Source organism: Protopterus annectens, chromosome 3.part0 (assembly GCF_019279795.1).
Source record: "Protopterus annectens isolate FY-2018-M chromosome 3.part0, PAN1.0, whole genome shotgun sequence".
NCBI classification, from domain to species: Eukaryota; Metazoa; Chordata; order Ceratodontiformes; family Protopteridae; genus Protopterus; species Protopterus annectens.
Window position 1 is genome coordinate 982636888 of NC_056731.1, and position 72089 is coordinate 982708976.

Genomic DNA, 72089 nt, shown 5'->3' on the forward strand with positions numbered 1-72089 from the left:
GAATGAGAGCATATGTATTTAGTTCTGAATTGGTCTGTTATGTAGTTCTTGAACAATTGTGGGCAGATATTATTATAATGTGCTGTGTCTGTATATGAAAGTGCATAATATAGTGTTATGCTACTAAGTTTAGGGAAATTGCTAGAGTGATAACTTATGGAGTTATAAAGAATTATGAGAAGACAGACTAGACATAGTTGTATAATAGTCATGGTTATAAAGTTTAAGTTGGTTCTATGTAAAGGTGTGAATAGGAATTATAGGGTTGCACTATATGTGGATGGGTAAGTAGTGTGGGGTGATGTAATAATGCCTAGTGGGAATGAGAGTGGTTGGGAGTATTTTTTGGTGGAGCAAGTGGGTGTGGTGTAATGTGATCTGACTTGAGCTGTGATTGGTGGAGGTGATGTGAGGTTGAGCTGTGGATGTGGTTGTGATTACTTTAAATGTAGCCATTTGTATACCATTTAAAACAAACTCCATATATCTATATGATAGAAGACTGTAAGACTATAGAGCATACGTGTGTATTTGTTGGATTGCATTACATACTGCCTTGCTCCATTTGTGGCATGTGCATCATACCACGACAGAATTAGCAATCACACATGTAGTGGACTGGAGATGGCTGACACAGGTTCATGGAAAGACTCTGCTTCATAATATGTGTATGGATATTTAAAATGCGGACATCCTGCTCTCCACTGCAAAAAGGATGTCATGTGGCCAGAGGAAAAAAATAGATGCTGACTGCATAGGGCTACGTTAAAGCCTCTAAGTAGTTGTGAAATGAAGAGCGATTCCAAAGATCAAACAATGACCATAATGTACCAGCAGACACACATACAGCAGTAGGCTGGGCCTCATTTGACCATTAAACCTGTGTAGTTTTAAAAGATTAATCCCATGCAATGTAACATTAGCACAACAGTAGACTGGGTCTGATTTGAACAATACATCTATGTAGGTATAAAATATGATTTCCGTAAGATGTAACACTAGCACCACCACATACATCTGACTTTAACACTGTCACATTGTACTTTATGGGGTATTATAGCATCACTGTATGCTGAGATGAACATATTGGGAGAAGTGTCTGACATGGATGTGGAGTCTCAGCTCTCTCAGTAAAATTGTCTCAAAAGCAATATTTAAATGTATTCACACATAAGTTGCCTGCTGTTAGATTAGAACCTCCATATATCTAGGTAGAGCAGCTTGAGAAGACAGTCCTTAATGTTACTGCCACAACACAGGTTTGTCTTGAATACTGTCAGACTGCATGTTATACAGGATGACATCAGAGTATATTACAAGAAGATGTTAGGAGGAGTGTCTGACATAGCTGTGTATTCACATATTTTATTTTATTTATTTATTTTACATTTGTTTACCGGGTTAATCCAACTGGATACATATCCATTTTCAGCGGAGACCCGGGGAGAAAAGCTCCACAGTAAAAGCAGGACTTGGACTTACATACAGATAAATTCTTGATAAAACAATTAATTAGAGACATAGATTAAACATAACAATAGCCGGTCAGAGACCTGGGGAGAAAAGCTCCACGTTAAAAATCAAGACTTTGATTTGCATAAAGAAATAAATTCTTGCTAAATTAAATTAGTTCTTGATAACATGATAGGACGAGAATGACAATTTAAACAGCATAAGTTAAAAAGTCCAGTGATATATAGGAAAGTGAAAATTGGGCTACACTAGACAATATTGAGGATTACGATTGTAAGCTCAGAGGAGAAGGGTGAAGTTTTTATCCCATAAGTCGTTCATAGTAATTATGAGGGGAAGGCAGTCAGAGGAACTAGAGATGTTATAAACATGTTATTATGGGGATCTAGTGGAAAAAAGAGAAGGGAGAGAGGGCAATAGGAAACTACAAGAGAGTGTTTGTGGACTTTTAGGATTAGTCAGGTTTAGTACAAGGACATAGCCAATGAGCTTTTAAGAATAATTTAAGATGACTTTTGAACTGGTTGAGAGAGGTAGTTAGTTTTAGGTTATTAGGAAGGGAATTCCATAGTTTTCCAATGGAATTAGCATAGAGAGCATCTCCACCTAAGTTGTTAGATTTGGTAGTTTGTACCAGGACACTATGTGAAGATCGGAGGCAGCTAAGATTGGTGTAGGGGGTTAAAAGTTTGTTCAGTGAGGGGGGTTTCTCTGGTTCCTTAATTATTTTGAATGCTTCAGTAAGTTGGCTAAGTTTGAGAAGATTAGGGAGTTCTAACCAGTCAATTTTCTTTAGGTTAATGCAGTGATGGGTACGGTACGGTTCTCCTGTAACGAATCTGGCAATATGGTTATAAGCAATGGAGAGTTTATTAAGCTCAGTTTTGTTGAGGAAGGAAAGTACCGGAGAGGCATACAGTAGGGTGGAGAGGAGGTGTGTACGTGCTATGGTTAGTTTGGTATTGGGAGTTAGAAAGTTCTTAATTCTGTACATGGAACCAAGTTTCTTGTTTACTGTCTTTATAGTTTGACTGATGTGCAAGTCAAATTTGAGTTTGTGATCTATAATGACACCTAGTAGTTTGGTGTTGGTAACAGGCTCTATGAGGGTGCCATTAGTGGACTGAACATGGAAGGTCATATTATTAATGAGTGAAGGGTGTTGCCCTAAGGAAGTAGTTGAGGTGGGGAAAATTAATAGTAACTTGGTTTTTGTTGGATTCAGGATAAGTTTCCGTTCTGTGAACCATTTTTCAACCGCAGCAAAGCAGTTTTGGGCGGCTATCTGGAGATTATAGAGAGAATCGTCAGAGCAGATTAGTGTGGAGTCATCTGCATATTGAATGCAGGTGGCTTTGGGGATGACTAAATAGAGATCATTTATGAAAACGGAGAAAAAAAGGGGACCAAGTATAGAGCCTTGGGGAACACCTGTGGTGTTAGGTAGTAAGTGAGATAGCTTGCTTTGCCACCGGACTGTTTGTTGTCTATCTGAGAGGTGAGCATTAAACCAGCTTAGGGCTGAGTTGTCAAGATGAAGGGTTTCGAGGGTGTGGAGCAATAGTTGATGGTTGACCATGTCAAAGGCTTTTGACAAGTCCAGAAAGAGAGCAGAAGTAATTAATTTGTTATTACGGTTACAGTTGACTGAGTCAACAAAGGAGAGGAGGGTGGTAGTTGTACTGTGATGGGGGCGAAAGCCATGTTGAGTTTTGGACAAAAGATTGTTATGGGTAAGATAGTATAGGAGTTGCTTATGAACACACCTTTCCATTATTTTTGCTATTGGGGACAATATAGCTATAGGTCTAAAGTTTGAAATTTCCGTGGAGAAGCCACCCTTGTGAAGTGGGATGACATATGATATTTTCCAAAGAGAGGGAATTGTAGACTCTGTTATAGTTCTGTTTATCAAGATTGAGATAGGGTAGGCTATAACATCTGATGCTATTTGTAAGTATTCAGCCGGGAGATGATCGGCCGCTAGGCTGGATGGTTTAAGTTTCTTCAGAAGGCTTCTGATATAGGAGGTGGATATTGGTTGAAGGTTAAAGGCGGTTGGAGATTTACCAGTAGCATTAGCTATGGAGGAGGAAGAAGAAGGTAACTGGCTGGCTAGGGACTGGATGGTTTCAGTGAAAAAAGAGTTGAACGTATTAGCTATTTCTTCAGGATCTTTACCAGTAAGTTTCGCGGGGGTAGGGGTGGAAAGTTTCCCAGAATGAAGGAGGTTGTTAAAACCTGCCCAAAACTTCTTTGGGTTATTCTGATTTTTGTCCTGGAGGTGACAGTAATAGTTCTTTTTATCCTGGGTGATATCTGATTTTGTAGAATTTCTAAGTTGTTGAAATTTAATGCGGTCTAGGGGTGCTTTTGTGGTTCGCCACTTGTCCCATGCCTTGTCTCTAATCTTAATTTTTGATTTGGTTTCTTTGGTTAGCCAAGGTGCTGTGCGGATCTTTGATCTGATAAGACGGTTTGGTGCATGAGAGTCCAGTATCTTTAGGAATGTCTCATTGAAGTAACCCACACTCTCGTCTAGGGGAAGTGTTTTTAACATGGACCAGTTACACAATTTGAGTTCATCTAGGAATTGCACTGGGCGAAATTTCTTTTTATTTCTAACAAGTCTATAAATGGGAGGGCTGGTGAACATTAATTTTTGTTTCATAATGAAGGTGACAAGGTGGTCACTAAGATCATTGGGGAGGGTCCCTGTGGTATAATTATGTGTATCTTTATTGGTAAGAATCCAGTCGATGGTGCTTTCTTTTTGCCTAGTATTTCCAATTCTTGTGGGAGATGTAATATTTTGGGAGTAGCCATGTAGGTTGATGGGTAGGGGATTTATCTGGTCAGAGAACTGGGACCAGTCAATGTTGAAATCTCCCAGTATGATGGTTTCTTGGGGGTAGTTCATGGCTAACCAACTTAGGGTTAGTTCTAAGGTTTCTACATTTTTCCCGGGAGGGATGTAAACTACAATGAGATTGATAGTTTTATGGTTATTTAGGCATATTTTTAGGGCAATTAGTTCCATATTGGAGACCTTTGGAGGTTGTAATGGATTCAAAATGATATTCATTGTGTTTCTAAACATTACAGCTATTCCACCCCCCTTTTTTTTAATCCGATCAACCCTCAGTATATTATACCCAGGTGGGAGAATTTCTTCATCCTTTGTGGATGGTTTAAGCCATGTTTCCGATAGACACATAATGTCTGGGAGATGCATGGCTAATAGAGCATGTAGATTATGAACCTTGTTATTTATGCTTCTTAGATTAAGATGGAAAAAAAGGAGAGAGTTGGAAGATCTAGAATCTGATTTTGGGTTGGCAGTGTCTAGGTTAATGGTTGGGCCTGGGTTGGGGTGTATATCCCCATCTTTGGCGATACATTTTTTCAGATGGACTATAAGTCTAAGTAATTTGCATAGTATTTTTAGACCAGATTTAGTAGTGGTTATTTTGGGGTATCGTTGAGTTAGGTACACATTTTTAAAGTATGTTGTTGAGGTTGGGTAGTTGGTGGAAGAAATCATGTAAGTGGGAAGATTTGTGTAGTTGCAGGTGTGACCATTGGGGAAGTGAATACCCAATAGAGTTTGGTTTTCATACCTTGATGAGAAGTAAGGAATAAGTAAGAGTATAGCTAAAAGTGGGACAATAAGGTTCATTACTTTACACATGGTTATGTAAAAAGGGAGGCTAATAAAGTGGGGGGAGTTACGAAAGACTGTTAAGGTAATTGGTTGATGGCCGGGATTGAGGGAGGAGATGTATTGCGTTACAGGAGGGCTGTGATTGGTTCAGAGTTTTAGTGGGATGGGTTTGTTGATCTGATAAATGTAGAGATAGTAGGGGGGTGGGATATGGGGCAGGGTGGGCGGAGCGAGCCCGAGCGAAGGGCTTAAGCTGAGCGGGATGCACCCGTCAGGAGTTTGCCAGGTCTTAAGGCCTGTTGCATGTAAGTACGGAGACTGCTATTAAGCAACAGTATTTTTTTTGTGCTTGAGACCTGCTACAGTGATAGTTGGCAAGTTAGGTAAAGTTTATGGCCAGCTTCTTGAATACACTGGCTAGTTTACAAATAAAGTACAGGGACTTGGGACTATAAAAGTTTAGTATGCTGTTTTGGGAAAGGCTACAAGGTTAGATGAGAGGTACTGTTATGTCACCTGCCAGCGAGACGCTTTTCAGAAAAATAAACTGTAACAGGGTATATTTTTACCCTAATTTCCTTGGGGATAATGTATAGAGATATTGATAGCAGGAACCAGGCTGTGCATTCGCACCGAGATAATGGTCCTTCAGCGTCACCGCTTATAGTCAGGGAGCCACGCGGTAAAGTTTTTAGAGGGGGACTACCCTAATTTCCTTGGGGATAATGTATAGAGATATTGATAGCAGGAACCAGGCTGTGCATTCGCACCGAGATAATGGTCCTTCAGTGTCACCGCTTATAGTCAGGGAGCCACGCGGTAAAGTTTTTAGAGGGGGACTACCCTAATTTCCTTGGGGATAATGTATAGAGATATTGATAGCAGGAACCAGGCTGTGCATTCGCACCGAGATAATGGTCCTTCAGCGTCACCGCTTATAGTCAGGGAGCCACGCGGTAAAGTTTTTAGAGGGGGACTACCTCAGAGGCAGGATCAGGCGAGCGGCAGGGGAACACAACAGTACTCTTGTTGTGTTGTTCTATTGTTCTAAATGTGTCATTATACTGATTGGTGAATGTCTACATAAACCATTTGACATGGTGAGAGTAGAATCCCTAACTGATGATCTACAGAACACAGTACTTAATGCAAGCACAACATCACAAGTCTGTATTTTGCAGTCTCAGACAACAATTTATAGCTGACATCAGCAGTATCTGGTGAAAAGAAGATGGTAGTAGGAGTGTCTCACATGCTGGTCTGAAATGGTCCCTTGAAAAGTCAACCAGGTGAACACACACACACACACACACACACACACACACACACACACACACACACACACACACACACACACACACACACACACAGTAAAATGTAATTTCTGTGGAGGTCACAATATAAATGAAAATTAAATAAGCAAATGCATGCATAAACATCACTAAATAAATCTACATTCAATGAATATCACTCACACTTAGATTCACCCCCTTACACACACACACACACACACACACATACACACACACACACACGCACACACACACACACACACACACATACATGCACACACACACACACACACACACACACACATGCAAACACGCACACACACACACACACACACACACACACACACACACACACACACACACACACACACACACACACACACACACTCACACTAGCAAACCACAGTGAGAGTAAAACCCCTTCCTAACTTTTTTACAGAGCACAGTACTTAACGCAAGCTCCAAATCAAAAGTCTGACTTTTATAGCCTCTGACAACACTATAGCTAATGACAGCAACAGTATCTGATAAGAAAAGGATGGCAGTAGGACTGTATCATATGCTGGGTCTACCAAGTTATTTTGAAAGTCCACCAAATGAATGCAAACAGACACACACAAACAAACACACACACACACACACACACACACACACACACACACACACACACACACACACACACACACATACACAGTTGACTGCAGTGTGAGTAGAATGACCATATAACTATTTACACAGAACAAGTCTAGCTTTTGTAATCTCAGACAACACTTTAAAGCTGATGTTATCAGCAGTGTCTGCTGAGATGATGATGATAGTAGGAGTGCCTTGCATGCTGGTTTAAAATAGTCTCTTGAAAGTCAACCAAATGAACAGAAACACAAACAAAAACACATACAGCTGAACACAGGGAGAGTAGAACCCTTACTATTTAAAGAGCAAAGAATTTAACAAAAGCACCACATCAAAAGTCTGGCTTTTATAGTTTCAGACAGAACTTTATCCCTGGTAACATCAGCAGTGTCTGGTGAGAAGAAGATGATATTAGTACTGTCTCACATCCTGATCTAAAATGGTCTCTTTAATATCAACCATTTGACCACAAACAACAACACACACCAGTTGCCCATGGGGAAAGTAGAACCCATATCTATTTACAGAGCACAGCATTTAATGCAAGCACCACAGCACTGGTCTGACTTTTATAGTACTGCTGGGCAGTTTATAGTGGATGCCATCTTCACCGGATATTTAAGAGTAGATGATGGGATGCCTGTATGAAATTAATGGCTAGTTATGTATGATATAGTGGATGCCATCTTCACTGGATGTTTGAGAAAAGATGATGAGATGCCTGTATGAAATTGCTGGTTAGCCATGTATGACTGTTAAAATTATTTGCTCACTGTGAGAGTGGTATGCTGACTGTAGAATACACACTTATGCCCTTTTGTCCACACACACACACACACACACACACACACACACACACACACACACACACACACACACACACACACACTAGTTGACTGCAGTGAGATTAGAACCCTTACCTAACTAGGTACACCAGATAGAGAACTCAGTCCTTAATGCAAGTGTCACAATACAAGTCTGCATTTTGCACTGCTGCTGGACAATTTATAGTAGACAACATCATCACTGGATGTTTGAAGGCCTGTATGACATGGATGTGTAGACATGTACAACTGTCAAAACTGTGCTGCATGGGACTGTATTGCTGACAGTAGCATACACAGTTACACGTTTCTAACCACACACGCACACACACACACACACACACACACACACACACACACACACACACACACACACACACACACACACACACACACACACACACACACACGAGTTAACTGTAGTGAGAGTATAAACCTTACCTAAATAGGCCCACCAGCTAGAGAATTGGACACTTAATGCAAGTTCCACAGCACAACTCTGACTTTCACAGTGCTGCTGGACATTTTATACTGGATGACATCCTCAATGAAAGTTTGAGAGAAGGTTTTGTAATGCCTCTGTGAAATTGCTTGAATATAGGCATATATGACTGTCAAAGGTATTTGTATTCATGGCACTGGATTGCTGACAGTAAGATATACACTTATGCTTCTCTGACTAGACACACACCCACACAAACAAACCCCCCCCACACACACACACACACACACACACACACACACACACACACACACACACACACACACACACACACACACACACACACACACACACACACACACCAGTTGACTACATTGACATTAGAACCCCTACCTAACTAGGTACACCAGCTAGAGAACTCAGGACTTAACACAGGCACTTTGGCACACAACTGACTTTTCACTGCTGCTGTATAAAGTGTAGTGGATAACAACCTCATTGGATGACTGCGAGAAGATGTTCTGAGGCTTGCATGAAATGGCTGGGTAGTCATGTACAACCATCAACATATTAATTCTGCATGAGACTGGATTGTTAATAGTAGGATACAGACTGATGTTTCCCTGACTATACACATAGACCTATGCATAGATAGAGATGTACACATAATGTGGCTGCTGTACTAATTTAACACACATGTAAGAATTATGTTCCTATCTGCAAAACACAGCAGATAATGATTGCAGCACCCTTGAAGTATGTTTCTGCCTTGTCCTAGCAGTCTTTATAGATGATACCATTATCATTATTTAATGTGGTTGACATATCTTGTTATGAAATTGGTGTGCAAATTGTGGATGTACTATTTCCTGTTGTGTTTCTGATGTGCAGGCATACTTTAAGAGACAGCTTAACAAACTAGATGCAAAAAAGCTATTAGGAATGCATGTAGCAGAAATGAGACATATGCAGCTGTTTCCCAGTATGTTGTGTACATTGCACACTTAAATTGTCACATACAGATGTACAGTTTTTTTGTGATTATATTTGTGGGTTTTTATTTGTATTTTTAAAATTAATACCTGTATACGCCAATCTGAAAGCCTGGTGTCATTATAAAGGTGCAGTTTTGCTCATATTTCTGTAGTGTAGTTGACATTTGGGCACAAGTACTGACATACCAAGTTTCAAGTGCATGGGTGCAGGTAACACATCACTGAGTGTAAATTTGTGTTCAGTCATTAAAATGTGCCTTCCCTTTGGTTGGGTTTTTACATGTATTTTAATGGGATGAAGACTAACTGGGCAATAAACATGGATACTTACATGCTAGTAAGTAATTTCTGTAGTGCACCACTGAACAGCTGGTTTACTCAATTGATGGCAAGGTGTTTGCACATGTGAGATACACATTTAAGGACTTCTACTTGAAGTTGTGAAATACTTATCCATACTGGCTATGGCAGACAGAGCCAACAGATACTATGGTGTTCATAAGGAGTTCATATTGGAAATGTTGCATCATAAAGTGTATAACATTAAAAAACGTGTTTGTACTGCTTTTTCCATTTGTATGTAGTTAAGTGACAAGCAAACATGTGTCTCTGCTTCATTGAGAAATTTATAAGAGTTCTCTTGGTTTACTTTCCTCCTTGCAAATTCACTAAGTGGAGAGACATGGTAGTCAGCAGTTTGGACAGTACTGAATGGAATAAAAAACACCTTCTGCCTAGCTGACTCTGTGGCAGCAGGTGTAATAGCAGTGAGTTCTTTTGAGCACAGATGATACAAGAGTTGAATCCAGCTCTATCTAATACTATACCACATGTACTGATGAAGTAATGAAATAATTACATGTGATAATTATGGGAAATGTGAAAGGGAATGACTACAGTGAAGTACTTTAAAAAAAACAAACAGTACTCAAGTGATTCATGTCAACACTACACATATGGAGTTACGTTTATACAGTCATCAGTCTAAATAAATATTTTATATGAATTTTTAGTATGAATGCTTTTATTCTACTTTAACTGTGTGTTTCCTTGGTGTAGTTGGTTTAAGCAGCATTGTGCAGAGGTAACTACATCATGCCATTGAACATGAAGAGCCATTCACCATTGCTCATCATTGGTGCACAATGCCAAATTCCATGCAGAGGACAAAATGCGAAGGGATTCATTGGGGACTTCTTATATATGTGTCTGGTGTGTGATTCTATTTCTTAACCAGATTAAAGTTGTGAAAATGGGGTAGATAGCAAAGTGATGAAATATGGGGTAAGCAGAAGGAAGAACAATGGAGAAGCAATATAAGAATGTGCAGGATGGAATTAGGAAAGAACCATAGCTATTCACTTCTTCAGCAGTGTAAAATTAACATGGCTAGAATATTGCATGGAACTGGACTGTCACCTCAACAAAGATGGGTAACGACAATGCAGTAATGTTGTATAGTCAGAACAAATCAAGTGTGTCTAGAAGACACATGCAAAGTGAAGAGCTATGTAGAGGACGATTTTATTTTTTGGGACAGGCACCCATTTTTGTGTATTTCAGTAACAGAAGAATGTTAGGTAAGGGACGTAGGTTTGTCAGGGTCAAGTAAGTAGAGTATGTGAGGAAGCGGATCCAGACAAACAGGATTAACAAAGCAAGAGACAGGGATGATGATGGATAGAACAGGTTTGGGGTCACCATGACTAGGGATAGGGATGGGACATCGGATGCCCATGCCCATCAAACATGGGAACAGTGAGAATCTAGTTCTCACCCTAAGAACTGTCATCACTGACCCCATCCTCAGTTTGATGTTGGAGTGCTTGATGTTTTCTTTTGCCCAGAATTCTGGCAAGCATTTTTTTCTACCCACTGAGGTGTGCACCAATGGTACATTTCATAACCTCATGCACCATGCCTGGTATTTCTTGGCAGGTGATAAAATCACCACCTCCACCAATACTCTCAGAAGGTACCCCTGTATCAGCTGCCAGGGGAATTCTACCTGATGTGGAGGGCCCATGTAGTTCAGGAGCTGCAGAGAGACTACTGCCATGTTGAGTCCCAAATGTGCTGAGGGTTGGTGCAGCAGCCATTGGAGTGGAGGCAGGGTGAGCCATACTGGTTGGCCTACCTCCCTGTGTTGTAAATCATTTTGTGAGTTTTCCAAAATTGATGACATCAAAACATTATGACCACACACATAAAGATAAAAAAACAGGAATAAGGGGTGGGGTAAATGACAAAAAAAGAAGATTATAATTAGTACCATCATATGTGGCATACAATAAATTACTATGATATAAACCATTTTACTTTTACATTAAGTATACTTTTTTTAACAGCTACAAACTATGGCTGATGATTGCTGTAATCAATACTTACAATATGCATATATTGCACATATGCTTGATAAAATAATGCAGATTAGGTTAACACCAAGGCATATATACCAATTTTGTGGAAATTATTTTAATTATTTTTTAATATTATTATGTAATATTTGTAAACTATTTTACTGTATATGTGTTACCTGTGGGATTTAAAACCATAAAATCTGAATACACTATTACAATTGACTCCTGCAGTTGGCATGATCTACACCCTGAAGTATAGATGTTTGATTTTACAGTTAAGATATGATTTGCTAATGATGTTTACAAGAACATTACTTTAGATAAAATAATATTCTTTTGTGTGCATACTTGATTCATACAACTTACATTAACTTTAATTTATTTATTGTGTTTGTGCTAAACCATGCACAGCACAAATACTAAGAATAAAAAAAATACAAAATGCATTTTTATCACACATTTTTAGACAACTTTGGATTTGAAATGTCAGACTAATGAACCTACAAAACACAGTAAGGGTGTCTTAAGGGTGTCTTAGCTTGCCTTCCCTCAGAAACAGCTTTGCAGCATGAATGCAAATCATTGTGCATGCAAGTCTTATTTCCAACGCAGCATTAACAAGACATATACCAGTTGTACACTCTCAGTTGTTTGTATATGTCTTACTTACATATTTAGTGCAATGACTGATCATATGACCATTTATGAGAACTGTTTGCACCAATGCAGCTCTGTCTTATATTTGTATTGTGTTCATTCTTCTCTTATCTGTGCTGTATTCTCAGACATGCAGTCTGCAGGGCATTTTGTATCATTGTCCTTAAAATTTATAACAGTACTACATCACAGTAATATTTAGTTTTCAACAAAGTCAGTGGAGTTTGGCTATTAGTGAACACTTCATTGTAAAAGTTTGCTACAATTACTTCTACACCTTGTAAGTGTATCCTGGGTAACACACCCACTACTGGTAAGTAAGGGAGTCTAAATTGCTGTTATGTTTTCCTTCTCCGTACCAGTAGTCATTCACAGGTGCAATCCATTAGCAACTTACACTGAGGTACTGTCGACACTGTTTATACCTACTAGACAAAGTCAAAAGTTTGGCATTCAGCAATTCTAATGAGTTCATACCTTATTTGCATCTTCACTTTGGTCTGAGGTCTCAATCTATGCTACAAAAAGGTAACCATGTAGCTAGGGAACATGAAGGTGAGGAGAGGTGTGTATGTGGAGAACAAAGAAGAAGATTGCTATTAATCTGGATTTATCTGCACGGAAGTCATCTGATGTTGCTAAGGTATGATTGTATTTTTCAAGTATATGATGTATTTGCTTACATGTTACAAGGAAAATATTTTATATATATGCATTTGAAAACAGAAATTTCATCTGTATGCACTGCTTGTAAGTTCAGTGTTGGCACAGGCCTTTTGTCAGGGCATTTTACTTTTTCATATAGGCAGTCTTATTAACTTTCATGACAAGTGTTATTGTTACTTACAACTGGTTATCTTACACTCTTCTATGTTATTTCAGTTAAATGTAATGCCCTATATTGTCAATGATACAGACACCACCTCTAGAAGAGTGCTGGCCACAGGGAGAGGTGACTGGCTAGCATAGTAAACTGACTTTCTCTTGTAAATGTGTACACATTTTGTGAGAATATTTTTGAAAGCATTTATAATTATTGACTAATCTGTTCTTCCTTGTTTGGTACAAACTATCATTTGCCTATTTATTTTGGGAGAAGGAGCCAAATACTAGCTGTCTGTTGCCACAACAAAGAGTTCTGTTTCAAAAGGTTTTCTCTTGAAATTGTGTAGTCATCCATTTATTTCTCTGGTAAACAATACATTACTCCATTGTTATTCCTTGGTTTGGAGCAAACATTGGTTTGTGTATGAGTGTGATATGGTACAACCACATAACCTTAAATGTTAACACCTGAATTGTGTGTCTCCAATGGTTAATAATGAAAACATATATGTTCGCATAAGCAGGGATTTAATTATGTGGTATTTATGTGCTACACCCTGCTCTGTTTTATGTCATCTAGGGGTATGGCACCCAAGTGTACCAATCCACATAAATTCCATTTCAGAGACTTGAAAAATTAGGTAATTGTGCAAGCATTTAGGCACCAGGATGCCTTTCTGCTTGAGAGTGGACATGGAGATATGTCTGACAGAATATAAATTTAGAACCAAATAGTCAATGACATAAATGCTGTAGGGGGTACAGCAGGAATTCTGATCAGGTGCATCATAGGGCCACTGATATGATTTCATTAGCACAGAGGAGAGACGCTGCAGTTGCCCATGAACAGCTGGCTACAGGCGCCTGCTACAGAGATGTAACTGACACCAAGTAAAGAGTTCCTGTCCACTGTAAGAGTTCCAAAGAGATCAGTAGAAAGTGCACAACAACATGCGATTGATGTTGGTGCTGATGTTTCTGGGAGGACAAGTATGAGCCAGAAGGAACTTCCAGTTAAGCTTACATATGTCAATTTATAACATTTTCTTGTATAGTGAAATATCAAAAGTAATAGTTGATATTGTATTAATTAATTAATTAATTTTTTTGTTGAACCTATTAAATTTATACAATCAACAACACGTTTTTTTGTTTTCATTTCATCTGGGCTTTGAGAGGATGTGTCAGCCAAGTTTCAATTAAAAAATTGTTAATGGACATACAGACAAAAATTCTGTTCCCCTATTTTATTGGGATTGTGGTGAGTGTGTCCTTACCTGTTGCTCAACTGCTTCCAAGACTATCTTCCTTAGCAAGTGTGGAGTCATCTGCACATGGTAAGCCAAACATTTTTATTTGATGACCATTTGTCAGAAACATGCATTTATCCATATGTGTGAGATGGGTGACATGACTGTTTGCATATTGTTGCACCATCTGTGATAGTGGTACCGGTTTTAGTTTGTTATATATTAAATTGTAGTGTAGGCATTCAATTCTTTCCTGTGATTGTTGCTTATTATCACAGGTGATCTTGACAGTGTAAGACTCCTACCACCTGATGTCAGAGTACTGGCCGGCTCTGATGATGATGTGGCCAAACAGAGGCACAGTCTTAGGATGCAGGAGTTGAATCTGACACAGAGGTTGACATTTAACCATCCCCTGTATTTCCTCAGACACAGCCTACCTATTCCAGTGAGCCCCCAGATATTGGACAGGTGGAAAGTGACACACTTTATCAGGGTTTTGTGGTTACTGTGGCTTCAGTGTCAGTTGACTCTGGTTATAGCCAATGTGTGGGCGAGGTGCCACACAGGAGAGTTCTTAAGGGTGCTCAGAAGAGGCCTGCTGTCTGCACTCCACCTGATCCTAGTGTGTCTTTACATGCCATTTTATATTTTAATGTCATCATGGAGGTGCAGGCACATTGCAATAGGGCCTCAAAGGACATGCTTAGGGTTATGGATGTGCCACAGGCTGAGATGCATGACTGTCTCTGCTGTGTTGCCGATTCAATGGCTCAGATGAATGACAAAATAGAATGGGCAGTGTCTATGATGTAATGTCTGCTGGGGGGGTGGCATCCATGTGGATGTAGGTCAGCATCATCATCTAATGATAGCCAACGTAGCCATACCTGATCACACTCCCATAGTGGCATTACTTCCACTGCTCCATCAGTGATTGAGATGCCCACACCCAGATGTGGTAGACCATGGGTTCATGGTCCTGGATGTATTTGTGAGGAGAGCTTATCCAGTAGACATCATTCACATTCAGGTAGCAGCAGCACCTCTGACCATGGGCATGGACGTGCTGTTTCAACTCCTGGCAGAGTCAGTTCTCACAGATGCTGGTGATGATGAAGAACTGTCACCTCTACCATGCATAGCTCACACCTGTCCAAAAAAGCAGGATGTAGAGCTATCACAGAGCTTGGCTGTGTTCTTTCAGGCACTCACACACATGTTTTACCTTGAGTGTCCATACAGAGACACACATTCATATAGCTCATCAGATGAGGAACTGAAAGCACAGCTGCAGGTTGTCAAAACTTTTTTCAGATGATATTGGAATGTCATTTGGTCTTGATAAATGTGCAAAAGCAACCTTTAAAAAAAGAAAACTGCAGCACCAGGAAAACATAATTTTGGGACAAGAATATGATATAAAATAACTTGATCAAGAGGGAATGTATAAATATTTGGGAATTAATGAAGGATCAGTAATAAAACATGAAAAAATGTGAATAAAACTCAGTAAGGAGTACTTTAGAAGACTTAAATTAATCCTGAAAACAGCATTGACATCTAGGAACAATTTGTTCTTCCTGTCCTAACTTATAGTTTTAGAGTGATTGACTGGCCCCAAAATGTGTTGGATAGACTGGATGCTAAAACAAGAAGGATGCTTCATGCTTACGAAATAATTTAACTGCAGTGGTGGTGCTGCGGTAGCATTTTTGCCTCACAGTAAGACGTTGTCCTGTTCGATTCTCAGCCAAAGCATCTTCTGTGTGGAGACATGCGTGAATGTTGTCCTGTTCGATTCCCAGCTAAAGCGTCTTCTGAGTGGAGACATGCGTGAATGGGCATACCTTTGTTGAAGGTTGTGCGTTAGAGCTGGCAACTCGGTATGTGAAAATCTACTACCAATCATTAGCGGACCGGAGTTCCACTGTGGCGACCCCTAACCGAGAAAAGCCGAAAGACACAACAAGTGCATACCAAGATTATATATTCCCCATTCCGAAGGTGGGATGGGCCTCCTTGAATTTGAATACATGTATAGATCTGCAATTGTGGGACTCCACACATATTTACTGACCTCTCAAGATCCAAATGTAGTGAAAGTTTTGAGACATGAGGTGAATAAATCTAAGATGACGTTTCAGCTTAATATAGCAGAAGCATATCGATGTTAAGCAGGAATGGAAATCAAACCAGAAGTGAATAAAAACCAGGCAGCAACTGAATGTGCCAAAAAACAAAAGAAAGAATATAAGGTGAAGGACCAGATGAGTAGGCAAGAAATGTGGAAGAAACATAAATATTGTTGTAAGTATAGAAAACTTCTGGAAGAGCCTGATGTTGATCAAGAACAAATGCAGGAATGGTTAAGGAGAGGCGAATTCAAACCAAGAGAAAGGTTAATGTTGGCAGCCCAAGATAGTGGACTATGTACACGCTGGTTTAAAAAGTTCATTGAACATGTGGGAGAAACAGACCAAACTGGAAACAGTCACACACCTTGTTGCTGGTTGCGATGCACTAGTGGCAGAGGGACTGTATACTGAAAGGCATAATAATCTGGCAAGACTGTTACACTAGAGATTGTGCAAATATTATGGTATCAAAGTGGCTGAAAAACACTGGAAACATGAACCACACGGAATCATAGAAATTGATGAAGTTTATATCACATGGGATCACCCAATACCAACAGTTCAAAAGATAGATGCTAGAAAACTGGATATAGTGGTCCAAGAAAAGAAGACAAAAGTAGCATTGATCATTGAAATTACCACACCAAGTGACTACAGTGTCTTGTGTACAGAGAGCCACAAAGTCATAAAATACCTGGATTTGCAGGCAGAAATGAGAGCCATGTGGAATAAAGATACCCAGACAGTTCCAATAGTAGTAGGAGCAATGGGCCTTATAAACAAGAATTTACAATCATATTTAGATATGTTACCAATTCATGTAACACAGCACGAATTGCAGAAGGAGTCATTACTGAGCACATTGCAGGTGCTGCAAAGAGTACTTTTGGCTGACATCAAAGAGTGAAATAATACTAATTTCATTAACTTTAATCGTACTTTGACTTAGGAATGGGGTCGATTCCCGTCATGGTATTAAAAACCAAAAATACTTGGAGAAATTAAAAATAACAGTTACATGGGTCAGTCGTGAGGCTTACAGCTTATTCTGTCTCAGTGGCTATTTGATACTTTATCAAAATTTCTGCCTATTTGCCTTTCTCACTCACATGCACTCACTACCTTTTGTGTTAGCCTAGGTCTCCTGCCCCCTCCCTCCCACACACACACACACACACAACATCCTCTGCAAATAATGATAACTGTGTCGTGTCTTTGATTTTCTATATTTTGGATTCAGGAATACATACATCTTTTGTTTGATGCCCAGGGTGCATAGCTAACAATGCATAGTATATATGTGTTTGTGATGCTCTTTAGAAAATTGTACTCCTTTCTTACAGGTTTTTGTAATTTTTCAATCTTTGATGCATGAGGCCTATTACTTGATAGAGTGCGCATCTATTGACATAAGTCAGTGCTGTCACATATTGATGTCATTGCTGTAAAACTCACCCACCATCTACTTAATTAGATTAGCAAGTAACATTATATAAGGATATGCCATTCTAGGATCTGGAACCATGATTTTAGCAGCCCAAACACACACTCTATCATATTTCTTGCTTGAGCATGTGCCTCATTATACAGTTCTTTAATTGGTGTGTGTGCATTTCTAATGGATGTCAACAGCTATGTTTTAAGTGTATAGCTTGCATTCCCTCATTAAATGACCTTGTGAGATATCCCCCCTAGAAAACATATGATAGAGTTTAGAATTGTGCCAGATATGTGAATTGTGGTAATTGCCTGGGTTGCCAGTACACACATTCAGGATGATTCCCTTAGCATTACACATGACTTGGCAGTTAACGGAGTGGAAGCACTTTCTGTTTAAGTATACCCTTTCCTGTTCTTTGGGTGGTGCTTTGATTTTAATGTGCATGCAGTCTATAACACCTAGGACTTTAGGGAAGTGTGTTACATGGTAGGAATTCTGCATAGTAGTAAATCTGTCCTGGGTTGTAAGGGAAAACTGTATGTAATGACTGGCATGTTGTAGGATAGTATTCAAGAATTCATGTATGATCCTGGATGCTAATGCCTGTGACACCCCCAGCATATCCCATGCTGGTCTATGGAAGGTTCCTGTAGCTAATATTCTAAGTGCTCCACATAACCTTAGTCTCCACATGTATTGGCGTGGAATAATAATAAAGTTTGCCCTTTTCTCAGTTGAGGACAACAGAGGTTGTGGAGTTCCTGTAGTATGTCTCTATCTAGCCTGTAGTTCTCTACAATTTCCAACTCATGCAGACCATGAAAAGTTAAACAGGGTCTAAACACCCTTCTCGTTCTTGGCAGAGGTCTATTAGCAGCAGCAGCAGCAGCATAGACTTAGGCCTGTTGCACATACACATATATAAGAGCAATAGCAGCCCTTAACATTGTTTCTGGGTAGAGTAGTTTCGGCGGCTGTATTCCAATAGCTTTTGGTAGCTTTTGGAATTCACAGGCAAAACCTGCACTGAGCCTACACTATTGCTTTACAGTTTGTTGAATAGCTCCTCCATCTTGGATTGGTTGAATAACATACAGTTCTGCTGCTTACGCAGTAATCAGCATACCACAATGTTAACCATATTTGTGTGGCTCTGCATGGCATGTAAAGCCACTTACTGAATACAAAACAGCGTGCTACCATGTGTGTGTCATGGAGCAAAGTGCTTATGGTTTTAGTGCATCATATAGGCTTTATTGAATACAGCACAGTCATTTCTTCCACAGTACGAACTGCATGTAGAAGATGGCTGAACTCTTAAACTTACCAAGTAAAGGACCAGCTCATAGTGATAAAGGAACCAGTTTTTTTACTTTATACATTTTAAGCCATTCCCATATATGCTTAGAGTTATTAGACAGAAAAGTATAACATCAGATATTAAAACTATCAGAACAATATATTTTCTTTTTTAAGGTTGAATTGAAATGAGCAGAAACTTCCTCGAATTTGTACATTTTTGTGTGTACATCTTCTGCCTGAACACAAAATTCACAAATTCTTAACTGCAACTGTAATATTTTAAAGCATAACCTAGACTAAAAGAAAAATTACAGACACCCTTACCCCAAAAAAACAAGCTGTGCACACACATAAAAGCATAACAATTTATTTATAGATTGCATTAAAGGAAAGACTGGCATAGTATGAGAATTCAGGTATTACATATTTACTGTAATAGCAAGTACTGAGTGAATGAAATGCCATGCATAGTAGTAGCCGTTATATGATAATGTTAAGAATAAATGGTGAAATATAGATAAACATTTGTCTTAAGTCTGCTCTGTCTAACTAATGACAAGATGCAATATGACAGGAACTTGTAGAGCCATGAAAATTCAGAGACTGGTTATAGCCACTGGAAGTCATGAATAAAGTAGTCAATGTAATGTTCTGATTTTAATTGATTTCATTAATGTATATAAACAAGTTTTTGTAAAGGATCACAACTAAAGGGCAGCAGTGCTTTCAGTACATTACTGCAACCAAATGTAAAAGATATGTCAATGTCTAAATGTCATATGCTGTCTTTAATTATATTTCATGTAAGTATTTATAAAATTTATTTCAGTTGTTAGTACAGTACATTGCAAAATGCAAATCCAGCCAAAACTTAATAGCAATTCACGCGTTCCTCCTAAGTATGCATAAGTATTTCCATATCACTGATAAAGAAAAAAATGCATAAGCACTTCTTATATCTTTCTTCCTGAGTATGGGTAAGCACTTTCCATATCAGTGTTATAATGTATGCTTTAGCACTTCTTGTACATTCTGTTTTACTTTAATAAAGAGTTATAAAAAATGAAGTTGTTTTAAAGTAAGGAATCAGGCTCCCTATTGAAATGTCAGCACTTGTAATGTTGGAAGCTGCCACCATTTACATTTACTTCGATTCATTCGATAGTCATTTAGTAACTCTTAAAATCTTAGAAATCCAGGCAATAAGAAAATAACAGTATTCTCTAGTAATAAATGTTCATGTGCTGGGATTGCCTCTTAAATACCACATACTGATTAATTTGTTGTGACAAGCTGGCTGCTAGCACACATAATTAAGGCTCTGCACTATAAAGAAGCTATTTCCTATAGTCAGGAGTTGATTTTCTCATCTTCCATTTATCTGCTGAGTCAGTTAACCAGACAGTGATCCAGAACGACTGTAAAATTGGGCTAGGCTCTTCAATGGCTTCCTGGACTACATGCCTAGTAACTGCCTATGAACAACCATTTTACAGACTTTAATCACAACTAATGCAAATTATATCCCAATGCCTGTAGGATAAATAATTCCAAACTGACTATATCTGGAGAGTTAAATGGCACATACTCTGTTGCTTCGGAAATTAAAGTACATCTGTGATTTGAGGGGTATTGATAGAGATAACTCAGCACTGTGCCATAACAGGTGAGTGTGGAGGATTTAAGTATTGACAGCCACCCCCACAGTGGACTTCTTGACTCCTACTAGATGGGTTTGGTTTATGTACAAGGAGCTTTTGCTGCATACAAAATTTGTACAGCCCTAGACTAATGTAGCATATAATTATAAACAACTTTTTCATCAGTCTTTTCATTAATGTGGTGCATTACCTATCTTTAAAAGGAATGGCTTCAATTACTTTGCAGAGCTTTGTCTTGTATAGTTAAAACATATAATTCAGACATATACTTCAGCTAGCCATAAAAAGGTCAGACATTTAAACTAATCATTAATTCACAATTAAGGATTATAGCATAGTGAAGCTTAATTAATAAAACAATGTTGTCTATTATTTCACATGAAAGAATAAACTGGTAACATTTCAAATGTTAGCATAAAACATCACAACTGCATAGGCCTCCTTAGAGATCAATGTTGGATAACTAGTATGCATCCAGTTATATTGATCTTATGATATGTAATTATTGCATTCATATCAACCAATTAAAACAGCAGGAACATACACATAATCAAATAAGAAAAAAGTTCTGCCTCATCATAATCAATTTATACTGTCCCATCTGAATTAACTTATTATGACCAAAATGTTTATTGTAGCCTGACTACAACATTCAAATGGTTTAAGAGTATGCATTTGATATTCATATTCCCACTGCTTGGACTGAATTTCGCATGCTTATTTCTAATTAAATTAAACAGAACCAATAATTACAACACAGTTTGCAAAATTAAACTATGATGGATATCAGGTGTCTTAATTGCACTAATAATTTCAGTAATTCAGTTACTTAATCTCTTCATACTTTTACATGCATAAAATATCACAAAACAGCAGTCAACTAGATTATGCATTTTTAAAGAATGTTTAATTTCATTTCAAGCCTGAAAATGAATTTAAATGCTGACAGTCATACATTGCCATACAAACACCATTTGCTTTTCCATTCAGCAAGTAGAATTCTTGAATCAACTCTGGAGGATTGGAATAAAATGCAATATTCCTCTTCGGTATTGCTAGCATTCAAGGAATACTGCTTTAGAAGATGTAAGAGGAAACATCTGAGACATTCAAATTAATTGGCAGTATATAAATAAAGTAAATAAATGAAAATATTAAATGTTTACAAAATAAATATTGGTTATAGTTAGTTTTACATTTAGGCAGTTAACTGTCTGTGATTTTTTTAAGTAAATCACAGAAAATATAACTTGATTAGTCATAAAACCCAACATCAGCATCATGATGGAGCATATACATGACATCAAAAATTTGCAAGAATGATAAATATATATGACAGCAGACATATTAACACCATATAAACCATATTACAATGATTATAATACTACATATAACAATAAATGCAAGTCAATTGCAATATCAAACTATATACAGTATGTATAAGAAAAAGAAGGAAAATAATGCCTGGTCTGCCATCCATGGTATTTGGGAGCCATTACACCTCATTTCCCCGCTTCAAGTATGACTAGTACAGGGGAAGATTAACATGCTCAGAAGGTGCTGCAAGATCACTGCCACCTATGCCTTTGGAATGTCCGTAGCAACATATGCTAGTCAGCAGCCAAGGTAGAAATATTGGGTTAACCTATACTAGCCATATCATGGGAAACAGGAATGTTATGAGCAGCCCATTATGCAGGCATTGTCCCCAAGGAAGAGGAATGTCATGCAGATGTTGCTATCTGTTCCATAATATTACATTTTTTCATGTTTTGGTTCCCTTGTACATATCACAGACCACACAACAATTGTCACTGCACCTCTCAATAGGCTATCTTTTCCGATGGACCTCTCTTTTTATCTTTTCTTGGCTGCTCATAGACGTTCAAGAGCATTCTATTTGATTCTGTAAACGTGGACAAGACATCAGTAACCATCTATGAACCTATAAAGGGTCATATACTATTGACATATTATTTCCACAGCACAAGGACTTCCTCCTCCCTCTCCTCTTGATGTATGAATTCAGTCCTGACATCTTGCTCATGATACTTAACAGCAAAACTACAGATGAACCAAAAATACCTTGGCACAGCTAGTTACCGGCGATGTAAACCTTGGCTCTAGCTGATTGTCACTGTTGAAGTGATACCCAGACACCATGTGCAATAATAGGAAAAAGGACTTATGAATGGATGGATCCAAGCACATCTACACATGTACTTTGGAGTTATCAGCTTATGTATTGTTTATCTGTGATGATGACATAATTAGGAAGTGTGACAGGGATTTTGATGCTTCTCATAACAACAATCTGAGGCTGTAAACCAACAAATCCACTTCTATAATCCTTCTTGGAGCACAAACTTAGTGACATAACCATCACACATTCATGCCATTTATCAAGCAGAATGACACGGTCATTAATAAAGTATATATATTTTCTGTGACCACTTGTCATATAGAGCAACAAAACTGGTGGAGATGTTTATTTAACCATGATGCTCAGTTGTTATTATGGACTATATTTTACACAAAACAAAAGTATTCTCAGTAAAAAAAAAAAATTACCGATTTGTATGTATAGATCATAATTTTTTCACACAAATGTATGCTTTCAATAGATAATAACATGTCAGTTTTGTCAAAAAAAAGTAGTACAGCATCAGTATAGCCTGAACATGCTCTGATCATGCATTGTGTTGCCAAGTGGGTTGCCCAATGATATTTAGTCATGCATTTTCATTTTGCTCCTCTGATTTTGTTAAATTTACATTGTGTAATGAATTTTGCGGGTCTATATTAGAACATTGAAGTATTAAAACATCGAATGTTCTAATATCGACTCCTATTCAGTGAACGCTTGAAATAGCGAAGCTGTAGAACACTGAATATTTACCTAGGGAAAGTATTCGGTGGGCCATTTCTGCGGTTTCGCTATTTCCTCAACTGTGGTGCGAAGGTGATGGACCGGGTTAAGGTAAGTGTGTGAACAGACTGAGGTAAGTTGAGTGTGTGATAGTTAGGGACCTTAGGGATAGGGAGCGGGTAAGGTGAGTGTGAGATGGTTAGGGACCTTAGGGCTAAGGAGCAGGTAAGGTGATTGTGCGATAGTTAGGGACCTTAGGGTTAGGGAGCAGGTAAAGGGAGTGTGGTTAGTTAGGGACCTTAGGGTTAGGGAGTGGGTAAGGTGAGTGCATTAGTTAGGGACCTTAGGGTTAGGGAGCGGGTAAGGTGAGTGCACGTTAGTTAGGGACCTTAGGGTTAGGGAGTGGGTGAGGTGAGTGTGCGTTAGTTAGGGGACCTTAGGGTTAGGGTTGGGTTAAGGTAAGTGGATAGCTAGTAGTGTATGTATGGTTTAGTGTAGGGTTTTGTGAAGTGTGTATGTGTGGATTATGTATTTTGGTGTGCTTGTGCTATGTGTGTGTTATCTCAGAACAGCAAATTGTTTTCCCTTGGAAAAAATGTGTTGTTCTGAGCATTCGAGTATATCATATTTTGAGATTCCAAGGTCAAGCTTATGGTGTTCGATATTTTGGAATTTTGATAATGTAATATAGATCCGAATTTTGCTCTGTATGTTGTTTACATATTCTTCAATATTTCGACAAGGCTACCACTGAACAAGGACTATTTTGCGCAGTTAGATTTCCTAGTAAACAAATTCAAACAAATAAATAAATAAATACATAAGTAAATAAATATTTATATAAGCAGTCCGCAAGCTAATGTAATGTCTACCATATATATTGCATAACATAAAGGCAATGCGATTGTACAGTGAAGTGGAGGCAGTGGGCAATGTATTGTACACATGCCTACCATGCTTTTTACAGGCTGTGAGGGTGTATAGAGCAGATTAGGTAGTCCATTTTCTACTGCCTCAAAATGTATAGGCAGAAAGATGCACAGTAAAGTGTCAGCAGAGCACAGTGAATTGTAAATTTGTCTGCCCTGCCTGTTATCTTGCAGTATTTAAGCAGCTGGAGTGTACATTATTCAATAAGCAGTCTAAGTATGCTTAAAATATGCAGCATATATGAAGGACAGCCTAGTGGCTTGTTTGAATGGCTAAATGCATTCATTTGCAGACATAGACATTCATGATCTTTCCATACATACTATATTACATTATAACATACACAAATCCAAAAATAAATTCTTTGAACATATCATCATGGAACTCATAAACAAAGACACTGGTTATCTCCAAACTCTGGACTCTACCCAGTTCGGATTTGTAAAAGGCAGATCATGTCTCCTAAACCTGATTGACTTCTGTGAAGCAGTCACCAAAGCCATAGATGAGGGTAAGGTGGTTCACATAGCTTATCTAGATCTCGGCAAGGCTTTCAACACCATCCCCCACTCTGGAATTATAGATAAGCTCACTAAACTAGGTATAAATCCCTATGTCACAAGATGGGCTGCCAACTGGCTCATGGACAGAACCCACACTGTGAAAGTAGCAGACTCCAAATCCGACTTCAGACCAGTGACAAGTGGAGTACCACAGGGTTCAGTCCTGGGTCCTCTCCTGTTTGGTATCTACTTCTCTGATGTACAGGCTAACACAGAAGGTCTTTGGCTAACAAAGTTTGCAGATGACTGCAAACTAGGAGCCATAATCAAAACTCCTAATGATGTGGACATCCTACAAAAGGGCCTCACTGGCTTGAAGCTCAATGCCAAAAAGTGTATTGTCATCCCCTTTGGTAAAAACTCTGTACCCATGAACTACCACATAGCTGATAGTCTACTTAATGCCAAAAATGTGATGAGACCTTGGTACACAGGTGGACAGTAGTCTCTCCTTTGATAATCACATCACCACAGTGGTCAGGAAATCCTTCTACGTGGCTCACCTCATCACAAAAGGTTTCTCATCCAGAAAAAAAGAGGTCATTGTTCCCCTCTACTCATCACTCATTAGACCCATTATAGAGTACAACGCCCCTTTTGGTATGTACCTCACAAGACATCTACAACAACTGGAAAGGCCACAGAAATACCTCACAAAGAGGATTACTGGCCTCAAAAAGATGCCCTACGCAGACCGTCTCAAAAAACTCCAGCTCTACTTCATCGCATATTGCCTACTCAGAGGCGATCTCTGCAAAACATGCAAAGCTATGTCAAACCCAGAGCTGTTGAACATGCTCCACTTAAAGAAACCCCAATCCCTCCAAGCTACACACTCTAGGGACCTAAACCTTATCACCACAATAAACAGAACATGCTGGAGGGGTAGATTCCTGTCCGAGAGACTTCCCATACTCAGGAACAGACTACCTATCTATGTCAAACAGAGCTCCTCATTAGCACTCTTCAAGAAAAATCTTGATGATTGGATGGGAGATAGGAAATTCACCCCGGGAATCACTTCTGTGGCTCTGCTCAACAGGGGCACAGGAAAATAATTTTCTTGGCTGGCGAAAGCCAGGGTACATTTTTGGCTAGGCTTATATAGGCCCTAGGGCCAGTAGCCTAGTACCCTCCTATGAACCTATGAACCTATGATATACTTTCACAAACAAATTGTCATATCAGTGTATAACCTAAACATATTGCTAGAACTGTTTTGTTAAGCTGTCATAAGTTTTCATATGATAACAAAGAGTTCCTCTATCAGTGTATTTTTATTGAGATATTTATAGAAATTTGAAACGTATGCTTACTTGTACAATTATAAATACAAATAACATGAGCTATTACTCAAGATGCTTATCTTGCAGTGCAGATTTCAAAGATAGTGTTCTTCAACAAAGTGTAGGTTTCATCTGACATCATGCAACACTTTGTAAGTCACTTGGTTTTTGAAGTATTAAGTAGATATGGAAATATTGTTCATTTTTATAACCACCAATAAACAGCTAACAATATTGCATTTTTAGTGTGATATAAAAGGAGACTGACAATAAATTTTCCTGTCTCCCATCATGATATATCAAACCATATCCTTCATTATCATGTAGAACTTTCAGATATCTAAATATGAGTATAAATATGAAAATTTGAACAATACACGACAAACATTAATTTCTATGCTGTAGGACATCATAGATTAACAAGCTTAATGTAATTTTTATTAAGGACTCCTCCACTTTTAAATGCTATTTACTAGTCAGCAAGTCACTTAGTTAAAGAAACTAGACCCAAAAATGCTTGCCCAAAAGGAGCTATGGGTATGAAATGGTGGTATAGAAACAAGGTGCTACAGACTTGAATGAATTAAAGAAGTGCTAGTCTGTAATTAATGTACATTTGAATTTTTTTAATTGTTGTTTAAATTAAGGACAGTAACTATGACTTTTGTAAAGTGAATTTGTAATTGGAGAATTTTTCAAATAAGTTTAGGGTGTCTAGAATTTTTAAAATGTCAGAATTTGGATTTGTGAAAGATATATTTAGATCATCCACAAATGTTGTGAAAAAGGAAATATTGATACTGTTGTTATGAAAAAGGAAATATTGACACTGGAGAATTTGGGAAGGTTACAGTAGGTTTTACGTGTCCGAATGATAAAAAGAGGATTACTGTGTATATTGGAAAGGAGAAGAGATAATGAACAACCCTGCCTGACTCCACACTTTATATAAATAGGAGAAGGATAAAGCTTAATTATATATAAGCTCATGGACAAAAAATTGTGTTAGACATGAACATAGTATACAAATGTGACATAAAATCTAGACATAACTAAATAGATAGTCGTGTGGCATTTTGTCAAATATTTTAAAAGCACATATGGCTAAGGTGTAAAGATTTTGTCCAAAATGGCATTTTAGGACTTGTAAAGATTCAAGGGTTAAAGTGTTATCATTAATTTGTCTCTTGGAAATAAAATCAGATTGGAAAGGTAATAAACTTGAAGGAAAAATAGAGCTGAGTCTATTTGCAAATAAAGATACATATATCTTTATATCAAAGTTCATTATAGTAATGGGTCTATAATTTATAGGGTCATTGGGATATATGTCAAGTTTAGAGATCATTATAATTTTGGACTGATTTAAAAAAGGCCTAAAATTCCATGTGTGCTAACATGTTTAGAATACATTTAAAAGTATTTTTTGAGATGAAGGGTTGAAAACATTAGAAAAATCTGAAGAATAGTCATTTGGGCCAGGAGCTTTGCAATTCTTAATTGAGTTGATACTTGCAGACATTTCTGAGTTTTACTTCATTGATCTTACTGCTCTACATTAATATTTGGAAACTTAATTTGATTTAAATAGTTAAATAAATCTGCATTTCAGTATGTTTAGATGAAGTTGCTATAGCGCTAAGAGTAAATACTGACACAAGTAGCTGGAATTTTCTCTTTTAAGTACTTCTGAATTTTTTTTATTTTTAGATCTCATGTGTAAGATGGAGAGGTGTTAATTCCTGTAAGGTTGGTTAAAAGTTTCAAAGGAGATTATGCCCATTCAGTGTATATTGATAGCATTTTTGATTCATATTGTGAAAGCTGTTTCTGTTATAAAAGATATTGTTTTTAAACATCCTTAATCTGTAATTCCAGGTCTTTTTGGTGATTAATCAATTGTTTTGACACTAGAATGAATATTTTTCTTTATTATTGTTTTCTCTCTGTTTAAAAGATTTATTGTAAAAAAAAAGTCTTGGCAATTAGGATTCATCTAATCTGGGTCTTTAAGGTAACCCATTGAATGTTAAGTTTAATCTGTACATTATTTATATTGTTTTAAAATCTTGAAAAAGAGGTATATTTCTTTTTTTAATATCTTTCTTTTGTAATATCTAAGGGTTTAGTGACCACAAAAGACAGTGTTATATGTTATTTTTGATTTGTCCCAGTCTAGTGATGAAATATTTTTTTAAGTGGTAGGGAAAATCTGTGGGTTCAGTAAAAAAATCAGATAAAGCATAGGTCAATTTATTTGATGTTAAAAATAAACTGATTAGTGATCAGGACTAGTGACATCATGACATGTAAGTGCAGTTAGATTTAGAATAATGAGCATTGCAAGTCTTAAAGTAATAAGACAATTGCAGATCTGCAGCAAGATCTAGGATTGCTGATGAAGCAGGTTGTCATAGGGAGGTTACATTGCCTGTATGATCTTTAGTTGGAACTAGGACTGTATTCCAGTCTCCTGCATTTATAAAATAACATTTGTTTTTAAACTTATTCAGTAAATTAAGAATCTTTAAATACTCATTAGTAAATCCACCCAAACATTATTCTAAAACTGAAGTCCATCACTGCACCTAGAATCATTCATATTGGTATCATGGACCAGCAAGTCTGCATAACTTCTCTAGCCAATCTGATTGAGATGGGTATCTTCAGACAGTGTAAGAACTGTCTCATGATTTCTAATGATAATCTATTACTCAAACAGCATAACACAATGTGTGAGAAATGTACATCTATAATACTCTTGGAGTCAAAATTATCACACACAATAAACTCAGACACCAAAACTGTCAGCAGTACAATACACATCACATCTCTCAAGGCCATCACAATACACATAATCCATCATATGTTCAGGTTGCAAAGATTAACTTGGCTAATCCAAAAATACTATCAAAACATAATGTAGGCATAAAGCACCCTCAGCAAATTAAGCTTACTTCCTCTAATATACAAAGGAGCTCCAAAGTCACAGATGCTGAGCCCATAAGACAGGCATCAGCCCAACCATACATTCTTGTTATAGGTAACTCCATAGTAAGACATACAGATGTGTATCTTACCATGCTAAATAGCAGAAGAGTGACAGTTAATTGCTTGTCTGGTGCCAGGATCCATCAGATCACAAGTGCACTCAAGTCCTTGAACAAGTGCCAGTATGACTCTGTCATAGTTCATGCTGGTGTCAATGACTTGAGGTATATCTTCCTGGATTATATAAAGAGAAGCATGATGGAGCTCTCAGACTATGTGTTCAAGGTATGAGCCTAGCGCTAAGCAGCATTCTACCTTCTCCAAGGATGATGCAGCAATATGTGCCAAAAATAATTGACTTCAATAATTGGCTTAGTTTGGTGTTATTTAAAGGGAGTCTGATATTTGTCAGCCTGTTAGGATATGACTGACATACCATGTTGTTTCACCAGTGATTATTGGCAATGATATTGTCCACCCCATAGTGCCCTTTTAAGGTAATGCCAACCTGATAAACCTACCAACATAACAAAACAAGTAAAGGAAAATATGAAACTGTTACAGATTGATTTTAGGAGCCTTAACAAGATACTCTAGCCCCTAAAAGTCCTTTTTGCTCAGGAAAAATTTGACATCTGTTTCATGATTACTCGAGCTGGTGGATTTTTTGAAGAGATCATCAAAGTAATTGATGAAGACAAAACATTATACACCACATACCTCAACCTGGTCAAAGCTCTTGACACAATGCCCCACTCATAGTAGAAAAGCTAAATAAACTGTAAATAACCCCTTATGTCATCTACTGGATTGCTAATTGGCCCAGAGATAGGATGCATATAGTGAAAATAAGGGATGTTAAGAGACCAGTCACCAGTGGAGTCCCCCAGGATTCAGTGCTGGGACCTCTCCTATTTGACGTATATATTTGTTTGCAGATGACTGCAAGCTAGGAACAGTCATTGAATTGCCAAATGAGGTTTATCTCAAATAAATAACTCTTGCCAAAATCATGGACTAAAACTAAATGCCAAAAAAATGCATTATATTATCTTTTGGGAAGTCAATTACCCCATGGATGCTACCACTTTGACAATACTCCCCTAAGAGCTGGCTCAGTTATTCAGGGTTTGGAAACTTATGTGCACAGTGATCTAACTTTTAACCACCATGTCTCCATTGTTGTAAGAAAGTCCTTCTATATTTCACAGCTTATAAAGAAAGGGATTGTGCTTAGATCTAGGGATGTCATTGCTCCCCCTTTACTCAGCACTTAAAAAGACAGTCATTGAATATAATGTCCCCTTTGGCATGAATCTGTCCAGACACATGCAAAAACTGGAACACCCACAGAGATACCTTAGTAAAAGGATACACAGCCTAAACAATATGGCCTAAATGGAATAACTCAAAACTCTGTCACTGTACTTGGTATGCTATAGACTGCTAAACGATGAACTGCGTCTGGCATACAAGGTATCCTCTGACCCATCACTGATGGATTTATTGCAGATTGGCAAGTTAAATGGCATCAGCAATACTCAGCCTAGGGATCTAAACCTCTTCTGCAACATCAACAGCATGGTTTGGAGAAACAGTTGTGTCTTGCAGACGATACCTCTGCTCTGAAACAGATTTATGGGTGAGAAACAGAAAACGTATTCCAGAACTGTCCCCATACTACTAATGGACAGCAGCAGCTCCTAAATGCTTTATCCCATGTATGGGCTCCTCAAAGTATAAAGCCAATCTATAACCAGTGTGCTAGACTATAGTACAAAAACAGAAAATGACTAGGCTTGAAAAAGCCAGGAAGGGCAGCTAGCCTAGTACTTACATATGAACTTATAAAACAAAGTCAGCTTGTCTACAACAGTGAATGCAGAGATTTAGAAAGAGAAGAAGGTCATCTTATTTGGACAGTTTAGTTACAAAGTAGCACCATTTGCCTTGACCTGCTGCAGAGTTTGTAATATTTTGATGGAATAATGATTTAATTAATGTAGCAACTCCAGCTTTTCTGTTTGGATTGCCTGAAGTGATAATACCTTCAATCCATCTCTTGGTTTTCAGTATTTCCCACTGAGCTTGTTTCATATGGGTTTCCTGTATCCATGCTAAAAAAAAACTTTGGATATGCAAAAGAGATGTAGAAAGAGTTTTCTTTTTTGGGAGGACTGCAGTCCTCTTACATTCCATGACACACTGTGGTGCATAGTCATACCTGATAAACTATAGGGGTAGGAAAGGTAAAATGCCATTTATGTCATATAGCTTAACTGGAATAGTTTGAAATAATTAAATATATAGGAAAGAAAAGCAAGAATTTTGTGGTATAAATCATGAACACTATTAATATAAAGGGATGTGAATCTAAAAATAGAAACATATGTGTAGTGAGAAAAGAGTAAACTTTGAATTATAATGAAGATTTAATCAGTACTGCTTCATTGTCCGCTAGTCGTGAGTTGTCATTGGGGCGGGTACAAGTGCAATCCCTATTTGATGGAGTGCTTCTCTTCCTGCCTGCTAGATCCATGAGCAGGCATGCTGAGAAGAAGATGAAGCCAGCTGGCAGTGACTGCACAGGTGGGAGGTCGTAGGTTACGGTGAGGGCTTTTTGGCTGTATGGCAGCTGTTTAGTCATCTATTACAGTGACAATATTGCTTCTCACCATTTATCTATTGTCATGTGTATATCAAACTGCTCTGTACAGATGTCTGTGTTGAAAAGGTATTTTTAAAAGTGATGTGTTTAAAATGTTTCCACTGTGTGCCCTACTGGAAGAGGACAAAAATGTATATGCACTATTGTAACTGTTTAAATGTATATATTTTAACAGTGGAAACTGGGATACAGGAGGTTAACCTTAGTCTAGTAAACTTTAGAAAAATATCTGAAATTAAATTACTTTATAGGATGCAGTAAAGAGGATACCTCTCAGGTTTTCTGATAAGTGTTTGTTTATTGCATTGCTCTCTTGCTAAGGTTTCTTAGCTATCAATCGTAATCCATTCTGAAGTGTGCTACTGTAACCCCCCCCAAAAAACTTTCTAAATGTACTATTATAAAATAACTGCCTGTTGCTGCCTTAATGCTTACCCTAGAATCTCTTCTTTTCTCTTTACCTAGTTGAACTTTACATTTACCTACACTAACAAACTGCAGCTCCTGAATAACGGTGTCTACATGATTGCAATTGGAAAACACAACAATTGTTTCTGCCAGCAATTAATCAGAGTAGGTTATACACACAAAATGCATTTGTTAAGCATTTTCTTACAGTGCTGTGTAATTAAGCAAGTCACCATTTTGGTCAGCCATAGGGCTCTTTTCTACTGAGTGTTTGCCTCCTTGCCCTGTAACTCAAGTACAATGACTCTTACATTTGTCTCTCTGACCCTATTTTTTACAGGCATAATTTATATTTTTCTGGCTTTCTAACACTCATACATAGATTCTTGTTGAAAATTTTACTTACTTGTCTGGCATTTGAACAAGTAACCCTTTTAATAATCCTCAAAATTGTATACTGTTGGTCTGTCTTTCCTGCTAAATATAAGTAAAATTAAAGTGCTGAGCGCAAGTAGCATTACAGTGCTGAGTGCAGATTTTAGGCCCTTACACTCAACTTACCTCTGGTGTGGTGTCAGTCAATCAAGGTATTCCTCTAACCACTCCTACTGCCTTCTCTTTTCCCCCACCCCCTCTTTCCTCATACAGGTTAAACTGCTACAACTTAGTACAGGCATTGGCTCATCCCTGCTCCGCTTGCCCTCGCTTCGCTCAGGCTTGCTTCACACCCCACCTTGCCCCCAAATCCCCCTCACCCCTGGTGCTGCTACATTTATTGGTACTAGACTACACCCCATTTTTTAAACCAATCGGTAACAACTTGTCACTCAGTAGCATCACTCTCAACCTGATAACACCAGTCCTCCAACTCTACTATTCCTTTTGCCTAAGTTTCAAGTACCATTCAGTAAGTATGCTATCAATCAAAATAGTCATATTAACTCTACTTCTACCCCTTTTACTCATCCCATATCTCCTAACCACCTACAAATATCAGGATCACCCATGTTTCTACTACCCTAAATTCCAAACATCCATCCCATCCACAACAGATAATAATGCACCCTTACTCACGCCCCTCATGCTTACCTCCTTAACCCCATCTTACTAGACCTAGTTACATTAGTCATAAAACTAGACACGATTACAAAACTTTATTCAAAATCTTAAAACTCATACTCAGGATACACTACAACCTTACAAAGAATGGTGACATCCACCCAAACCCTGGTCCATCCCCACCTGTTGGCTCTAATCCCCCTACTATATACCCTACCACCATAGCTCCAACAAACAGACCTCCTAGCTCACTGCTGGCCTGCCTTCTAAACATTAGGAGCATAAATAACAAAACTTAGCACCTGCATGCCCTCTTAGCTGTTCATTCCCCAGATATATTATGCCTAATAGAAACATAGCTGATACCTGCCACCAAGGACCATGATATTCTGCCACCAGGGTATAGTATGTTTTGACTGGACCGTACCACCAGAAAGGGTGGTGGGGTAGCTATACTTTACAAGTCTACCCTATCTGTCAGCATAGACACCGAACAACCACCCCAGTTCAATAATACTGAAATTCTTATTTCAAAACTACAAATTAACAAAAGCAAAAATGTAAACATTGTTTGTGTCTACATTCCCCCAGGGAGGAATACAGAAACCTTAGAAGACTTCTTATATTGGTTATCCAATAACCACCCCCAGGAAACAATTGTTCTAGGGTATTTCAACATTGACTGGAAGACTTGCTCTTGAGAAACCCCCACAAACCACATAAACCTTTATGGATTTACTCAAATCATAACCTCCGCCACCAGGACAGGAAAACCCAATAACAAGGAAAGTACCATAGACTGGATAATCATCAATACCCATCTTCAATCTTATAAATCAGGCACTTTGCCTGATGACCTAAGTGACCACTGTCTCACCTATGTAATCAAGCTCAAAGTAGACTGCTCCTAACAACCCTCCTATAGAACATTAAGAAACAACAGGAATTTTATTCTCATCAAGTTTCAAAATGAACTTAAGGCATGCAACTGGTCAGTACAAAAAGTCTCCTCCTAGATGAAGCAGTGGCATACTTTAACACCAAGTTCCTTGCTATTCTTAACTCCCATGCTCCCAGTCACTCTATTAAAACCAAAGTTAATATTGCACCATGGCTTTCTAAAGATACCAAAACCAAAATTTCACTCAGAAATAAAGCATGGGCCATCTACCGAAAAACAAAAGCCCCACTTGATCAACTAAGATTTAGATAGCTAAGGAATGACACCAAAAAATCCATAACCTTAGACAAAAAAAGCCAATACTACCATCTACTGCAAAAATACCAAAAACAAGCCTCAAAAGTTCTGGGCAGGAATTAACAAACTACTCCACCCAGGCCAAACCGCCACTCCACCCCCCTCAGCTTCCCAACAAAAATCCCCATTAGACATTGCCAAGAACATCAACAGCTTCTTCACAGAGACTATCCAGTCTCTAGCCAGTCAACTCTCTCCCAATGGCTCTAATTCTAATGTAGCCACACCCAGTACCCAAACATACTTTACCTTCCAACCTGCTCCTACTCAACTTATTCATGCCCTACCTAAGAAACTAAGACCCACCACCCTGGCTGCCGACCTCCTCCCAGCAGACTATCTGCCAAAGGCTGCTGACACCATAGCCTACCCTATCTCTATCTTGATCAATGGAGCTATATCTGAAGCTACTGTACACACTATATGGAAAATCTCCCATGTCATACCTCTCCATAAAAGAGGTAGTTCCACTGAACTGTCAAACTTTAGACCCATAGCTATTCTGTCACCTCTAGCTAAAATTATGGAGAAGTGTGTACACATACAGCTCATGCACTACCTCACACAGAACAAGCTGTTGTCCAACTTTCAGCATGGCTTTAAGCCACACCACAGTACTACTTCTGCCCTCCTCTCTTTCTCTAACATCATTAACCACAACCGCAATAATAACAAATTATCCTCATCACTCTTTCTAGCTCTATCCAAGGCTTTTGACATGGTTGACCACAAAATGCATAAAAATACCTTGAAAGCCTTCTCCTTAAACAACCATGCACTCCAGTGGTTTCAATCCTACCTGCAGGGCAGGCAACAGGCAGTCCTATGGCAGGACAAGCTATCATCTTGCCTGCCCATCACATTAGGAGCCCCCCAGGACTTGATACTAGGACCCCTTATTTTCTCCATCTTTATTAACGACCTTCATTCAGTTATCCCAGATGCTACCTGCATTCAATTTGCGGATGACTCCACCTTGATTTGTTCTGACACCTCACCAGCTACTTTATTCACATTAACCCAAATTACCTTCAGTACAGTGGAATAATGGCTCTCCAATCAACATCTAATACTAAACCCCAACAAAACTAAGTTGCTCCTCTTCTCCCCCACATGCAGGACCCCCCTGCCAGCCTTCAACATAACTGCTAACAATGGCACTATCATCTCCCCAGAAGCCCAAACTAAACTACTGGGTGTCATAGTTGATAACAACCTGAAGTTTGATGCGCATATCAATCAAACTATCAAAAACCATTAATAAAAAACTTGTCTTTCTTTACAGAATCAAACCTTTCCTTACCACACTTGCTAGAACTGTAATTGCCCATTCCCATCTGCTATCAACTCTTCTCTGTGCTTCACCTCTATTCTCCAACTTAAACAAAACAGATCTTAATAAACTATCATCCTGCTATAACCACATTGCCAGATTTGCTACTGGCACAGCTACCGGACACACCACTGTCACAATCTAAATCATCTAGGATGGCTTGAACTGCCAAGCCTAGTGCAGTTCAACCAGCTAATAGTGGCACATAAATTCCTTTGCCAACCAGAAAATACACCTGCACTAAAAAATATTATCAGCCCCTACACTAGAACCCACCCACTGCGATCATCCACTAGACGCCAAGTTCAAGCATACAAATCCAACTACTCAGCTGGGGACTCTCTGTTTGGCAACTCTGTTGGAAAAATATGGAACAGACTCCCAGCTGACTTGACCCTAGAACCTTCACTTACTAAATTCAAAAACAAAATCAAGAAATACATCAAAACTCATTGGTCATGTCCTTGCACTAACCCAGACTAGTGACCTCTCTATTTCTTAGGTGCCTTACCTTCAACTGCTTCTAACTTTTTTCTACCACTCCATTTCAGGAAGGGTCAAATGTATAATTGCTGCTCAGTGTGTCTTAAACCTGAATGTAATGTTATGTATGTTTAACTTTGAAAATAATGTTATGTTTTGTAAAGTGTTTTATAATAAGTACTATATGTGCTAAATGCTGGTATTGCTTCTGACTGTAATCTGCTTGAAACTAGCATTTACTAAATGTTCAATGTGTATTATTATCTTGGAGCTTTTCTCCCTGGGCCTCCGCTGAAAATGGACAGGTATCCAGTCGGACTATCCTGGTCAACAAATGTAAAATAAAATAAATAAATAAAAAGTTTTCAATGCAGCTAGAGACAGAGTCTGTGCTAGGAAGCTTTCTGTATTGTCCTTGGAATAAACTAATTGTTACTTTTGAAGCATGAAGGAATGCAATTGTTTTATGACTTCCATCATCTGCCAAGGATCTGAGGAAAAGCCCTAGTCTGTATATTTTTACATATAGATGCTAAATGCTGCTAGCTTCTAGCGAAGGGGGGTTTGGCCTGGGAACTAGAAGTTAGATGACCAGAAATGATGTTATTCTGCAAGCTATCCAAGCAGTAATATTGTAAAAATTAATTTGCTAAGTCTCTTAGTGAGACAAAACATTCTGTATTCAGTCTAGGACCTGACAAGAACCATTCACCTCTGCCTTTCTCTATTAGTAAGTTCTTAGGTTAAAGTATAATTCTCTTAGATTCAGTCAGGATTAAACTGAAGATTAGTTTACATATTTTTCTTTATTTATTTGAGACTGTCCTACAATGTTGTTTTAAATATTTACTGTTCTTTTAAACTCTGATGTCACTGTGAATATATATTTAGTATTGTCTTGTCCTTTTATTATTTATTATTAAATATATTTAAACCTTTCATTGTGGCTGATCTGTGTAGAGACATTTAAGTTTTGAGAGTACTTGCATATTTATTTGGTGATACTGTGTGGGTCACTCTTAGCCTTGATCTTGATCAAACTACCATTTATATTAGTATTGATGTTATACAGTAAGGTTGGACACCCTTTGTTAAGGGCCCTAAAGTAGCTGATAAGGAGTGACTGGTGGCAGTGAAAACTACCTTATAGTCTGGGCATAAGGGGGCATAAACCTGTGTCAGCCTTTCCCAGGTGTGTGTGTGTGTGTGTGTGTGTGTGTGTGTGTGTGTGTGTGTGTGTGTGTGTGTGTGTGTGTGTGTGTGTGTGTGTGTATGTCATCTACTTGGGCAGGGACATAAAGCACTGGTTGGACAGAGAGAGTGCTGCATGCCTTGGCTTGGTCACTAAGATGACATCTCAACTCTATAGCCATACCAGTGAGGAGTCTTATTGGGGATTTGGAAGAAGAGGAAAAAAACAGCCCCAGAATGACTGTGGTCTCTGTGTGCTCTTAAGGGAAATTGCACTTGATTCAGAGAGCTGGATCTGGAAATACTGTGTGTGTACTTGTCATCCTCTCAATAAACATGCCCCACTGTTGCCAGTGGTGAGGATTGAGCCTCCTTGAATACTGGTCCAGTGGATGGCCATCACAATTAGTATGATGGCATTTTGGACAGAATGATTTTGTAATGAAGTTGTAATGTTGGTGTCATTTTTGTTAAGTTTTGGCCATGACATTTTGGATAACCAGTAGAAGATAATGATTACATCAACAGTTGTTTGTTAGGTTGTATTCATCCTTGGTTTTGGCAGACTGGTTTGTAAATGACTGATATGACATTCCAGAATCCCCACAGCAGCTCAGCTGGTTTTAGTCACAATGGCATTTTTCAAGGAAGGGATGAGCAGGAAAACATCATGCGGGTTATGCATTCTAGAACCTCGCAGCAGCACAGCATCTCAGTGTCCATTGTTTTTCCACACTAACTAGAACTTGGTGTGGTTTTAGTTCATATTTTCATTCCCCCTCCTTTTTTTTGGTATTGCTCCCTCTGCTAATCCTTTCTATTTTTCAGGTTCAGCTAGGGTACAGTCCATTAAAGAGAGATGGCTGTGTCTATTGCAAAAAACATGAGGCTTGCAAGTTGATTTAGAAATTGTGGGGGTGGCTGAGCAGAGCATGAATTCCAAGAGAAGACCTTCACTGAATTCGGAGGAGGGCGCAACTGAAGGACCACCACCAGCTAAGAAGGTTCAGAAAAAGACCATCAGATATTCCTCCAGCCAAAGGGTCAGCCTTCCTGCTCATCCTAAATTTTAAAAGAGGTACAAGGTAACTTCTTTATTGGTTTATAGGGCTTAATATTATTGGTAGTGGTCAATCTGTTGAAAATTGTTTAGATGAGTTTATAATTTTTTTGTTGGAAGAAGGAAGGGTTAGACTATTTGACTTAGTTTTGGAAATAAACATTGCTGCTTCTACAGCTTTGAAGTCTGCAGAGCAAGTAGGTACTGATGTTGACCAGGTTGTGTAATTAGCTTTTCCCAACTTACATATGGCATCTGAGGAGGTCAGGGGTTCAGAGAGGGAGGTTCAACCTCATTTCAGTGAGTCTATCCCCCATTTCTTGTCCCTTATGGCTACCCTCAGTTTTACAGGTTCCAATTTATCTGGTTATCACATCACAGAACATGTTCCCCAAAAGGTCAAAGACAAAATTATAAAAGGGAAGTTTGTAGATATCTTTGATCTAGTGGACAACGAGGGAGTTAAATGCATACTGGATGCTGACAACACATCTAACAAGGACTTGATGGAAGCTTTAGCTGCCATCGGGAAGAAGGTGTCAGCCAGGACAACCATCAGGAACTGGGATAATTGGTCTCTGAATTTTGTGGTAATTATGAGCATGATTATTAAGAAGGATCCCATCCAGGCATTGCCTTTATTAGCTTATTGTGTAGCTATAAGGGAAGCCCACCATGTGAAAGTGGTTTTGGTTGGCTGAATTATGATCAGTGCTTCAGGAAGCTGAAAGCTCTCAATAGTTCCCTCAGGTGGGAGTCAAGGCATCCTGACATATGGCTCAGTGCCATGATGGAGAAGGAGGTGACTACAGGCATTGATGGAGGTGCTGCTAATCCAAAGAATACTAATTTTTGTTGGGACTTCAACCATGGCAAATGTGTCTGCCCCACTTGCAAATATAGCCATTCATGTTCTGGATGTGGGAAAGGTCATCCTGCTTCCAGGTGTTGGGATGCTGGCTAGAGACAAGTTGGTCTTTTCTACTTCTGAGACAGATGGAGAGATTGTTAGGTGGCACAACACCTCCTTTCAGGTGAAGCCACCTTTTTATGGACATGGGGGGTCTTGGTAGGGGAGCGGAATGTATCACTGCAGACTTATTCCCTCATTTATCTAGATAAGTTATCTTACCTACGTTCAGATTACCTACATCACAGGGTAGCAGACACTCTTCTTAAAGGCTTCTCAAAGGCTTTCCTATTCACTCCACAGACCTGTAAGATTCTAAGTTAGTTAATTTGTTGTCTATCAAATCCAATCTGTTTTCTGTCTTCTTCTCATGAGCAAGAAGACTGACCTTATTTAGGTTTTCAGTCAGCAGCAAAGTATTGTTTGACAGTGCAATGCTTACTAGGGTGTGCTGTAGCTTGTGCGATATTTGAACTGTTTAGCAAAGATTTGCATTGGTGCTGGTAAATACAAACCCCCTGCCAGTCAGCAGTACATTACCTAGATGATTTTTTATAGTGGGGAGGATCTGGATGGTGCCTTGGAAGGCATGTTGATTTTCAAGCAGCTTTGCTCTGAGTTGGGGGAACCTTTGGCCAATGACGAGTCAGAAGTAACAAGTCAAGTCCTGACTTTCTTGGGTTGATAAGTCGATATGACTTGTAATTCATTCAAACTTACTCCATCGAAACCTCAATAAGTCCAGTAGTAACTCTGGAGATTCTTGGGTTCAAGCAAGTTTGTGTAGGAGACATCAGGAAGTTAAATGGTTTGCTGAACTTTGTCTGTAGGGTGGTTTCTCCAGACAGAACTTTCCCGTGGTCTGTATCTGACTTGTTGAGAGGTAACAGGCCCAAGCACCACATAGTGCAGCTGACCAGATGGGTTAAGGATGACATTTAGTATGGTTCACATTTCTGAGCCAGTTCAATGGAGTTTCTTTTTGGCAGTCCCCTTGGACCACTGCCACCAACCTTCACCTTTTCACTGATGCATCTGTGGGGTCCTGTATGGGGGCTTATTTCATCGGCAGTTGGTTTACTAAAAGGTGTCCAGAAAACTGGTCTGGGGAGAGGAGAGGGACATTGCATTTTAGAAATATTTCCCATTTGGGTGGCAGTTTTAGTATGGAAGTTTAGATTATATGCACTGGTGCTTGTGCATGCTCACAAAAAATGTTCTTCCACACACAGGTGGGTCCAGTCAGTCATTAAACTTTAATTTTGCTGAGTCTAAAGATTAATTTGTCATTTTGTGTATTTATGCCCCTGTTCATCTTAATCTTTTAGCTGACAGTCTCTCTCATTTCCAGTTAGCCAGGTTTTGCCTCTTGGCCAAGCATTCAGATCTAAAGGGCACCTCAGTTCCTATGTGAGTCTGGCTGATTGGAGAAGAATTGTATTATCAGTCTTGGCAAATTCATGAGTTAGCAATATTAGGAAAGGATATTCATCATCCCTCCAGGCTTTCAAGGCATTCTACAGTCTTTGATCCCTGGTTCCAGGACATGGGAAGTACAGTTGTTGCTTCAATTTTTTAGTTGCCAGGTCTGCTGCAGGGGATTCACCTAAAACTCTAAAAATACACCTTGCAGCTTTGTGATGTAAGGATTGTTTTGTGCCTTTAGGCTGTGTCGCGACACTGGGTTATGTGGAGGATACTCAAAGGCCTTGAGAATGCTCAGGGACCTCCCCAGGATGACAGAAAGCCTATTGGGAGATAACTCCTTACCCTTGTTTTTCAAGGTCTTTATAAGACCAAGGGTGAATTTCATTTGTTTGCCTCTATAGCAGCTTTGTTCACATTGTTGTATGCAGGTGCCTTCTGTGCCAGTGATCTTCTCTATACCTTTGTTGGGAATGCTCTTATCAACTACAGTGAGTTTGTTATGATTTGGTTAAAAAAATCCAAGACTGATCACATTTGTAAAGGTCATCAGGTGTATTTGGACAAGACCAGTGAGAAAGTAATTTGCTCCAGGCATTGGGTCAGTTTCCTATATAATATTACTTCCACAGAGAAAAGGTTATGCTTGTTTTTTGTTCAGTCCTCAGGCAGGCCTTTTATCCTACCAAAGATTAACTGATTTCTAGGCAGACCTTAGCAGGGAGAGGAATTCACCAACAAGGTTACTCCTCACATTCCTTCCAGATAGGTCATACCTCAGACTTGGCCATGGAAGGTCACTCTGTGCAGGTCTTTCAAAGAATGGGAAGGTGGGTCTTTGATGCCTTTTTGTCACACATCAGGCATACTTTTTTATTTATTTATTTATTATTTGCAGGGAAGGAGGTCATTTGGCTCTTGGGCCATTCTTTTATTGACAGAGCTTCAATTCAATCTTTGGCCTGCCTGGCTGGTCACTCAAGTTCCTTTGATAGTAACTGTTGGACAGTTCATTCTTTTGGTTTCTCTAGTCTTAGTTAGTTTCAGTTTTGGGAAATCTGGCATAAGATTATCATGGAAGAAGCCTTGCCAGTATTGTGATAATTCATGTCATGGGTAATGATCTGGGTCAAGTCCCTAAAAATACTGTTGGCCAGAATCTTATCTGATATGGACTGCTTGAGGCAGCTTTATCTGAAGGTGGTTTTCTTCTTGTCTGTCATCATCTCCAGGCTTTACTGGAAAGATGCTAGAAGGTCCAGTGTCATTGAGACAGGCATTTCATCAACCATAGAGTCAAGTGAGCTTCTAGCCAAATTGGTTTCCAGGTAATTAAGCACAGTGGTATTGACATAATGGGGCCTGATTTCTATGATTTGGACAATGTTCATTTAAATAACATGGGTTTTGATTTGCTTAATGTGGATATGGTTGCCGCTATACAGAAGTTTTGCGAGGTTTAACTTGATTCCTTCCATAACCCAGATCCTATGTGTGAGGCTGGAAAACTGGGGAAAATGGCATGGCACATGTTGGATTGATGGTGGCCTTATGGCTTTACCCCCCTTATGTCCCCTCATTCCTCTTCAGCAGCCTTGGGTGTCCACATGTTGAACCCAGATTTCAGCGATGGCCACATCAAGGGGTATGTGACTTGTAAATATAAGTTAGATGGGTTTTCTACCAGATCCAAGGTAGCTTGAAATACACACTCATTTTTTCTGAAGTGGCAGATGGAACAGGTGGGGTTACACCAACCAGCTTGAGGTACTGGTTTGATGGTACTTTTTTATATGTTGTGCAAGAATTATTGTGGCATGAGTATTGGTTGTCATTGACTGTTATGTAATAAAAGGTCGCAAAGTCAATCTGGTGAGTTTTCTGACTTGCCTCAGTGGACAGCTATCTGTGTGCATGACAAATAGTGGATGAAGTTCCATAAATGACTGATAAAGCAGATGTATATCCCAGCATGCCTGATACTAGTAGAAAAATGTAGCAAGGATGACAGCTCTCCACCTTCACCTCATTCCTGTTATCCTAACCTCAAGATCTTTAATTTGAGATGAGAAATAAGTACAGTGCGAGATACTTCACAGCTGCTAACCATAGGTTTTTGTAAGTAAACATAATCCCAGTATTACTTAGCAGTAGTATACCTATGAAATTAAAAACGCTTTTGAAAAAAAATAATATTTAGTTAACCAGAAATATAAGCAGTTTTATATCTACATAGCTAAAGCTATAACATCTCACTATTAGTTCCAATATAGATGGCTATACTAAAGATCAAAGGAATAGTGAAATCAAAGTTGCCAACAGTTATTGTATAGAATCTTAAATTACTCACATATCTTAGACCGAGTTATCATTGTATATAATGAATTGTTTACTGAGATTAATAGCTTCTTATTTGGTAGAAAAGAGAGTATGTTTAAATGTATTATTTAGAAAGTTTGCATTTTGAACTGGTCACGTTACAAACAGGAAAGTAGTTTGTAAATTGGTTAGTGTCTAAAACAATTAATTGGAAACAGATAGTTTCTGTTTCTTTAATCTGCAATGATAATTGTGTCACAGTAATTGTTATGGAAATGTAGAGGAACTTCCTGTTTCTGGGCATCTGTATACTCCTCTTCTGATGGCACAACTATCTCCATAATGAGAATCAGGTCCAGGAGAACACTTTAAAAATAATCATATACTGTAGGTAGATCAGTATGTTGAAGAAAAAACAATGAAAGTTCTTTTTTCCTCATGTAGCTTGGTAATAACATATCTGATGCCTGCACAAGTAAAGCACAGTTTTGCTGGATAAGCCATTTGGAATTTAATATTCCTCTTGAATAGACAGTTACAGTAGGGAGAACATTTCTGCCTCTGGGTTTTCATCTGCAATGGCAGATCTATTGCAAATTTTATTTTGCTGCCTCTCCAAGTAAAATCCTGTTTTCTTTTAGCTACTGATTGTAGTTTTTGTATGCCCCAAAATTGTAGTATTTTTTCATAGATTTATTTAGGGTGATTCTCAATTTGTGATTCTTTTAGTACTTGGTGGGCTCTCTTGATAATCTTATTGTTGATCTGTTAATTGCTTGGAAGATTTTAAGATTTCCTAGATAGCTTTACATCTTGTTCTTCTACTTTTCTGGTACTCCTCCTACTAGGATGTTGTTTTCTTCTGGTTCCAGCTTCTAAGTCAGATATTTTTCATTTAATTTTACTATTTCTCGAGTATTAATATTGTCTGAGGTTTCCAGGTGTTCAGTTTTGTCTTCACATACAGCTTTTCTGTTTTCAGAAGAGTCAAGTCATTTAGATATGGTACTAAATGTGTTTGAGCTACCTAGTTCTTCTAATGCATTTTGGATAGATCTCTGGATAGGTGACAAATTTACTTTAATTTCATCCATACCAAATATGTTAGATGACCTATATTTTTTATTTGACGTATCATTTTTTGAGAGCACTGATTGATGAACATTTAGTGTCATCTTAGGCTGTTTTTTTTTTTTTCGTTTTAGTGAATGAATATTATTCCTAGATGAAAATGAAATAATTTTAGTGTAGCTATTGTTTGTTTTGTTTTAAATATGGTTTTAAGATGCAGATCACTCTCAAGAACACATGGCAGGAGACGGTCTAGCTCGTTGATCTAATGATAAGGTTGCACAGCTGTTTAGCAGTAATCCAGTTCATGAATAAATTGAGATACTATATATTCTTGGCTACTGATGAATTCTTGCTTGTTCTGAATTTGAAACATTTCAGGTAGATATAGGTTGCATTTGATTTTTAATCTATTAATAAAGAGTTATAGAAATAGTGTGCAACATTGTCCTGGAAGACATCTTAATCCCCATCAATACATTTTTTTAATTCAAAACTGAAAAAAGCCTTCATAAGTGATATAATCTCTAGTTTAACAGTGATGATGCCCTTCCCTGTAATTAAGCCAATTTAAGGCAACGACGAAACCCAGTTTTGGTGAAAAATTACTAGTACACAAACACATAATGGTGATGTGTGGGTATAATCAACAAGGTTAGTAGCCCAGGAGGCCTATCAGCTCAATTAGATTTCAATGTGGGACTCATAAATCTGATATTGCAAGGTACTGGTGTATTAGGCAACCTCTGTGTAATCTCAGTTTCAGCAAACACATCAGGATCAGATAAGCTTCCACTCTGTAAAGGTAGCTGGTGCTGGAACAGTGAACAGAGGGATCGATGTGAAGGAGTAATACAGCTATATTAGAACCATACTATTGTTGGTGTGTTCAACTCCAAGCAGGCACTGATCTTATCAATGTATTTTATACAGAACTGTCTTTTGGTAGCCAAGTGACTGACTGACTGTAAAAGTCGTCTTTCATAACTATCATACAGGCTTTCATCTCTAGACTATTTTTTGCTCTTCTCAGATGCTTGTTTAATAAAAGAGCAAAGACAATGGACCAGCATTTCATCTTGCATGGATTAGACATATGGTGTATTGACCGATGTAATTTAAAATCAGGTGTTATTGACCATACACTAGAAGACTGTCCATTATGGCCTGTATGTGACCAGACTATTCTGGTAAATAAGGTATATGGGTTTCTTCTTTTTTTTACTCATATTGAACTCTTCCTTTAAGCCAGCATAACAAATCTACTCTCCATAGTGTATGCATAGACTGATGGCCTAACCTGCTTACTCACTGGCTGCCTCCTTCACTTATCTCTTGCATCTCTCCTCAGCTACCTCAGAACAAAACATTTGTACTTCTTAATCCACACTTTTTAACATTATTTCCCCATCACTTTTCAATCATACATACTGTTGCATTATATCCCCACAACACAGTAAGACTTTATTTTTTCACACATAGACAGTGGCATTAATGTATCCATATCACTAGCCAACTACCATCTCCAGTAAATAACCCATACCTTTACCTTAGAACAACTTTAATGTTTACTCATAGGTACCTCCATTAAGCTTATCTACATTTTCACTATTCCACTTAGAGGTTTATAGGTAAATACTAGGAGAACAACCACTACAGTCTTTATAAGCCTAGCCTTGCAATCCAAATGTGACCCACAAGTTTGATTTATATTGGGTGCGATTTACTGACTGCCTCTTTCCATCAGAGAAATAGGAGCCAGACCAGCGGTGAATTTTCAATTACCTATGCATTGGTCCAATTTGCACTCAAACAGGGATAGGGAGGAACTCTGCTTCACATGGATACGAGCCTGTACCAAATAATGAGAATTTTCTGTGAAACATATCTGTCTCTCCAACATGTCCTAATTATGTCACAAGCAAAGTTTTTTTTTTCAATCTAGTAGCTCTGATGCTGATTGCTTTGCAGATGTGCAAAAGATTAGTCAAAACAGGGTCCAGGGTGCCTTGTATTCCAGGTAAAGATCACCACTCAGAAGACTGAATCATACCAAGTAAAGATACAGGGCTTTCAGGTGATCAGTGCAGGACACTGTGCCTACTTCCTATATCCTTTTGGTAAGGAACATTTGAGGATGTTCCAGTTGTTGCATGTATCTGGTTGGGTACATACCAAAGATGGCATTATAATCTATGCCAGGTCTGATGAAGGCCGAGTAGAGTAGTACGATGACTTCTCTGGACCTAGATGCCATGCACTTGCTTTTTTGTTGGGCAACAGAGAAGGATTTTCTTACTACCTTGGACACATGTTGGTTGAAGGCTAGTTTACTATCTGCATGAATTTCTAGATCCCAGGCTAGTGAATCAATTGTTAAGGATGTTTTCTTGATGACATAGTTGTCTGGAGTGGGAGGCTTCCCAAAAGGTACTTTAATGAATTTCATGGTATTGAGTTTTATGCTATGGCTTTAGCTCTGAGCATTTGTGCATATTAGATCTTTCTGAAAGCTGTTCTCATTTTGGGGGTATTCAATGACTGCTCCCTGTTTGCAATCAACTGTTACATTAGTTAGCCAGAGACCTTTGACATTATCTTTGACATCCAAGAAGTAGATGTCAAAGAGGACAGAGCCTAGCACAGAACCCTGGGGGACTCCACTGACAACTGGCTTCTTTGTGGAAGTGGCCTCACTGATTCTAACCTGCAGGGATCTATCTGTAGTTTCTGTGCCTGTAGATTTGAAGCTGCATAGGGTTTCTAGTCTATAGAGGGGTAATTAAAGTCTCCCAAGAGTAGGGTACTAGGTTGGATGGTAAGTGTCTTCAGTGCATCCAAGTATGCATTGTGAGCTTCTTGGCACACAGAAGGTGACCTATAGCTGGCTAGACTATGGTACAGGGTTTGGTCTATGGTGATCTGCACAAGGTGGAACTCCAGCACATCATCTTGTTTGACTACAATGGATATATGCTTGTCATTAATGTATATTGAGACACCTCCACCATTATCTCTTATTTGTGCAGCTACTGGTCTAAAAGTGTGGAAGGCACTGAAACCTTGCACTGCCAAGGTACTCTCTACCACTTTAAATCATGTCTCAGTAATTGCACAGATGTCTACATTCTTGTGTGTAAGGAGGGCTTGGAAGAGTGTTTTTTTTTATTCATGCTTCTGGCATTTATCAGTAAAACATTGAGGTTCAGTTCAGCTGAATTTGTTATGTAGGTTTGTCAGTTTGGAATTGTCTTAAAAAAGGTACTATGGGGGTAGATACAGTTTTATCTAGTATTTGAAAGCCTAGAGGGGAAGGTGAGGACCATCCTTGGCAAAGAAGTCTGTTAGTGATGTCCTCCCAAGCTGACATGTATTAGATCCCCTCAGAATGACACCAGAAAGACAGATAGTTGTTGAACTTAATCATTTTTTGCTCATTTTCTTTTGCTCATATTGTGGCATCATCCTCAGTGCTGGTAATATGCTGTTCAATGCTAGGCTCATACCAGCCTAAAACTCAAAGTCTGAAAGCACCCTAATGTCTCTCTTCATATAGTCCATGGAGGTACATCTCAGGTCATTTACATCAACATGGACTATGATGGAATCATACTGGTACCTGTGGTGTAATGACTTGAGAGTGTGTGTTTTGGCTAATCCTGGCTCTAGATAAGCAATTAACAGTCATGCTGTCCTTGCTCAGTCTGGTTAGAAAACATCACTATATCTGCAATGGTGCTGGGAAGTGTGTTTGTTTGCCTTAGGGGCTTAGTGTTTGGGGCTCCACTGAGAGTGCCAGTATGTGTGGTGTTAGGTATTTTTTCTGTGTGCCTTTGGGTTTGCTGAGGCATAGCTTTGACAACGGGTGGTCTAGGTGATCATTATTATTCAGAAACATTGCTTTTAAGTGCTATAACATACGATAGTCCATGTTTGTGATGTGTGTTATGTAAGGTGGGTGTTGTGTGCGAGGTTTTGACAACCATATGTGAAATTGTATGGGAGAGTTTAGCCTCCAGTGTCATTGTGTTAATTCACCTGTTGCACACTGCGTCTGCTTCTTTAAGGAGTAAGTGGTTGTCAGTAAACATGAGCCAATTGCTTCATTATCTCAAAATTAACATATCCACCAAGATGGCTACAGAGAAGTTAGGTAATTGCATGTCCATACTGTCCAACCTTTTGATTTCTGAGCTACAAAGGGGTGATGTACTAGGGATAGAAGGCTATTAAGGGTGTTTTGTTGATGCAGACTAATAATGGTGCTTTATTCAGGCATATTATGCAAAACAGTATAACATTTTTATAATCTTAATGTTTACACAATACTAATTTCTACTGGGTGGAGGTAGCGTTCCATTGGAAATAACAGGCTAGATAATGAGGCATTCAATCAAATAAAGGCAATATTGGTGCTCTTTCAGAAACTTTCGCTTGATGTGTTTTTGGGGTGGGAAAAACACAGAATGCAACTTTAAGCAGGTAAATGATAAGGAGAATATAAAAGCACTAAAGCACAAACTGGACCAGTGACAATTCTCTCACTATTGATCGTCTGCTACAGTTTAAGACACCAGATTATACAGAAATATACCAGTGACACCATTTATGGAAAAATTCAGTGATAAATGACTAAGGTACAGATCTAGCAGTAACAGTACACATAACTAGTTACTTCATTTCAAAAACTCACCCTCATCTTCATAACATCATATTATCATACACAATATGCAACTACTGCCATATAAAATTGATCATATATTGACTATAAGACACTTTAGCATTAACCCATAATTACATAAATAAAATCCAGTATATTAAGGACTACCCATAATAGGTTCATAGGTTCATAGGTAGGTACTAGGCTATCGGCCCTGGGGCCTATACAAGCCCAGCCAAAAAGGTACCCTGGCTTTTGCCACCCAAGAAAATTATTTTCCTGTGCCACTGTTAAGCAGAGCCACAGAGGTGATCCCCGGGGTGAATTTCCTATTTCCCATCCAATCATCAAGACACCAGATTATACAGAAATATACCATTTTATCATTGATAATCATAGATTATTGCATAAAAATAATAAAGCTACAGGATATTTACTACATCCAGCTATAATCCATGTTTTACTCCTGAGAAAGCTATTACAAACTAAAACACTTCCTGATATCTCAAACACAAGCCTTCATCAATGTGAATACCACCATTAACATTATGTTGTTCTATTTTTGCACACACAGTTTGATTACTTTTATGTAAATGTAAATGTGCCTATGTCATAAGTGATAATTCAATAAAAGTGTTTAGAAAAGCTTTCAGACTCCAGCTCCTACAAATATTTCCAAGGAAAGATGATGCTGACTATTTCCACATGTATGTAATAAACTACTCCAATGTGAAGATAGTCATCCTAATCCTGACTCTTTCAAAAACACATTATACATGCCTATTTTCCAAAACAATACTCAAACAGATTAAAATCTGCTATATAAATGCCCACAGTATCTAGAATAAGATTGTACAGCTATCTGATTGGATACAAAATTACGTATTATCCATCTCTGAAGCATATTAAAGCCCCAAAATAAAAATTATAAAATTATGTCTCTGGGGTTTGGCATGCTCTAATTAGACTGAACTAGTAGTATAGCATACATAAATTAAAACAAACTCACCACACAAAACTACAGCTTAACATTATCAATATCTGGCCAAGCTGAAATGCTTATAGTAACTTTTAATGTCAATCAACATAAAAATTAATGGATCATCTCTGTGCACATCCAGCCCAATAACAACAATGTTACAGCTGAATACATATGCTTCCTATGGGTTACTTGTAATATTAAAAATCAAAAAGACCCAGGCTAACCAGATACTTTATTAAGTAATACCTTAAACTTCCTTTGAAGGATTAACAGAAACCCATGAGATATATGCAAATAACACCATTAGACATTTAAATGTTCCAGCTCCATGTCTTCTGAATGTTCATTGACTTTCACTATGTAATTAATGCATTCAGTCCAATAAAACCAAACCATGTGTCATCTTTTGTCTTTTTTGTTTAGGATGTTGCACAGTGGCTACTCTGTTCAGCCAAGAAAATTTGTTGTTGCCTATGCAGCTTTTTCTTGGTGACGTTTTCACTTGTTTTTGCATGTTACTTGGAATATATTATACTGATCATTTCTGTGTGACCTTTTCACTTTTTGTTTTGGCTGTTATTTGGGATATTTTTCAGTCATTCTAGTGTTGTGGATGTCAATGTTTTTATAAGCTGAATAACTGAAGAGAAGGGACACATTCTCAACTTATATTGCAGTATAGAGTACATAAAAAGGGTGAAACATGTCATGACCACATCTAGTGTGGTTTGGCTTTATTGACCTGAATTCATCAGTAAGCACTTAAATAGTAAAAACTCCAGGAGGATTCAGCAGCTGGAACAATTATACATCCTTAAGCAGTAATGTGGTTATATCCCATTACTCTAATTTAAGGGAGGTTTAAAGTATAACACACTGAAGACTCTGGTTAGTCTGCAACACTGGATATAAAAATCAAACCGAAACAAAATTCCACATTCTGGCAGACTACATGATTCAATAGTGATCACCCTCCCCCCACATTTATAATCTGGATCAAACTTAAGGTGCACCATTCCACACTACACACTACAGTCAAAAATTTCAAAACATTTACTCCCTAGAATTCTCATAACTGCTGAAACCACGTAAGTGAAATCATTTAAAATACATCCCATTCGATGATGCAGTTCAGTTTTTACTCATCTTTTGTACATGTACTGACTTCTTTGCTCCTCCCCATGCACAAACAGAACCCATGGCTACTGCAACAAACAACACAGACAATACATTAGAGAGACAGAGAGAGAAACTGGAAAAGATAAAAAAATAAATAAAAACACATATTACATATAGCTGCACACATGGTTTTAACTGGTAAGAAAAAAACTCTTCTAACCAGCAAAGATCAGACAACAAAAAACATAAACCATTCTGGGTTGCAGTAAATCAGCTAATAAAGCAGCAAAAAATATCCAAACTCCTCTCTTTCTGCCACTAACTATGGCGTTAGCTGCCATTGTAATATTCAATGCATTAATGCATATTCCACCTCCTGAGCTCATAGCATCTAGGGACTGAATGCTCAAATAAGGTCTTCTGTCATGCTACTCCAAATTCAATAGAACAAAAGCTAATTAGCAGGTGCTAAAGCCCAGTAAGTTGCCCCGACCCACCTCATCCTCACTCCAGCTTCTTTCTGTGTCTGCAATGAAGAGCCTACTCCTAAAATTAAAAACAGTCTAACTGGCTCCTGACAACCTACTTGCACTGTTCCTCAAAACTGCAGCGGATATTATAGCACACCCTGTGGTAATTCTGATGAACAGCTCTATAACATAATCATATGTCCCAACAATAAGGAAACAATCATGTTATACCACTTCAGAAGTAGTGATATCTCAGAAGAATTGTCAAAATACAGATCTACAGCTATGCTATTGACATTTTTAAAAGTATTAGAACAGTACATAGAGTAACAACAGCATAGCATTGCTTTAGAACATCTGACAGCAACAAATCTGTCCTGGCATCATAACTGGACATCTTGTGACCTTTTCGTACCTAGCTTTACACAAAGATTTCAATACCATCGCATATGAACTATTATTTAATCATTTTACAGAACTTCTGTTTCAGCAAGTCCGCTAACTCTAAGAATGCAATGCAATGCATTAAGTTGAAAGCCACCCTCACTGAATCCCTACCTGTAACTGTAGGAATACCAGACAATTCCATATTAGAGCAGGTATTTTTCATGCATCTAGCTGCAAATCAAACCATCATTCTTCAATATGGTAACAATTCAGCATTAATATGCACAGAAAGGAGAAACCCACAACTCCAGTATATAGATCAGTTTTCATTCACATCAAGTGAGCAATGGCTTGAATTCTCTCATCTTCATCTACATTCCAAATAAAATAAAACTTTGATATTCACTGAAAATTCAAATCAACATGTTTCAGAGAACTTCTCATTTTGTCTACCATTAAAAGTAAAACAGAACTAGTATCCCCAAAATGTCTTTGAAGTTTCAATACATAATGTAACATTTTATTGCCATATCCAAAATGCCATTACACAAGCCACTGAAAACTTTGTTCTGCTTTACAGAGTAAAGTAATATCTAATTCCTCTAACACAATTAAATACAGTTTGCACATTCCTTTTTCCTAGCCTCTTTGATGCCCCTCAGAAATAATTAATTTAGCAGCAAACCAACAAGCCAAACTATAATAGAGCTACAGTAAAATTTACAAATTTGCCTCTAATCTTTACAGCAGCACCGCCATTGCACCACAATGCCACAAATTAAATGGCTTGGACAGTCCAGCACCATTTTATACCATCAACTGATAGTAACATTCAAGATGATTGACCTCCCAATCATCCATCTACTGCTAATCTATTACAATGGTACAATCCTACTCGAAAGCTGCAATTCAAAAGTTAAAAGCATACTTGTACTCACACAAACATTGAAAACTCTTACATTTATTCTCTTGGCTATATTTATGTGGCTGAATGCTGGAAACATTTGCCCAAACTCTAGAGAGCAATTTTCTTCCCTTAGTAAGTGTAAAAATGTCCTGTTTACACATGTAATCAACAAATTAATTATGTTTCTGCTCCTCAACTACTGGTTAAACCAAAAAAAAAAAAAAAAAAAACACTTAATATTTTACTGCTCCTGCATATATTTAGTCATCTCTTTTAAGATATTCAGTCATCATCTAAGACTATGACCATCTTATCATCTATATTGCCAAAATGGCTCACTCCTCTCCCTCTGATAGCCAAGACTTATTTCAACATATTACTTCTATTACTGTTTCCAGTGCTCTAATTACTACATGTGCCATAAACGACTCATTCAAGTTAAAGCAATTACCTTTAACTTTATCCTGTTATCAGGTTTTGTTATAACTTCATTGAATCACATTTGACAATATTTAATTCTTTTAATACTTGTTTCCTTTTATACATTTACCTATGTTAATACTTGTTTGCTCTTATATCAAAGTCGATAACTATCTATTGCTAAATTGCAGTTAACTGTTAGTTAATATGTGGTATTATAATAAATGACTACTTCAGTTGTCATGCATTAATGTTTGTGTGAAATCTTAATAATATTGACTACTTAATTTGTTTTCTTATTTCAATGTACCTTAGTATTTATAGTGATTGCTTTGTTTGTTTGATATAGCATACGTCCTTTTAATATACCTTATAGCTTTTATCTCTGCACCTCTAGTGGAAGGGGCACTGCCAGGTCAGACTATGCTATTCTGTGAATTCTGTTTGAAAAGCAGATGAAACCACTTAATAAATTATTTTTTTATTACAACATTGCATGTTTTTTTCTGTTTATTTAAAAGCAAGTAATAACTAAATCTAAATTAACTAAATCTTCACCAAGGGCATTGGAAAGCTAAGCCACCTGTATAGCATTAATGGGATACAATGTTGACACCCAGGCTACTTTAATATTGGAGTGTGCGTCTAGAATGGTAAACTCTCAAAATTAAATCCAGAAGCTCAAGCATCTGGAACAGCACCAGAGGTGAATCTGTCTGAGGATCTCACAGTTTCCCATGTAAGAGAGAAGGACAACTATGCAGCTTCATGAAGGAGCACATAACTATGGCATTGAACGTGAGTCCAGGTTCTTACAGCAGACAGAGTCCAGCATGCAATTAGACCTTCAGAACAAAGTTTACATCTGAGACAGATAATATTCCAGGGCCATGTGTTGGCTGTTATGGACCATATCCTTTAGGCAGTCATAGAGGGTCACACCTTTCAATTCTGAGAGAGTGAAGTATTCTTCAGTCAGGATTACGGCTGTTCAACCCTATAACATGGAAAGCCTTTGTAAATGTGAAAGTGTTATATGACACAAACAAATATATGAGCACATTTCAGGTATCCTACAAACATAATGTCTCAGTCTAAGAAAAAATAATTTCACTATCTGTCTTCTCCAGAATGAGATTCACAACTGCTAAATTGGCACCTGCTTGAAGAAACCATTACAAATGATACAGTGACAGCCTTCTTGAAACAAAACCCAGCAAATGAAAACAGTTAAAACTATTCCTCTGACAGAATTAGTGTCTCTGCAGGATGTGTGAAATATCCAACTGGTACTACTACAGAAGAAGTACACCAGTATGCCCCCTTCCTCAGAGATGGTTTACAAGACAACTGACCATGTTGACCAGAAAACAGATAAAGAAAAACCTCTAAGATACATTTTCAGAATAACACACACAATAGCAATTACTATGTAACTTTGTAACTCAGCAAATCAACAGGAGAATGAATATATCATTAAAGAAAATTGCTATCCAGTTACTAGTAGATGCTACAGGAGAATCTTTCTCAAAATGATTGACTATTATAGGCATAGCAATGTATTTAGCAAAATAAAGAAGAGAAGGCAGCAAAATGGCACAAAATGGATAATGGACAAAATCTTAACACAAAATGGACCTTTTTATGCTCTAAACAGAGATGAGTAATTGAGTATGTGTATGAGAACTGACACTGGGGGAACTTAATAAAGTCTACACAAACTTATTTTCCATGTAGGCATAGTGGCACATAGCTTACAAGAAAGTAAGCAGGTGTGCAATCCAGGAAACAGAGCTCAGGGCATGCATAAGCATGCCAACACAGAAGTGTCCGTGGCATTCAGATTTCCTAATAAACAGGTAAATTGCATGAAAATGAGGGTGGAAGAGTAATCCAGCAAGCAAATAATCAGTCCTGCAGACCCCATGTTGGTGTCCAAAATGTACATGGAAAAATTCCATGTACAGGACATTAAACAGAGAACAGGGGCTGTAAAAGTGCAGTCAGAAGGGCAGAAGTAGTATTGCAGACATAGCTGTGTGTAAAACTATCCACTGTGTGTCCAAAACCTAATGGAAAATAATTTAAAATATATTATCTTTTTAATAATCAGATCATGTTTGTGCGGCACACCACAGTGTGCACACATGCTAAGAAAAAAATTAAAAAGTGTAAAAATGAAAATTAGTACTATGTTACAAAACTGCTTTGCAGGACCTTATGTGGAGTATGTACAATGATAGACTGCTGTGTTGCAAAGGAGGCAGGGCCTAGAACTGTGTAGTTCCCAGGTTGTGTGCACAGATCTCTATGCAAATGGGCTAGGGTTACCGAATAGCACAAATGGGTATCCTTGTCCACAGATCCCATCTGTGTAAGCACTAAACCGTGTTGGTTTCCAAAGAAGAGGGAGCCAACATCAAAAGGGGGTGCGTCCACATCATTTTAAGCTCATTGGAGCACAGTGGCACTTGTATGTGAGGTGTGCCTCTGTGTTCAGCAAGGGAGTGTGTACCATACCTCTCAACTGTCCAGATTTTCACAGAATGTCCAACTTTTCACTTCAAAATTTTGGTCTGTTCCTCATAAGATTTCTGTTTTTTTGGCAAATCAGTAGGATGAGCTGAGGAATGAAATCACTAAATAATGACATCCATTTGAGTTTAGACCTTCATATCCTTTAGAAAATATATTTTAACATAAGCCTTGTTATTCTAACTACTTTCTAAGTTTATAAGAGCAATATCTAAAGTCTTTCCCTATTTTTGGGCCTTTGTCCCCCATTATGTTGGGCTTTGTTCAGATTTCTTCGGATAAGAGGTTGAGAGGTATGGTGTGTACACTGGCTGCTATGCTTTGTTTACCTTTGGGGCACTGTACTGAGTGTGACCTTTCTTGGGGGCATGTACAATGACTGGTGAATATTGTTTACCTTCGCGGAGCATGTTTGCGTGGTGCACCACAGTGCTGACTGAGGAAAGCTGTAAATAAAAAAAAAAAATTGGTTGAGAAAGGCAATGAGATCTTAATCACCGATGACCCCTGTTCCACTTGAACTAGTGTCAGTAACAGTCCTTAATGATGTACTTGGCAGGTGGAATACAATCACACAGGTTGCACCTACAGAAGAGCATTATAAAGGTTGCAGAAACTCTATAACCTGATTTCACCCCCATACTCTGCACCACTGGAGGCACCACCTGAGGCATGATTGCCATGTTTTAAGCAATATAAAGCAGTGCTAAACAGATTTTACCACTATGTAGTATATGTAAACAAAATTGCACACACTAAGTAGCACAACTTTGGGCAATGTTGAGCAATATTGGGCAACGTTCAGCAATGTTGGTTAATGCTGAGCAATGTTGTGCAAGTTTGGTCAAAGTTGGGCATAGTTGAGCAAAAGCAGGTAAATATGGTCATATTTGCTCTACTGTTCCTTAAGCAGTCTGGTCTGCCCAGTATGAAAATGTGAAGCAGTGACAGTCCTCGAACCCAGCATACTGTGCACTATAATCACAGTACTGAACCACTAAACCATGACAGTATTTCACTGGTCAGCCTTTATGAAGAAATGTGGATAAGTCTATGCAAAGTGTCTCATGGAAACCATGCAGGCACAGCATAATCCCTGTAGAGTTATGACACAAAGGTGAGCCCTGCAGTAAAAATACAACTTGATTTACAACACACATATAGTATAATTGTTAATATTGGGCATGTTCACACACGTCAACAAATGTAGTGGACTTCACACAGCAACATACTGAAAGATCACACTTGGCATGCTCACACACTTGAATTAATGAGGCAAATGTCAGGCAACAACATACTGAAAGGCCAAACTGGGCATGCTCAAACACTTTGGCCATGTCTGAGTACAGCAGTGGGCCACACATATCTGGCAGTTGCATGTGTTAACCCAGGAACCTCTCACAATTCACCAATCCTGACTTGTGCACACAGTGATATGACAACGGACACATATATAATATATTGGAACCCTGTCATAATCAATTATGTGAGTGTATGTGTTTCTGTATTCATATCCCCTGTGGCTGTCTTGCCTGTGTGTATGTGATGGATATACCATTTTTTGTGCCTATTCTACCCTGTTAACTCCCCCATTGCTACCCTAGTCAGGGCCCCTACAGATGTCATCCCACCTTTGAAGCACAGTTACACATTTTCTAACACAAAGACACTGTGGTGCATGCAATAGTCATGGCAGTCTGTAGTGTACATAACAAGATAGGTAGGTGTTCTAACTGGATATGTGTCAATTCTGTGTGCATGTATGTTTTAATGCATATTCCCATGCGGGTGTGTGTGTGTGTGTGTGTGTGTGTGTGTGTGTGTGTGTTTGCAATGGCTCTATCATGTTAAGAGCCTGTGAACCCCCCATTGCCTATCCTAACAAACCTTGCAATTGTCACCCACCTGAATAGTAGTGGCAGACACTGCAAAACTATATTAGCTCTGTGGTGCTTGTGTTATGTATAGAGCAGTATCATATGTAAAACTACACAGGTAGAGGTGCTACTGTCAACATTTGCAGGTCATGAGTGGGTGTGTATGTGTTTGTATGTATGTATATCCTCTTGCAGCAGTTTAACTGTGTTACGGCCACCAGCATACGTCTCAAACCCTCACAGAAATACATCTGGTTAAAGCCATACAGAAAAGTGGGGCAAAGGCCAAACTTTGAGCACAACCTTCACATATTGCTGTGACATGCATGGAAAGCAGATACCAGAACAGGTTGTGCATCTAAAGCACTTTCCAAAGGGTATGTGTTGTGACATGACAATATCTATCATTAATCTGTAATGTTAGTCTGTCATGATTTTCCAAAAAATTGCCAGAAAGCTACAATGTTATAACAAATGGAAAATAAATATGTGGCAAACATAAGGATATTCTGCAGACATATGTAGAAGTCAGAGGTATGACCACCATCTGTACCACCCTGTAGGTTCCAGTCCATGTTTGGCAAGGTGTGACCTGTGACAACAACTGAAACAACAAAGAGGTCCCAAGAGTGTAGGACAACAAACATTTCATAAAGTTGTCAACTAATTGCATAGAGCAGTTATTGCACATTAGAAGCACCTTAATATTATGAAAAATAGTGTAAGCTAAAGTAATGTCACAAAAAGAAGGTGTCATAGTAGCACACCAAAGGAAGACCTCTGTGTTGCACTTGCCGTGGGTATGGTATGTCCTGCCAACTGTCACGTTACTAAAAGACATGTTCCACAGTCCACATTTGATAAGGTGTTGACCACAATCTGTGTCACCTATGTGTGTGCAATATGTACACATGTAAAGGCCCTGTGACTACCTGCTGCCCCCAATGACCCACATATATATAGGCATGAATAATAATTATAATAACTGCCACCACCCACATATGTAGGTACTGCCTAAGGCTGTGTCAACTGCAAGTATTGTGCAGTCTGTCATTCAGCCACAAACTGCTGTTATCACACTGCAATTGGCCTTACAGTGGGTATGGAATGGTGCCAAGGTCCTGGCCTCATGCTAAATGCAGACAACAGTGTAAGCATACCATACAGCAAGGACATGGCCCCAGTATTTCCCACATCAGCACCAACCCCATAAATACACAGACTGTGATGACAGACCTGATTACTCAGGATGCCAACAATGTTGCATTCAGGCAACAAGTAGTGACAGTGGTCAGTAAATGCTTATATGTGGTTCACCACATAGTTAAAGGGACCGCATCAAGACAAATGATGGACATTACCTCTGAATAGTCCTCAGTCAGTACAACAATACATTAGCAGCATGGCGAGTCTGCTATGCTCCTATGCAGACATCTTCAGAAACTGTACACCCACAAAGGTCAGCCATGGCCCTCAACAACTGTTCCACACAGGCAGCCTGTAATCAGTACTTCTCCACTGGTTATCGGTCAGGTTGTCCATAGGTGCCTGTGGCACGCCTAGATGGCAATGTTGTGCTCAGCCCTTCAACAACTGCCCCATACATGAGAGTATAACTCTGTGCACATTACCGGCATCGCATATGAGATAGCAAAAACACATGCTGGATAGTCAGGTTTGGCTCAAGTAGGCTGCCCTGTGTCAGGACTACACGCAACAAACATGTCAAACACAGTACCATGCATACCCTCATCAACTGCATCAAGGTTGAGTGGATGGGAAAATCAACATCTGTTCCTGGGGTTCAACCTGTGTCCAGCAATGCCAGGGGCAACAGGTGCTGATTGATGATTCTGTTGGGGATAAAGTAATGGCTAGGCATGTAAGGGACCCAGGGCCAATACTCTAGTAACCTCCTCTGTATCTATGAACCTGTGATCCTACGAATCACTCAGTTGACATGTATGAAGGCTAGCTGGCTATGTTAAGGGGTATGCATGCAAGGTTACGCTGTCTGCCCCCATTGTCCCTTACACACAACCGCACGCATGCGCACTTAGGTAAACATGCACATATACAGTCATACCTTGGAGATGAAAAGGTCCCTGTGTTTCCACTCTGCCATACTCGGCTTGGGTAATGGCAGCAGCTCTCCAGGACTTACAATGACAGACACCTGGAACAGAAACAGAATAAGGTCTGTGAGACAACAGTCAGTCAGCAGTACTAACAACAATAAATCATCATGGCACAAAGGTACATACACTTCAATGTGTACCCATGACAATTGCCAGCAAACAGCACCTTAAACAGCATAATAGCATTACACCACACACCGGCATTACCTGTACTACATTCACCCTGTGTATCAGACACATATTAGCATGTCCTGCATCGATGGTATGGATAATGGAGATGTGGGACAGGTATCATCAAATGCACAGAGTGTGGTGTGGGGTTGCCGGAGGCCTAAGCTGGGCCATACAGTTGGCATCATGTCTGTGTGTCTGAGAGGTGGTGTTCAGCTGGACTATGGAGAGGAGCTGTGTATGTCAGGTGGTGATCTGCATGTGATAGTGATGTGTGAGTGTGTGTATGCACACAGTCAAGCCATGTGCTATCCCTACACAAGGATATGTTGGACAGCCATGGACCGTACATGGTAGGATGTACAATTCACCATCTCCAGCCATGGACACTGGAACTGGTCCTGCCAGGCATGTCACTGGCACTACCATGCCCAAGGCCAGATGCAGTACTACTTCTTTATGGTGACCGCTGTCTGCTGGGCCAGGACCATGTGCCCATGGCCTGCTACATTGAGGTATGGACAGCACCCTCCCTTCAGTAGTGCTGGTGGTACTGCCACAATGGAAGTGTGAATGGGCATGGCCATGTGAGCTCTCAGCTGATATTGTTGCTGACCTACATCCACATGTCCGATGCACTACTCCCACCACATGTTCAAGCACAGACATTGCACAGTTAAGGACTGACAATGTCTCACCATACCATCTATCCATGACATCAGCGAAATGACATACGACATCAGCAATGCCATGTAGGGTGTCAGGCATGCCAGGAAGTGTTGTATCCATGACCCTGAGCATTTGGTGTGCCATTCACAACATGCCTGTGCCTCCATGATGGACCGAAACATGCATTGGGTCACACATGCTGTGACACCTCTGACAGGGGCTGGATGGGCAGCAGTCCTCCATCAAACAGCCCTGTCAATCTGCCTGTGTATAACCTCTCCAGCTGTCTGGCTATGGCTAGTGTCTACAGTCACAGATGCCATAGTTGCCGCACTACCCTGTTCAATACCACCACCAATTGTCCAATATCTGTGGCTGCTGCAGACTGGGTATGTGTGGGCATACTGACAATGTGCGGGGACATTGGGGGTGGAAATGGAATGTCAACCAATGGTACAGATTCAGCCCCCAACAAACCCACCTCTATCTCACTATGGCTACCATCATCATTATCAGAGTCCAATGAGACACTCAAACATCAGGTTGTGAGGGGGAGAGACCCCAACCCACATGTTCACCTGTGAGGGGAAGACAACATAGATAAATTACTTCCTGCACTATAATGTTTGATGATACACACACACACACACACACACACACACACACACACACACACACACACACACATTGGGTGCCACAAAGTTTCATAGGTTGGTACTAGGCAATCAGCCTTAGGGCCTATACAAACCTAGCCATAACAATTCCCTGGCTATTTCTTCTCACACAATTTACTTCCCTGGACCCCTATTAAGCAGGGTGACTGACGTGTTCCTTGGGGTAAATTTCCTTTCTACCATTCAATTGTCAAAGTTCCTTTTGAAGAGGGCCAAAGATGCACTCTGATTGACATGTATGGGCAGTCTATTCCAGAGTCTGGGGAGTCTCTGAGTCAGGAACCTATCCCTCCAGCATGTTTTGTTTACTGTGATGACAAGGTTTAGATCCCTGGAGTGTGTGGCTCTGAGGGATTGGGATTTCTTTAAGTGCAGCATGTCCAACAACTCTGGGTTTGACATGGCCTTGTATGTTAAGCAGAGATCACCTCTGAGTAGAAGATATGCGACAGAGTATAGCTGCAGTTTTTTAAGGCGGTCAGCATAGGGTATCTGCTTTAGGCCTTTGATTCTTTTAGTGAGGTATTTCTGCGGCCTTTCCAGTTGTTGCAGATGTCTTGAGAGGCACATACCAAATGGGGCATTGTATTCTATAATGGGTCTAATGAGGGATGAGTACAGTGGGACAATGACCTCCTATTTTCTGGATGAAAAGCCCTTAGTAATGAGGTGTGCCACATAGAAGGATTTCCTGATTGTTGGGGCAATGTGGTTATCGAAGGTGAGACCACTGTCCACCTGTGTCCCTAAGTCTCTTATTACACTTTCAGTGTTTAGTGTACTGCCACCTGTGTGGTAATTTATGGGTACATGTTTTTTCCCAAAGGGGATAATTATACATTTCTTGGCATTGAGCTTGAGCCCATGGCTCTGGCACCAAGCATCTGTTTCTGTAAGGCCCTTTTGTAGAGTATCCACATAATTTTAGGATTCAATAATGGCTCCCAGTTTGCAGTCATCTGCAGACTTTGTTAGCCAGAGTCCCTTAGTGTTGGCCTGTACTTCAGTCACAGATGTCACAGGTGTCACAGCATTATACACCTCACAACTTCTGTCTGATGCCATGCATGACACACAATCAGACAACAACAGACACACTCTGGACAGGCCCTCAACAACATGCAGTGTAGCTACATCCAGTTAATGTTGCTACTACTGTACACCTGTGAGATATGTGAGAAGTGGGTGTACGTGATGTAGTTTCACCTAACACACAGTGCACTCATGTACACACTACTAATGTACCCATTTATAGCACAGTGGATACACCACAAAAAAAGTATGTGCCAATATGTTGCAGCTCCAGCAAATATGCTCATGTGATGAACAATGTGATAGACTGCAATGAAGCCCCGCACAAGTGAACATACATATATTGCAATATGGTTAAGCTTAACAGTTGTGTGAATGGAAAACTGGCTGCCCTTAACAGGCCTAGGGTATAGGTGAGGCACAACATGACAGTTACACACTCACCAGCTTCAGGTTGATGCTCCCCAGACATACCAGATGGACCTATGTGGCTGTGGGGAGAGTTATTTTCAGCAAACACACACACACACACACACACACACACACACGCACACACACACACACACACACACACACACACACACACACACACACACACACACACACACACACACACACACACACACACACACACACACACACACACACACACACACACACACATGGCATTGGTACAGGATAATATGTGCATTTATGAACATGTATACTACAAGCTGTGATGCTACCCAAATTTCTAACATTCACAATATGTGTGCACGTGTGCATTACAAATCCCCACCCACAAATGCAGATTACCTGACATATGCATACAGGTATGCAAAGGCTGCCACTATGAATATGACAGTATTAACGTTATGCCCACTGGGGCATTACCTGGACACTCCTTGGCTGTGAAATCTGTGTTACCCACCTCCACAACATATGTAGTCATGGTTTCCTGGGAGGTGGTGGCTGAACTAAGTTTGCAAGGAACTCCTCAGTGGCTGAGAGTGGTGCTTGAAAAGCAGGCTCTCCACCTGTGTTAGCACGGTCCCTGGCCAAAGCTGCAGCCCTTTGCCATGCATTGTGTATGAGGTCTGTGGCACTGTGTCGGACCTTTTCATAGCTCCTGTTCCGGTGGCCCACATTGTTGACTGTTGCTACTAGTTCTGCCCACAGGGCAGTGCATTGTTGCAGGTTCTGATGGCTCCTCCCCAACAGTACCCAGTGATGGAGTCTGAGATCATCAATGATTGCAGCGGTCTCTGCTTCTGAGAATGCCAGGTTCCATCTTCGGTACATCCATTTTGAAAGACATGAACAGGATAACACATCACAGGACCACATACATTGGCCACCATTATGTACAGACCCTACACATCCACTTTTGCCAGCACTATCCACCGCTAACACCCACAGCATATCCCTGCCATCTATCAACACAGTATGTGTGGGTATTGGCAACATACCAGCATTACAGCATGCATTGGCCCCCTGATCCTGATGTTTCATGTTCCCCCAATGAGGGCCATTAATGTACATAATTCTCGGTTCATCATTCACATCATACAGCACATGCAGAAGCTGGTGACATCACAGAAGTTCTCCACCAGGGAATATCAGGCCATCAAACATCTACCGTACTGCTATAGGCTATAAGGCCAACCCTCTACCTGGTTTCATACATACTCCTCAGGAGTGACCTCACTCTTGCATGCCAGGCAGTCATGGACTCCAAATTGCTGGGACTGGTGCATGAGTGCAAGTCAAGCTCCACTCTGTTAACAAACGCACGCAACCTTCACCTGGTGAGTGACCTAAACTGGCCTTGTTGGCAACTCTGATGTGTGTCCCACACAATCACCCTGCAGTGGAATGTGGACCCTGTCCACATCAGGCAGGGTAGCTACCTACATCTTTGCAGGCACAAACTGGTCAACTGGATGGTTAAAAGCACATATACCCTTGGGATGCCACATGAGTCTCTATTGGATGGGGACATCAGCTGCTGCCTTGCATACATGTGAGCTAACATGTGGCCTAGGCATATGACTGCTCAGGGCCCATAGCCTAGTAACCTCGTATAGTACCAGGAATACCAGAAATGGCCTGACTGCTGTGACAGACAGTGTTGTTATGTTTCCACACACATCACTGGCATCAACTACTGAGTGTCCCCTCTGGGCAGCATTACAGTACCATGTCATCCAGCCTACATCCCACAAATAGTTGAGTGCTTCTACAGGTGCATGTGGACATTCCTGGAACATCTGAGGTACACAATAGTGAAGAGCAGTGCATATGTACTGTAGGGTGTCCCCTCATAGGTGTCTGACATCTGCAGTACCCAGATGTTTGTGGAATGTGTGCATGTGCCTGACAGATGTAGACCCCCCTGCCAGACAAGTGCATATTTCTTAACACCAGTTGGACAATATGTGATGGTTGTCCACATGGTTTGGGGAATGTGTCTGTGACATGCCAAACTCCTGTGGACACAGTAATGGTACATGAATATCTGGTACTGTATCCATTCCCTTACATTGTATGCTCAGTATGTATGCACTGCTGCTGAGCCAGAGCCCGCACCCACCTCTACTAGTACCTATAACCTGCTGTCCTGCTACAGGGGCTCACCAGGTATGCTAGCTATAGGTGTCAAGCAATCAGGTGTGGAGTACACACTGACCTAGCCCGCATGGTCGGGGAAATCTGGACAATCTGTGAAATAATCCTGTATGACATTGGCAGACTGAGAGGGGCTCATTGAGGGTATATGATGTGATATGCCAGGTCCACTACATATTACCGAAACCTCATATGACCGAAGCCCATTTGACCGAGACCAGAATACCGAAAGTTAATTTTACCGAAAGCCCATATGACCGAAAACTCATTTGACTGAAAATCAGCACTGGCAGGTATATGCCCATTTCCCCACTGTAGCACGACCCTGGAGTGAGAATATTAAGTTGTGGGGTGTGGGGGGCGTAGCCCCCCACATTTTGCAACAACCTTGTACTGACGTTATAAGTTTTCATGGATTTTTAATGGATACACATGAATATAATAGTACATAAACTGCAATTATGTGGGGGGGGCACCCCCCCAACTTAATATTCTCACTCCAGGGTCATGCTACAGTGGGGATATGGGCATATACCTGCCAGTGCTGGTTTTCGGTCAAATGAGTTTTCGGTCATATGGGCTTTCGGTAAAATGAACTTTCGGTATTCTGGTCTCGGTCAAATGGGCTTCGGTCAAATGAGGTTTCGGTCATATGTAGTGAACCTGATATGCTAGCTGTATCCACGAGTATGTACTGTCAGTATGACACCTCTGCACTTGCCCAGTAATCAAGGGGCCTTGATCCTCACCACTACTATCAGTGAGGGACGTACACAATGTGAGGATGACAAGTACACACACAGTAAAATACAATTACCTTCAGAGCACACAGAGATCACAGTCAGTCTGTGGCGGTTTTTCCCTCTCTCTCTCCAGACCCCAGTAAGACTCCCCACTGGCAAAGCTATATGGTTAACATTTCAGCAGAGCGGTCAAGCAAAAACCTCCATCACCCTCTCTGTCTGACCAGTGCTTTGTGTCCCTGCCCAAGTAGCTGACACACACGCTTTGAGATTTGATTTATAAATCACACACACACACACACACACACACACACACACACACACACACACACACACACACACACACATACACACACACACACACTCCTGGGAAAGGCTGGCACAGGTTTACTAGCTATGACCCCTTCTGCCCAGACTTAAAGGTAGTTCTGACAGCCACAATCCAGCTCTTTATCAGCTTCTCTAAGGCCCTTACCAAAGGGTGACAAATCCTATTGTGTGATGTGCCTACTATCCAAATGGTAAGTGTGACCAATACAAAGGCTGTTGGAGTGGGCTATACAGTGTCACCAAATACATATGCAAGTACTCTAAGAGCTTACTTAGTTCTTTACAGACAAGACACAATTACAGGTTTTAACTATATTTATTAATAACTAATAAAGGAACAAGACAATACTCAATAAATATAGTAACATCAGAGTTCAGACTCACAGGGAATATTTTAAGACAGCATTGCAGGACAGTCTGAAATAAATGCAGCAAACATCTAAAGTAATCTTTACTATATTCCCATCTATATAAACAAATTTACATTTCCCTAGTTCCTTACTATTAGCAAGGAAAATGCAGATGAGTGGATGTTGTCAGATACAAAAACACATACAAAATTATTGACTTCAATATAACATCTAATAATGGAACAATAATATCCTCTGAGCCTACTACAAAACTACTAGGTGTCACATTAGATCATAATCTGAACTTCGATTCTCATATTAACTTAACCATCAAGTCAGTCAATAGAAAAGTCTGTTCTCTTTATAGGCTTAAACCCTTCCTCTCTGCTTCAGCGAAAGCTACCATTGCCCAGACGCACCTGCTATCTACCCTTCTCTATGCCTCACCTATTTTTACAAACCTGTCTAAATCTAATCTCAATAAACTAGCAACTTCATACAACAACATTGCCAGATTTGCCACAGGAGCCTCTTTTCATACCCACCATTGCATTAATCTTAAGCAACTTGGTTGGCTGGAGCTGCATAATCAACTACTGCTACAGCAATTTAGCATCACCCACAAAATCTTCTTTCAACCTTCTAATACTACCATACTCTGTACTTTTCTTAGCCCTTATAAAAACCTCTCTTCATTGCGCTCAGCTACTAAGCTCCTAGCAGCCTACCATAAATCCCACAACAAAGCTGGGGACTGTTTGTTCTCCAACTCAATTGGACCTATTTGGAACAAGCTTCCAAGCGAACTTACATCTCTTAACTCTACACCCACTTTCAAAAAGCATCTAAAAATCTTCCTTAAATCCCAACGGCTCTGTCCTTGTATTAACCCTGACTGAAACTTTTATTGCCTCCAGTTACTCACCTGTTCTTTTGACCTCAACTTCTTCACTACATTACTTTAGTACTAGCTTACTACTTTAACTTCACCAACTTCACTGAACTACAAAAAAAACAGTATTATTCTTATATTCAATGAAAGTTCTCTTTGTAATTCTTTCAACATGTTACATCTTGTGATTTCAGGACTCCAAAGGCTTTATATCTCTAGTTGTATTCCTTTGTTTATAATTTGCTCACCTCATGTATTTTTTGTTGTCTGTCATACTAGCATTGCTTTTGGAGTTCTTAGTATTGGGTACAAGTTTCTTCTCTTTTTTTCTATGTTGTGGAGCTTTTCTCCCCAGGCCTCTACTGGAAATGGACATGTATCCAGCTAGACTAGCCAGGTCAATAAATGTAAAATAAAAAATAAATAAAAAATGCAAAGGTCTTTCTCTGAGACAGGTCTGAAAGTAATAATCAACATTACTGCTGGGTTAACTCAGATGACATCAGTCTTTGTCACCTGCCTTCAGTTTCCAGGCTAACAGCAATTAACATACATTTTAATATCTCTGCCTCAAAAGTACATATCTGTCTGATGTTTGTGTAGAACTGGAAGTCATAACACAGTTAATCACTTTTACATTTTCAACCTAGTAATTATTTATGTTTCAAGACAATACAACAACCTCTAGCTGTAGACATGTATGTCTGCTTGCTGCACTGAAACTGAGATAACACATTTCTAAAACAAGTTCAGCTTATTTACTTGAAGTTTTGCAACATATGCCTGTATATTCGAGGCTTCCAGGTTCTACTATTAATACATACATTTGCAAATGTAATACTTTATATACATTTCTGTTCTTTTCCAATACTGTACACTGTGGTTACACTCTAGTAGCTCAGTCATACCTCTCAACCTCTTACAGCAAGACATCTAGACAAAGGAACAAATAAAGGGGGGGAGGCCCCAAAACAGTGACACTTTTTAAATATTGCTGTTAGAAACTTAGACAGTTAATAGAATAAGAGGTTTCGTATTCACATTAATTTTCAGAAGGATATGACATCTGGCATTCAAATGTGTGCTATTATTTTATGACTTCAGTTTTTAATGATTTGAAAGTGATTTGCCAGAAAAAACACAAATGTATGAGAAAATGACTAAAATATGAAGCAAACATGGTCAGTCTGCAAAAATCTGGACAGTTGAGATGTATGGGACCTCAGTACATAACATATAGTTCAACATACACTTCTGCACCAGTTGTTTAATATTCACATAACATATATAGTTCTCTTACATTAGTAAGACAAGCACATATATCATATTAATATTCAATAATGACATATGGTTATTTACAACATCCCAGTTAGCTGGGGTGGCAGTGTCACAGTCAGTATTGTACAACAGACAATCCAGTAGTAATCATATGTGACCTGACCATTGCTGGTGTGACTCAGGGGCCAGAGCTGTGATCTATGTCACTGCAGATAGAGCCATCAGGGATGGCCGTAGGTGCTGGACAGCAGACTAACAGCAAAATGTCAGTACAGGAAGTATTGTTTAGACCTGCTGTTTAAATTCCTATTTCCCATGACTGCATCCCACCATCTGCATGCCATTACATGCATAATTGTATGACACACCTGGTATAGTGCTGCACTCCTTTGTCAGAAGAAATCCACTTGTAGTGTTGTAAATGATCACAGTCTGTCTTCATGAAGAAAGTGTCAGACCTGTTTACCATAGACAGCAGCTTGCTTTTTGTAAGTAATGTTCATGAACAGGTGATGGCCTGTGCACCAGTCTGTGGCTCCCACTTCCTAATTGCATCCAGAACAGCTGAATTGCCTTTCCATTAGCAAATGGCATGGCAACAAAGTCCTATAATTAAGGCCTTTGTGTGGGCATTGCTGCTTTTCATGGCCTGTGAGGAGGACATTATCAATGTGTGGGAGCTAGAGCATCATAGAGAGTAGGTGGAAATACTGTCCATTGCTTGGATTAATGTGATATGTTCACAGTTATGCATGTTATGTCTGGCCATTGTTAACAGACTTTCAGATTCTGTAGCAGTGTAATGTGTAAATGTGTGTTGGGGTGAGTAAGGAGACAGGCTTATGTGAGTGTCATAGATCCTTTTCTATCTGTCTGTGCATGCTGCTGCAGTTGATACTGGTCTATCAGCTGTGTATATTTGTAGGGGCAGACTGTGGGACATGTCTCTTAAAATCTCAACATCCCCCTCAACCCTTTTTATTTGGCTGTTGTGTGGATGCCCTGTTCTAGGTGTTTGGGAGCATTGTTAGGTCTGTAGCAGGTATCTGGACATACTCCTGCATGTAGAGCAGGCTGCAGCTCCTGCATTCTGTCCAGGAGTCAGACTAGGGATTGTGAAGACATTGGGGAGAGCAAGCTGTTGCTGTCAGTGAGGGTGTGGTGTCAGCTGTTGTGTCACAGCATGGCCTGGTTGAGGGTACCCACTACAGTTCAGGTGAGGCATGTGCCTGTGGTGCATATGTTATATAATAGTGCCATTCAGCGAGTGGTAGGCAAGGTTTAGTACACATATTCATAACTGTGAAATGTGTCCCACCCTGCAGGCCTTTAATGTGCTACTGTAGGTGGTAGTGACTGTGGCCGGAGCAACCAGTATTGCTGGACATTGCAGGCCTCAATTATTCCTATGTTGTATTGACATGGATGTAGTTGTCTTGCCACAGACTGGGCTGTGGGCCATGACTATGGGTGTCTAGATGTGACAGATGCTAGAAATGTAACAGATAGAGCTACTGAGTTATTATTATGGCAGTTGTATTTGTAAGACATGTGTATGCATACAGTGTGTAACACAGGATTAGCATGGACATGGGTGTTCTCATGGGTATGACGTGTGACACTGAACTGTCTGTCATGATTTTGTAGCCCCAATCTGCACTGCCTTGCCAGTATGTTGGCACACAGAGTAGGTTTTATGATGACCCTGCCATAAATAGGGGGCACAACTGCGAGTATTCAGCAACATTCTGTACAGTTATCTCTACCTGATATTGTACACCTCCCATACATCCAGCAGCATTTATTTGTCTGTGTACTGGTTCTGTGTTTGTGTCAGCGGCCCAAGTGCAATGTAATTTGGGCAACTATATATAGGAATAGTTTGTGACTGGCAATCAGGATATGTATGTAAAACCAGTGGTTATACACCAGAAGTCAGTTGGCTTATTGGTATGCTGCTCTGACTGCAGTGCAGAGGGTTCTGGGTTCAAAATTTACATCACTATAGTGCATGACATATTTACAAAAACATCAGTAACTCCCCAGAGGTGATTTGGTGTAGTGGTATGTTGCTCTGACTGTAGGTCAGGCGGTCCTGTGTTCAATGTTGGCAGTGTTGCCTTTTTTCCTAATGTTAAATGACTGTATTGCATGATATTTTGACAAAAGCACTGCTAATTCCTACAGCTTATTTGGTGTAGTGTTGCATTGCTCTGACTCTAGTGCACAGAATCCTGGGTTGATACTTGCCAGGGCTGGTCATTTTGTTGCTGGGCAGAACAGTGGCTGATTGAGATAAAGTGATTTAAGCAGTTTTAAGTGGGTTTGTGCAACACCAAACGATGCCAAGAGATACTTAGGTTCCCTTAGCATTGTTTAGAGTCATTTACTCCTGCTTAAACCCATACTAATTCCAAAAAAAGAAAAGAAAATGGGGTGATATGAAAGTGGTGAAATAGGGGCAAGCAGGGGGAAAAACATTATGAAAGGTAGCTATCGATATGCAGGACAAGTGTAGGAAAGGACCATAGCTCTCCATTTCTTGTGCAACAACAGCTGTGGATGATGTGGACAGTTTGGAATTTAGAGCCTCAAACCCACAGGGAGGGGTGTGCTTGATATTGATTGATTAACGTCAGTGTACATGAGGGAGAAATGGAGACCTTTGTATAGAATAGATTTTTTTTGGGGGGGTAGCTGCTCCTTTTGTTCTTTTTTTAAGGTGAGACTGGGATGTTGGGAAACTGGGAAGGGTTGTAGGTACATTTTGGGAGGTAAGTTGAGTAGGAGAGATTGCTTTTGCAGACAGATAAGACAGCAGACAGGGGCGGTGTATGACACATGAGGAGGGGTAAACACCTTGGACCGGGAGGGTGGTTGGGAATCAAAGGGCCATGTGCCCCTGATGGAAACAGTGGGACTGAGGTCCCCACACATGGACAGTCGCCACTGCCCTTTCACATCCCTGAAGGTGGCTGTGCTGGGGGCTGAGGGTGAGGGCCACCCTGAACCTTGAGGTGCATCAGTCTGTCCTTGAACTGGTGTAGGTATTCATCCAAGTCTCACT